This window comes from Gracilinanus agilis, chromosome 1 (assembly GCF_016433145.1).
Source record: "Gracilinanus agilis isolate LMUSP501 chromosome 1, AgileGrace, whole genome shotgun sequence".
Classification (NCBI taxonomy): domain Eukaryota; kingdom Metazoa; phylum Chordata; class Mammalia; order Didelphimorphia; family Didelphidae; genus Gracilinanus; species Gracilinanus agilis.
Window position 1 is genome coordinate 596239574 of NC_058130.1, and position 72089 is coordinate 596311662.

The 72089-nt window shown below is 37.4% G+C and overlaps 1 protein-coding gene across 1 annotated transcript; it reads right to left on the bottom strand.

Annotated features, from left to right (window-relative positions):
* Positions 1-9615: 9615 nt before the first annotated feature.
* Positions 9616-12747, bottom strand: ID4 (inhibitor of DNA binding 4, HLH protein). The gene is made up of 3 exons (XM_044658131.1): positions 11904-12747; positions 11058-11116; positions 9616-10463 (listed from the first exon to the last, which is right to left on the bottom strand). The coding sequence occupies exons 1-2, from the start codon at positions 12345-12347 to the stop codon at positions 11072-11074; spliced, it is 489 nt and encodes a 162-aa protein (XP_044514066.1). The 5' UTR covers positions 12348-12747; the 3' UTR covers positions 9616-10463; positions 11058-11071.
* Positions 12748-72089: the final 59342 nt, after the last annotated feature.

Sequence of the window (72089 nt, forward strand, 5' to 3'; positions counted from 1 at the left end):
TTCTGAAAAGCCTACTGAATTATCCAATCAGTTGCTATGCATAGCTGGTTTTTAGAGAAGCCATCCAGTGTGGCGGGGAGTATGTCAGAGTTGGAATCATCAAAAGACAGGGTTGAAATCTTCCCCTTCTCTGCTCCCCACATTTACTAGCTCTGGGATTCTGGGCAAGTGACTTTGGTCACTCTATCTGCTCAGCTACAGAATAAAATAGGGAAGTGGTAAGGATCCAATCAGATATTAGATGTAAGGAATTTTGTAAAGTCTTAAAAGACTATATAAATATGGGCCTTTAAAGTTGTAGTTTTTATTATTCTAGTTCTCTAAAATTCGGCAACTTGTGAAAAGTTTCAGGAAATCAGATTCATAAAGCAATAATGACAACACATTTCCCATCCATTAGGGACTAGTAAGTTACTTACATACGGCTTTTAAAAATGAATCCTAGACACACAAATACTATTGTTTATCACTTTAAATTTAAGTATGCCATCAGATTCTTCCAAAGAATGAGCCTAGAACTCCTGAATTTCAGAACAAGAACTTTCTTTTAGAGATCGCCTAGTCTAACTTCTTTACTTTGCACATAAGGAAACACAGAGCCTAAATACTTTCCCCCAAAGTAGGAAAGATAGAACTAGACTCCCAGATCTCTTGCCTTCCAAGCAAGTTCAAGTTCTACTTCTTCATGATAGACTTGAAAAATGTTGGTAGTGACTGTGTTGGATATGATGGAGAAATAAACTAATTGGTAATATACCACTGCTACTGTTTTACCATGGTCAGTCAGTATGGAAAGAGTTCTATAATAAGAAAGCAGAAGGGATATGACCAATTATCAGGTTAATTCTATAAGTGAAGATTACCAATATGGAGATAGACCATACAGATATTAGACCATATTAGACCCCATTAGGAAGATTTTTTCCCTCAGATTATTGGGGCGATGGTTTCAAATATCCATTCCATTTCGTCTGTGTAGACATAGGCAGTGAATTAGCATTTCCCTTTGCTCCTGAACCAATTTAGAGCGCAACTGGCAGGTTTTGATTAAGAATGTCGGCCTCCATCCCCAAGTGGTAATTTTCTTTGTAGTTGAGAGATTGTCCTTCATTCCGTGTGTAGGAAAGTCAGAGAAATCTCTGTGGTAATGTTTTTTTCCTGCTAGAACAATTGAAAATAAATTATATTTGATTTACCTTCTGACAGACATTATGGGATACCTGTGGTTTTGCAAGTAGATGCCTATAATTGCAGAAGTGGAAGTGACTTCTCATAGGCCTAGGGTCTCAAAGCTAGGAAGCTGTGAACATAGAAGAATAATACAATCTGTGAGTGGTGGATTTCTTCCTCTGATGGTCACTCTCCTCCTACTTATCTTCTTAATCGTATCAGTCAGCATAGAAAGAGGTGATGAGTTAGAGGTAAATATGTTAGCCTGAGAGTCATGAAAATGCTTGCTAACTATCTGACCTTGGGGAAGTCACCTATTCTCCTTGGACCTTAGTTTTCTCATTCACAAAAATAAGGGGTTCAATTGATCCAAATGTTTTAAAAGATCAAATGACCTAAATCCTTTCTATGTTGAAAATTTCATAATTGTCTATTTCAATCTGCTTTAAAAAAAAAAACTCTTACCTTCCATATTAGAATCAATACTAAGTTATTGGTTTCAAGGCAGAAGAACAGTAAGGGCTAGGCAGTTGGGGTTAAGTGACTTGCCCAGGGTAAAACAGCTAGGAAGTGTCTGAAGTCAACCAACCTGCTTTTTAAAAAGATACTTGCTGATAGACTACAGAAAAGAAGTATAGCTGAGAGACTTAGGAGATAAGATTCTTTCATTAGAGAGCATGTGTGATGTAGCAGAGTCAGAAATAATAATAATAATAATAACAATGACAATAATATATGTCCTCTCTATTTTGTAGGTTGGTTGGTTTAGTCATTTTGAGTTATAGGCTGAGTCACTGTGGGATAAGGAGGAGTGAGAGGTGGGGAGTGAAAGTAAGGTTGTATGTTAGTACATTAGAAGCACTTATTTTCTTTTTATTAACTTGAAAACATTTTAATATTTAGTTTTATTAATGTTATTTTTATCATCACAATCACTTTCTAATAGTCCCTTCTACCCCCTTCTAGTAGAGTACTTATTTGTAGCAAATAAATATTATTGTCGTTGTTGAGTTATTTCAGTCACGTCTAATTCGTCATGACCTCATTTGAAGTTTTCTTAGCAAAGACACGGGGGTGGTTTGCCATTTCCTTCTCCAGCTCCTTTGACAAATGAAGAAACTGAGGCAAATAGGGTTAAGTGGCTTGCCCAGGGTCACATAGCTAATAAGTGTCTGAAGTCCAAGGTGAACTCAGAAAGTCAAGTCTTCCTGACTTTCAGGCCCTGTGATCTATCCACTGCAGCACTTAGCTGCTCCAACAAATAAAGTCAGGCCAAACAAATCAATTCACTGGCTGTGTCTGCAAATGTATGCCTTGTTCTTATCTGTAGTTACTCTCTTTCTGCCAAGAGGTAAGACATAAATTTCCCTAATAGTTTTCTAAAGTCTCTAAAGTTACTTTCCATCTACTATGTACTTATCTTGTATGTTCAGGACCATATGTGCTCTCTCCCTCATTACAATGTAAACTCCCTGAGAGAAGATACTGTTTCTGCCTTTTCTTTGCATTCCTTGTGCTTCATATTCCACTCTGTCTGCCACTTGGTAAATACCTAATAAATGCTTATAAATTGACCAACTGACTTATTATTATTTCAAAGACTATATGATATAGATAAAGAGTCAGCAGACCTGCATTCAAGTCTTGACTCTGTGGCTTACTATGTTACTTTGTGGAAAAGGCACTTCGAATATACTAACAGTCTATTGGTAGAGTGATGATTTGGCCCAACAATTCAGGAAAATAATTTGGAATGCTTTTAGAAATGTCACTAAACTGAAAATACTCTTGGGTCTAATGATCCCACCACAAATGGGCATGTGTCCCTCAAGGAGTTCAAGGCATAGGACAAGGTCCTATATACAAATGCACATATAAATTATTTCAATAACAAAAACAAACAAAAAACCTGGAAATGAAAGGTCCTTACTCTTGAAGGAATGATTGAAAAATTTGTGATATATGGATATAATTGAATACTATTATACCATAAGACATGATGACAAAGAATTCAGAGAAACTTGGGAAAATTAGAGTGACCTCATATGTAATCAAGAGAATAATTTACACAAAGACCACAATACTAAGAAAAACAACAAAAATGCATCAGAACTGTGATCAGTCCAGTGACCAGTCTTGACTTCAGAGCCTAGTATTGAAATGTACTTTTCTCTTCCTATAGAGAGGTGGTAAACTATGGGTACAGAATGAGACATGAGTGATCATACACTTCCAATATTTTGTTTAACTATATTCCTTCATTACAAAGGTGTGGGGGTGGGAACTAGAAGTGAAGGAGTCGTCAGGAAATGACATCATCAATAAAACATTTCTTTATTTAAAAAATGTTACAGGGATTTAAAGAAAAATGAATACAAAATACTTTGTAACCATAAAGTGCTAAATAAATGTAAATAATTATTCTACAATGTATCCTGTCAGGTAAAAAATTATCCAGTCAGATAAGTATTACTTTGTCATTACAATTTGGACCCCACTCTTCCATTTCTGAAATATGGAAATAGACAAATTTAAAAAAAAAGGAAATTCCCTAGAGGAAGGAATATTGTGGCCTCAGGAAGATGTGGGTTCACATCCTGCCTCTGACACAGATTAGTTGTGTGACCCTGACCATGTTACTAAACCTTAATGTTCTAAACAAGTAAAAAGCGATAGAGTACGTTATGATCAATGACAGTAAAAGTTCTTTGATGAGAGTTCCAAGCACAGATATATAGGTAGAAAAAAATTTTTTTTGGTTTTTCAAAGAAAGTATCCCTAGAGGGAGAGAAAAAAAGGAATAATTTTAAAGGAATTTCACTCATTAGTAACTTTCTAACTTGTCACTTTCCAAATTATCAACTTTTATAACGAGGGGTGGTGCCTAGAGTATGTTATCACTGAAACAAACCCCTTGTTTGCTGCCAGACAATCACCAGAAATTATTCAGTGTCAGTCTGTAAACAGCATGTGAGGTTAGATGTAGAAAATGTCAGGAAACATTGATTTAGAACAGGAAAAGACCTAAAAAGTCATCTACCTCATCGTTTTATAAATGAGAACAGAGTGGGGTTTGGGATTACACAGAACAGAGTGATTTGCACAAAGGTCATCTACTTAGTAAGTGAAGGAGGTAGGATTTGATGCTGTGTCTTTTGTCTCCAAATTCAGCAATCTTTCCAGGTAACTCTGGAGGGAAGGCTAATCAAATGACTATATGTGAACTCATTGTTGGCACATGGACTTGGGAAAATGTAAATTCAGAGACTGCTCCTGCAATCTATCCTTAGCTATACCTCCTTTACATGAGCAAATCAGTAACCTCTCTCATATGAGAGAAAGGTCCTCTGAACCCTTAACTTTGGCAGGGGGAAAGAACCCGTTCCGTTATGTGACTATGAAACTTCCTGAAGCCACAGAAGTATAAACTTCTGAATTGTTAGCTTAAAACAATATAGCATCTTTATGGTTTGAATTATCTTCTTTAATTCTCATAGCAGTCTGGAATCTACTTTATGGATCAGAAAACCTGATGCTGAAACTAGGTTGGAATCTGAACTCAGTTCTTTTCTCCAAGTCATCAGTCAAAATGTATTTATTAAATACTCACCTCATTACATCACACCATTTTGAGTATTTTATTTATGTCTACATTTCCCCTGGAATATTCAAGAATCTACATAGGTACTCTAAATTTCTCCATTTAGTGTTCTAATGGATTGCAAAGTTACAGTAGCCTTTTGTTTTTGACGATCATCTCTCTCTGTTTGCCTGAATTCGACTACCAGGTTATAGGTTTAAAATGACATTTCTGGGGCCACCATGGGCAGAGGAATTAATTTATCATTCAATGGCCAACTTGCTCTCAGATAACTGTCACTGGGGGGGCATCAGGAACAGAATAATACAAGATTCAATGTCAGTCTAAAACAATATTATAAAGAACAATTTGTGTGATCCTGTAACACACAGACTTGCACGCGCACACACGCACGCGCACGCACACACACACACACACACACACACACACATTATTAAGAATGGTAAGGGAAGGAGGGAACTAGGTGGCTCAGTGGATTGAGAGCCAGGCCTAGAGACTGGAAGTCCTAAGTTCAAACCTGGCCTCAGATATTTCTTAGCTATATGATCCTGAGCAAGTCACTTAACTGCTATTGCCTAGCCCTTACCACTCTTCTGACTGCACAGTATTAATTCTAATTCAGGAAGGTAAGGATTTAAAAAAAAAAAAAAAGAATGGTGAGGGAAACTGGGAGAAAAAATGTGTTATGGGTAATTGGTTCAGTATTAAATTTCATTTACTGTCAAATTCTTTCTGAAGGAAGGTTGTTTTATTTTCCCAGACTGATGAGATTATCTTTTACAAAAAAAAAAATTCTAAAATTCATGCTTCGGTTACTATATTCGTTGAATTAACACTATAACTTATTAGGTAAATAACACATATTGAAGAAAAAATTCTAAATATGGTAATAAGCCTTAATAGCTTCCAAGGACCTATTGATGTATAGTTTTAATATATCTGTTTAAAATGGCTGAAATGTGATTTACATGGCATAAAGCTAAGGGAAGAGCTATTGCATCTTTGAGTAAATGGTGAGTACACAATACAACTTAGTTATCTTATTTCACCAGATTCAGCCCATCGAGGTTCACTCCCATGCAGATTCTTGGAAAGTTCTTTAGGGTACGGTATTTTAATATTAAAAACCATTCTGACACATGAAAATCAAGGTGGAAAATATGTCGAGGACATTTATATTTTAACTCCTAAGATTAAATTCAGAGGTTCTATGTTTACTTTCTAGCCAAGAAATGTAAAGTGTGAACAGAGTCTGTTGTTCTTGCCACTTGGAATGTTGGATTTACTCTTTTCATTGACTCAGAAGGGATTTTCACATTAACTTCAATTTGCACGGACCCTTCCACATGTTCCCCTGTGTGACCACACCATGGAGACCTTTGAACGCTATATAGCTACTTCATCAGCTTCCATTTTTGAATAGCTTAGCTTTAGTAAGTAGAGAAGAAAAAAAAGCAATAAGGTTCAGATCTGAAAGTTTGTTCAGTTAAGATTTTGCAAATAGGTGATGCTATTTAGGAGAAGGACAGACCAGAGGTTGTTGTAGGTGGCTGTGCATACTTAGTTTAGGAAGTATTTAAAATATATATATATTTAAACAATTCAATGAAAAATTTAGACCACTTTCAATTAGATATATGTGACTGATCTTTACTCCATTTCTTAATTAAGGAAACGCACTAGGTTCTCCTTTGCACAGCTTTCCATCAGCACCTTTTTAATATTGATCACTGTAAGAATGAGGTATAGCCATCATTCAAATTAACATCCAAATACTGCTTATGCCATGATTCTTTTTAAACAGCATTAAGATTTTCATAAAATACCTTAGGTTTTAATAGCTAGCTAGTGAGAGGAATAATTTTTGTATGCGTGGGTTGAAACTTAAACTGTTTGTAAATGAGGGAAGATTTATATTCAACATTTACACTCTTATTGAAAGAATTCATATCCCCCAGTGGAGGAGGACAAATGGGAGAGCTTTCTTCCAGAGGAGGGTAGATTGCTGGGTCCAGTAGAACCAAGAATGAAGAATTAAGACTAGTTAACAACTCCTATATAATGGAAGACTGCATGGTAAATTTATTTGTATCTATATGAAAAGAAAAAGGCCCTTTTCAGCATTCATTGCTGCTAAGCCTTAAACAGGTGTAGAAGTGATTGATTTTATTAGTTATTGTTATTTACTTGACTTTTTCTAGTCAAGTTTCCTAGTTATCACATTCCAGAACTTTCATTTGAGATACCACAACCTATCAAGCAGATGATGAGGGGAGAACATTTTCCCAGATACTCAACCAGAATTTTCTTTTGTTTTCAATTTCTTGAGATCAGGGACCATTCATTGATCATATCTGCATCAGTCACTCACAGTAACTAACATGGTGTCTTGCACATAGTAGGCACCCAGCAAAGTGCTGAATTAAAAATAGCTACATTTTCTTTTACACAATAGGAGACACTGTAATTAATTGAAATAATCAAATTAACTCTTTGAGAATGAAAAACCAAGTAACTCAGTAGAAGTCAAGTAAAAAAACCCCAAAAGTAATGTCTATTCAGTGACAATCTGATGTTTATAGAAGGCATCCAAACCTTGAGATTTTGAGGGACAAAATTATGAAAAAAGGATTTAGCAATGCAGCTAATGCTTGTCAGTTGAATCCAAACTTACAAAAGTCCTAAGTATTTGTGCTTTCTAAAATGAAAAAGCAGATTTTCACTTTTAAACATCAGAGATGTTTGAAATGTCAAGATTTTATAACAACCCTAGAAATAGCACCCACTGTGTGAGATACATTTTTCCCTTTTGATGTGATAAATGCCTCTTTCTTTTTTGTGTCTAATCTGTGCCAAGAATCCAAATTGAAATAGAAAAATTCCAGTCAAATATCCAGATCGTTTCTAGATATTAAGCCAATTACCTAATATTTATAAGTAGCTAGATAGCTGTTTTGAATTTTTCTTATTTCACCTAAAGATTTGGTATCAGGTATCTGCATCTAGTTTGCAGAATAAAATGACAGAATCCAAATATATTTTTTCTTTCTAAAATAGGGACTTGTCCAATTTGAAAAAGGAGGGCTATCCATCTCCTATTCCTTAGCAGAAAAAGGGTGGTATAAGTCAACTTTTGAAGGAAATAAAGACTATTGAACCATTCCTGTGTCCTTTAACCATTTTTTTTCCTTTTCAGGAAAATGATGTAAGTGAAATGTAGCACCAATAGACAAAATCAGAAAAGATTGCTTTAAAAAAAAATGAGGATTTATAATCTACCAGGAAAACTTGTGTGTGTCAATTGGCTTAGGTAAGTTTCAGCAGCCAGGCATGACAAATGTCCAACTAAAATAAAACACTGGCTGGGTATCAAATGTTTACTTCCTACTAAAACTAAATTGGAATAAAAAATGGGGAAATTCCCCCTTTCTTCTAAATAACAAAGAATATAGTCATCAGCATTCTTTAAGAATTTCAACAGTGGTTTAGTTATTATTCTCTTGATACATTATTTGGATGAATAGTATCAAAATCAAAATGAATTTCATTTCAACAAGCCCATGTTTGATTTGACTAGAATCAACATCAAATATATTAAATTCTATAAATATCAAACACCAGTAGAGCATCATTGAAGTAAGGGGGTGAACAGATGATGGAGGAGCTGTAAAGAGTTCAAATAGGATTCTGACTTGCTTGTGTCTAATGGACCTTACTATGTTTTGATTTGGAAAGTGTTCAGTTTTGTTTATTCGATGTATTGCCACTTCAACTCAAAACTGGTGACCATGATATTTCATTTTCTCACAAATATTTGGCTTCAATCTAATAAAAAAAATAGTTCCTTGGGCCTATAAGACTTTCTTTTATAATCTGAAACAAATCCTCTCATTTTTTTTTAATCAAACAAAACCATGTTACACAGAGTTGTCCAACTATTTACAAAGCATCCAATTAAATCCTACTTAATTCACTCCTACTCTGAAAATTCCATATAACTAGTGTGCAAGCTACTGATTACAGAAGATATCTAACATTCACATTGCCTTGATAATAATGTCTAGTCTGGAGAAATGTACTACCCCAAAGAAGAAAAAAAAGAGAGAAAGAAATGGAAAAAAAAAGACCCTTCAAATAAATGTGAAGGATTGAAGAAATAAGGCCAAAGAATCACAGTACGAGACAGGTAAATCTACTTTAATGTTCACATGTAAAAGTTACACATCACAAGAGACTTAACAGTTCCTTAACTGTAACTAACACAGTTGTAGTGAAAATCATTTTATATAAAAAATAATCTAGATGCGGCCATCAGATTTTTTTTTTTCTTTTTGGTCTACTTAAGTTAATGTTTGAAATTTGACTTACAACATATCCCTGCTTGAAGGATTTGCCATTATGCTGTTTTCCCCAGTCATCTATCATTATTCTTTGGAGAAAGGAAACAGTAACTGTTTATTAGTAGGAGTTTGTCCTTTGGTTGCAAGCAGAGAACATTTTTTTTGTTTGTTTCTATAATTTATTATTCTGTACAGACATGTAAGTTTGTGATTATTAAGCTTCAGTGTAAAATAAAATTTGGTGAGTAAATTTCTTTTCATTTTGATGCAACAACAGATTTCTTACACTCTAAAAGATCCAAGCATTTACCCACCCAATATGCAAAAAAGTATTTAGAATCCACTTTCTATATCTTTAAAAGAAAAACAAACAAAAGCCGGCATACTCCTTCTAAATGCTTTTCTTACATAATACACTAAAAAGCCCTATACCTCAACTGACAGCGTATTTTCAGAATGTATGGTACAAATACAAGGTTTTCCATCTATATTAAAGAAAACACATTTTGTATGGACTCAGAACAAGTTTATTTGTGATTAAACATCTCATGCAGTCATGCAGGACCACTAGCTATAACTGTAACTTCCGAGTCTAAGACATTGGGCAAAACAAAAACAAATTAAAAGCCAAACCAAACAAAAAAGACATTCCAGATATTTTCATATTGTCAGCTCTGTGACTGAGCTGAAAAATAATTTTCCAAAAGAAATATTCCCACAGATTAAGAAAACACACACTTATAATATTTACAAAAAATATTTAATTAAAAATATTTTATAATTACAGTAGTCTATTAAAGCATATACTTTTCTCACACTTATAGAACATCTCTATATATACACAGTATGAAATGTCACTCAGTTATCTATACAATATGTAACATTCTCACAGGGAGAAGAAAGTTCCCTGGCCCCAATATAATCATCTATTTTAAACAATAGATGTCAAAAATATCTACAATGCTCTGGTAGATTAGTAAAGCTTCAAAAAAAAATTTCAGCTCCTTGGTCACAAAGTATACTGCTAAAGTTTGATTTACTCTTCATCTTCTAGTCATCAGTCCAGTCACACTTTCTGCTTAAAAGTTTAACCCCACCTCCAAAAAACACAGAAATGTACAATTCACAGCTGCTATAAATGAAGAGACAAAACAGATATCATGTTTAAATGCTTATGAACGTGCAAAAAAGGGTGAGAGTTTTTGTTTTCTCTTGGAATGACAATGAAAAGGATTCTAGGGTTTGCTGATTTTCTTTTTCCTTTCCTCTGATGGCTGATTTTTTTTTTTCCTTTTTCCCCCCCTCTCAAATTTGTCTCTCTCTGTGCTCCTCTGGCTCTGCCTGCTGCACACCTGTGGAAGAGGAATGAATAGAGGGGGTGTGTGAACCATTCTGCTCCAGACTAACTGGCGCCACCAACAAAACACAAGACATGCTTGATCAACAACCCAAAACAAACCAGGTCAAACAACAACCACAGCTCCCAGGCTAGGCCAAACAGAGGAATACACAGCTGCAAGCCCCTGCTAGAAGTATTGGAGAGGGGGAAATCCTCCCTAGAGCCCCTTTCCCAATAACCCATTTCCTTCTTCTACTATCCAAGTATTTGGTAAAGGAAACCGGAACAGTACCTCTCTTTAAAAAAAAAAAAAAAAAACAAGGAGAAACCTGCCTGACAGACAGGCAGTGAGACACTCCAGAAAGATGAAGAGCTGCAGATCTCGCCTCCATTTAAAGTGAGCCCTAAGTTACTAAAGGAGGACAAGAACTGACTTAACTTGTTAACTGGGTTGGAGGGAGGGGTGCAGGGGAATTGAGTCACAGAGAGTTTGCACAGCTCTGGTGAAATGCTTCGTGAACTCGAGGGGATGAGAGCGGTGGGAGAGGAGATGCTGGATAAAGAAGGTTTATTGGGCACCTGAAGAGAAAGGCAAATGACCACTCACCTTAAGAGTGCAGTTCAGCGGCACAAAATACTGTCCCCTTGTTTGTTAACAGCACCAGCCTGAAATAGTAACAAAAATGTAAAGGAAAGGGGGCGAAAAGTTATGAGTGAATAATGACTAGGTTTTGTTCTGTGGCTATATAGCATTCGCGCAGACACACACACACACACACACACACACACACACACACACACACACACACACACAGGGACAGCACTATTCTCTGACAAGCAAGACCAGGAGAGGCTGAACAAGACCCATCAGACAGATAGGTTGGACTGGACAGCAGATTGCGTGGCCGGGCCGCCTCTCTATGTTCAAGGTACACACCACAGCAGGCGATTGCCAATGAAGAATGAATGGGTGGGTAAGATCGGGGGAACCGAGCTCCCCGATTACAAGAGAGGGATGAAGAAGCTGTCATTCTTTCCTGGACACAGTCCAGCAACCCACCGCACTACAACCCTGATTGCAAGTGAGGGAAGGAAAAGCCCCTTCTAGTCCCTGCTTCTACTCTCTGGATTCGCTGGCCGGTCCTGATCTTCCTTAAGAGCAGTCTCCCTCTTCCTTCCCTCGGAGGACTGCCCTGGGTGGATCTCCAAGGAGACTCGTACTAGCCAGCTAGCCATACGCCCCCAGCTTGGCAGAGCTCAACAAGCCCTGGAGAGCTCGCTATACCCTTGTTTCCTGGAACCCGAGTCTACTCCACCTTAGCACAGGTCCCTCTTAGGCTCCCTAGCACTGTGTGCCCTGTTCTGTCTGTCTGCCCGTTTGCTCCTGTGCACATTCCATTCCCCCCTCACCCTCCGTCTTTACCCATCCTTGGCTCTAGCGGCGCCCTCTTACCGGGTCGGTGTTGAGGGCTGTGAGCGGGGTTCGGGGAGGTCCGGCGGGACAGCTCCCGGAGGAGGGGTGATGCAGCGGCGGCGGTGGCGGCGGCTGCTGCCTCAGCAGAGCCGGGTGCGTCTCCAGCGCCAGCTGCAGGTCCAGGATGTAGTCGATAACGTGCTGCAGGATCTCCACTTTGCTGACTTTCTTGTTGGGCGGGATGGTGGGCACCAGTTTCTTGAGGCGGCTGTAACAGTCATTCATATCGCACTGCAGGCACAGGGACGGCTCCTCCGCCGCTGCCTCTGCCGCTTTGCAGCGCGCTGCAGCCGCCGCGGCCACGGCCGCCGCCGAGCCGCCCAGGCTGTGGCTGTGCTCCGCCAGGCAGCGCAGCGCCAGCTCCCCGCCGCAGCCCGACGGTGCCTTCCGGCCCGAGGGGCGGACCGGACTCACTGCTTTCATGGTGCGCGCCCTTCTGCGAGCAGATCCCGGCCTCGGCCACGAAGAGGAGACCCGGGAGGGCAAAGGAGAGGGCAAAAAGAACACCCCCCGCCTGACCGCCGCCACCCCCAGCCTGCGCTCGCTTTCTGTCCCTGTTCCTGTCCTGTCCCTCCCCTCAGCTTCCCTCAATCCAGGCTTAAGACACACGGGAGGATAGCTTCTAGTCGTATGGCAACACAATTGACAGCGAGAGACGCCAGTCCCTAGAAGAGAGCTCCGGGTTTGGCAAAGGAATTTCTGTTCAGCGGAGTACCACTGGACCGTGCGAATAAAAATAAATTTTAAAAAAAGAAGAAAAGAAAAGAAGCTAACATATGCATGAAAAAGAAACCAACCCACCCCCGTTCCTTATTCCCTCCCTTCTGAGCTCTGAATAAAAGCCCCCGCTGCTGCTGCTGCTGCTGCTGCTGCTGCTGTTGCTGCTGCTGCTGCAGCTGTCTCCTCTCCGCCTTCTCGCAGCTCTCCCTCGCTCGCGCTCTTGCTCCCTCTCCCTGAAACACTCTTTACTCCCTCTCTCCTGAACACTGTCTCGCCTCCACTATGCTCTCGCCCCAGCCTCCAGCGTAGCTTTATTTATAGAGAATAAGGGCCAGGGGGCGGGGCCCACGCGCCGGCCCAGGGAGAGGAGCGCAAGCCAAAGAAGGGGGCGCTAGGGGCGGGAGGGAGTGGAAAGGGTTGGTGGGGTTTAGGGTGGCGTTGGTGGGAAGGAGGGGGGAAAGGGAATGAAGGGGATGGGCGGGAGGTCCACGGCTACCAACCAATCAGGCGGACGGTGGCTCCTCAGGGAATGACGATAGGGCCAATGGGAAGGATGCTCCATTCCGTCAACGCTGTGGGTCTGGGCTCAAAGAACGAGAGAAGGTGGGCAAGGCTGGTGCGTGCCCAAGGGAGGAGGAGGAGAAAGAGAGAGAGAGACAGAGAAAGAGAGAGACAGACACACACACACACACACAGAGACAGAGACACTGAAAGCGAGAGCGAGAGCGAGAGCAAGCGAGAGAAAAGAAGTTCTTACGAAGAACTGCGGGAATGTGTGGCTAGAATACACTCTGTGCCTGTGGACTGTACCAGAGGAGCTCTGTGTTCTCGTATTCAGCCATCCCCATCACTAGCCTCGCATTAGCTTAATATAATTAAAAGGGGGGGGGGGGGGACGCGCTGAGAGACCCTCCACCGCTGATCCATTCAGTCTCTGCCTCGGTGGCTAGAGCACCTTAAAGACAGATCGCGTTTTCTTTCGTGCATGCACATTTATGTATTGTACTCTTTCATTCTTTCATTATCAGGAGCAAAGCCTTTTTCACAAGTCCAGAAATATAATCTGAGTGAAGAACCTTTACATTAAAAAAAGAAAAATTTTAAATGAATGCTGGATACAAGTCCCAGGAAAGGAGACTTAAATAACAAAAATCTTGTTGTGGGTTTTCATGGAATTTTTTTTCTGCTCCAGACCAAAATGAACGCAAAAGTAGGCTCAAGAAAAACAATTGCTTTGAGCATTAAATTAGAGCACGTAACTATTAAAAATTCATGGAGATGGAGTATTTAAAATTCCACCATGACATATAATATTAATCCATTTTATGTAAAATTCATATCTGTAAGTTAATTTAGCCCATTAACGCACCACTTCACGTATTAGTCAATGTACCATGTTTTAAATATGACGCTGAAAATGTCCAATTCCTGTTCTTTGCAACAGCACATTAAAATTAACACTTACAGTCCCCTGAGTCTTGCTTGCGTCCCTATTCTGGCAAAACCAGAATTGCAGCCTGTTAATTCACGGAGTTTTTGTGTTACATTTCTAAAGACCAGTCTTTCTGCAAGGGTTGGAAGCATCAGGGGTTTGCTGAACTTTAGGGGCAGCTCCCCCCACCTTTTTTTTAACGTTACAAGCCCTCCCCAAACAAAATAAAACAACACCGGGAAAAGGAATGAAGAGTCAAAATTCAACAGGGAAATGAATCAAAGGATCACAGAATTAGTCAGAGGAGATCTTAGAGGTCAAACACCTTGACCCTGCTGAGCCTCCTTCCTCACTCTCCTAGCTAAATGAAACCCTATAGGGCACCACATTAATTTGCTAAAGAATTAAAATTATGTGGGTCGATTCTTCCTTTTACATAGATGAGAGAGAAACACAGATGGTACCTTTTCACTTACCACCTCTTTTTGCCCACTAACTAGGGTGAAAGTCTTCCAAGGCAGATAGTATATCTGTGCCCACTTGTGGATATTATGACTAGTTAATAGATATTTCCCTAGCATACACTCCTTACTCCTGATGAAATGAATATCTGTACAAGGACTGTGATTCCTCCATTCCCCTCAAGTGTAAAGATAAAGATTTATAATTCTTATCCAATATAGAATATACGAATAAAAAAAGACTGACTTTTACATATATACATATACACTTCTAGACTGAGGCGAGAGTTACTATGCAGCTGCAAACTTATTAATTAGAAAATAGATACAAAATTACTTTATGGGTGATGCTTCATATATGTGTAAACATATATTTGTGTGTATCTGTGTGTCCATGTGTATATATGGGAACTTATGTTCTCTATATTTCTCTACACAATAGATAACCACAATCACAGAAATTATCCTAATTTTAGTTAGAAATTTTCAGGGAAAAAATAAGTGTAGGGGATTATCTTGTAGCTAATCACTGGAATACAAATATCATTGCTCCTAGTTTTGCCTTTATTTACACTTTGTTTTGTGTTTATAGTTATTTTTATCTGATAAAACTTAAAATTATTTTATGAAGTTTCATAGAAATTAATGACCTAATTTGAGAAATCTGTTATGTTAATTTCCACACAAATATTCTTTTTTAAATGGGTTATAATAAATGCAGAAGTTCTTAGAAGTCAACATCTTCAAAATTTTCCTCAACCTTACTGAATAAACAAATGAAAAAAAAATTCTTTAAGGGCTTTAAATGTCTGCAGTGCAATGCTAATAAAAAAGTAGGGGTGGTTCCTTTTTTTAAAAATAGAAATTCAAACTTTAAATCTGTGTCAAAAATAAATAAATAAATACATGTATTAAACTTTGTTAAATTCTAGAAATCCACAGAAAGAGTTTGACAAGTACGGACTTGACATTTATTAAACACCTACTGTATTCCAGGCATATTGTGTTTTACAACTATTATTTCATTTGAACACCAAAACAATCCTTAGAGGGCAGAACCATCATAACTCCTTTTTACAAACAAGAAAACTAAAGGAGGAAGAGGTTAAGTGACTTGCTCAGGGTCACTCTGCTAGAAAGTGAGACTGGATTTGAATTCATCTTTCTCAACTCCAGGCCCAGTACTCTATCCACTGTGCATTTAGCTGCCTCTTTGACAGTGGTTATGTGGGAGTTAATTACAAGCTCAAGAATACCAAGGCACCATTCTTGTGGCCCTCCGCCTTGTACTTGTGAGGTAAGTAGAAGTAGATACTATGGTCCTGGTTTTTAGGGCATAAGGAAAGAAAGAAAAATAAATTATGATTATTCTTTAAGAGTCTCCAATTCATTCCATATAAGGGCTCCCAGTTAACTTCAATAGACACCCAAGCTGTAACATTTGTTGAAGAATTGCTTGGTTGAAGGTACTTAGAGTTAGAGGGTCATTCAAATATAGAGAGGTCAATCTGCTTTGTTATAGTTTTATATGACAGAAAACCACTAAGGACTATATTGGCAGTGATGGCTAGAAATCTGGAATGTCTGCAGTGTTCTCTTTTTTATTTCATATGCAATAGATGATATGTATGAATGGATAGGTATGATAGATTCCTAAAAATGACCTGGATAGAAATCCAGGATGAAATTATTTTTAGGAGAATTACTTGGCTGCCCTACTAACTGAAGTAATGTTTCCATATCTCCTCCAGACAAAGATGTCTGTGGAGACTCTCTCTGGATGCATTCTAGATGCTAATCAGACCATTGCAGAATTGAAACACCCAGTCTATTAAGATTCACAATTACCCTGTGTTTACATGAAGCAAGCGTATCCAAGCATATTGTTGTTCAGCCCAATTCTTCTTCTTTCTTTCTTTCTTTTTTTTTTTTTTTTTTGGCCTCCATATCACTAGTCTACATGGACTGCTATGAAACAGAGGGTGGGTTCAGAGTCAGAGGGAATAGTACACTCAGTGTCCAAGTCTATCTTCCTATTAAGTAAATGTGTTATTTAAGGGGGCACATTCATTTCCAGGCTACCAGGTAACCATTCTGAATAATGCAGCAGTGATGGATGTAATGGTCCCCTTGCTTCAAAGGAGTAAACTAGATTCTAGGGAGTTTCAGGCTCAGAGTAGCTTCTTGGATACAGAACTTGTTACTAGCATTTGTCCTATGCTCTGTTTGGTATTCAAAGCTCCTTAAACCTAACCTTTTCTTACTTTCCAGTCTTTTTATACCTTACTCTCTACCATGTAATCTTTGATGCAATGACACTGTCCTTTGGCTGCCCTTTGTCCTAGCTGTCCTTTGAACCAGACATTTCATCTTTCAGTTGAGGCATTCTCTTCAGCTTCTCCCCATGCCTTGAAAGCACTCCCTCCTCTGCTCCAATTAATGACCTCCTTGGATTCCTTTAAATCCTAACTAAAATCCATCCCACCTTCCCTAACCTCTCTTAATTTCAGTGCCTTCCCTCTGCTAATTATTTCCTATTTATCTTGTATATAGTTTCCTTTCTATAGATTTGTTTGCATGTTGTCTGCCAAGTTCCTTCAGTACAGGGACTATCATTTAAAATAAAAAAAAAATTTTTTGGTATCCTCAGTACTTAGCTTATCACAGTGCCTGGTACATAGTAAGCAATCAATAAATGTTGCATGTTGGGAAAAAGCTCCATGAAGTTGTGGGCTTCAAAAACTCATGATCAGAAGTGTTTTACAAGTTCTTCCCTTTGAATGGGAAATCAACAAACCTCTCAGTTTGAGAGAGTTCTAAAAACTGAGAAATGGGAAGCCAGAAATGAAGCAAGTAGATGTATCTCCCTTTAACCTCCTGGGAGTCTGAAATTGTTCCTCAGAGGCAACGTGTCGTAAAGAAAGAACTCTTGACATGGAGTTATCAGAGATCTAAATAGCCTTTTTGGTGGAGGCAAGCCATTTACTCTCTTAGCAAAGGACCAGTTATTTAATCTCTCTGAGCCTCAGTTCCCTTATCTGTAAAATGTAGCTGAGTGAAGTTAGCCACACAGAGATGTTGTGAGAATTGAGATATTATATGTAAGTAGTTTGGGAAACATCAAAGCCTTATTTAAAAAAAACATATGATTATATCAATAGATGTAGAAAAAGCCTTTGACAAAATATAGCTCTCCTTCCTATTAAAAGTCCTGGAAAGCATAGGCAAAAAGGGATATTTTCTTAAAATGATATGAAATATCTACCTAAAACCAGTAACAAGTATTATTTGTAATAGGAATAAGGTAGAAACTTCACCAGGAGTGAAACAAAGATGCACATTATCACCAATATTATTTAACAAAGTATTAGAAATGCTAGCAATAGCAATGAGAAGAAAAAGAAAAAGCAGAATCAGAATGGGCAAAGAGGCAATAAAATGATCTCTGTTTACAGATGACATGATCTCATATATGGAAAATCCTAGAGATTCAGCTAAAAAGTTAGTTGAAACTATTCATTTTAACAAAATAGCAGGATATAAAACAAACCCACATAAATTGTCAGTATTTTTATGTATTATTAAGAAAGGTTTTCAAAAAGAGATAGAAAAGATACTGCATTGAAATAACAACAGATAGAATAAAATACCTGGGAGCATACCTAACAAAAAAAACCCTAGGAACTACACATACATGATTATAAAACATTTTAACACAAATAAAGGCAGATCTAAATAACTGGAGAAATATTCCTTGTTCATAGAGGAACATAGCCAATATAATTAAAATGACAATCCTACCTGAACTAATCTTCTTCAATGCTCTCCTAATCAAATTACCAAAAATTATTTTCAGTTAGAAAAAATAATAACAAAATTTATTTGGAAGAATGAAAGATCAAGAACCTCAAAAGAATTAATGAATAAAATGTAAAGGAAGTAGGTCTAGCAGTACCAAATTTTAAATTATATTATAAAGCAGTATTTAACAAAATTATCTACTACTGGCTAAAAAATAGAATGGTAAATCAGTGAAACAGGACATACAACAGGAGTAAAACAGTACGGTAACCTTGTATTTGACAAAAGTATAGAAGCAGATTTTGGGGAAAGGAAAATACTATTTGGCAAAAATTGCTAGGACAATTGGAAAGTAGTTTGGCAGAAACTAGGTATAGACCAGTATCTTATACCATGCACTAAGATAAGATCAAAATAGAAACATGATCCAGACATAAAGAGATATCACAAGTTAATTAGAGTAGGGAATATATTACCCATCAGATATATGAATAAGAGAGAAATTTATGAACAAACAAGAGATGGAGAGTACGATGAGGTATAAAATAGATAATTTTGAGCACATTAAATTAAAAAGGTTTTGTATAATCAAAAAAAATTGTTGCCAAGATTAGAAGGAAAACAGAAAATCGGCAAAAAGTTTATAGACAGCTTCTTGAACTAAGGTCTCATATCTAAAACACATAGAGAATTCTGTCAAATCTATAAGAATAAGAGTCATCCCCAAATTGATAAATGGTCAAAATATACGAACTGACAATTTTCAAATGAAGAAATCAAAGCCACATATAGATATATGAAAAAATGCTCCAAATCACTACTGACTGGAGAAAAGCAAACCAAAACAATTGAGATATCATCTTTCACCTATCAGATTGGCTAAAAGGACAAAAGAACAAAATGAGAATGTTTAGCCACTCTTTTATTTGGTAAGTCTTCAAATATGTGAATATAATATTCATATTTCAGACTTCGGCTCCCCTGTCAAGTCTTTTACAGCCTCCCTATCACTAATTTTTTATGTCTGGGATATGAAGACTAATAGGGTGAGATGGAGTACAAAAGAAGACATTGACCTGAACAACAATATGACAAAGGCCAAGTCCCAAGCAATTTTAAGGATTTCTTAATCAGAATTTTTTATTACTAGATTTTATTTATAAGGACCTCAGCTCCTTGTTCTGATTGGCTTCAGAAAGCAGAAATGGGATCAGTGGATAGATATTACTCAACATAAGGAAAATAAAAACAACCAACTTTCTAAAAATTAGAGGTATCCAAAAGTGAAATGGGAAGTATTGGAAGTTAATGAATCTCCCATTATTAGAAGCAGTAGCCTTCAAGTAAAAATTGGGTAAGCACATTTTTGACAGTAAAATAGGACTCAAAGAGGATGTGAATTTTAAGATCCTGTGGTTCTGATGGCATTTTTAGGGTTTTATAAATGCTTGCCAACAGACTTCATTTTATATGACTCTTTAAAGTTGAATCATTTGTTGGTCAGGCATCAGAGTCCTAATTGGACAGTGGGAAATCACCCACAAATCTAGAGGTGAAAGCCCTATTAAATATTTATGTTTGTCTTGATTTTCACTAGTGAACCATATCATAAGGAAAAGTCCCCCTTAAAAAATCCTGCTGTTGTGCCTCATTATTGCACAAAAGTGATCCTGGGTTTCTGAAGACTATGCCAGAAAAATCAAAAGTTCTGGTAGATTTGACTGTGCTAGAAAGTCTTCAGACATGAAACCAATGACACATTAACTTATATGCCTAAAGGACAATCTAGCCTAGCATGGAAAAGCTCATTGCCAATAGGTTAGCCATTTGTTGATAAATTCTTTAATATGACAACTCATTGAACAAAGGAAAAAAAATAGTACTTCTGGAGCTACTCCCTTATCCTTCTTTTGTGATAATGGAAAAGTGATAAAAAAAAAAAGTGGTCCAAAGTACATAGAATTTCTTATTATTTTAACCAAATGTGTTTTAAATTTGAGATATTTAACCAAGTAAATTACTACAAAATCCAAGTGACATAAAGGAAAGACTCCAACATGTAGACAATCTGTAAGACTGATGATAAAACATAAAAATCACACCAGATTTGAGAGCACAGATAGGTTAAAAGCTATACTAATGGAAGGAATACTCACACTGATGAGATTACAGATCCACTGAACTACTGAACTATTGTAAAGAAGCTGCTTCTTGCTCTAGACAAATTGTCATCGACATGCTTTGCACAAACATCTGGTTGGGACAGTCCATTTCTACTATTAAGAAATGCAATCTGAAGGGCTATGAATCAATTGGGGAATGGTTGAACAAATTTTGATTGATAGTGATGGAATACTATTGTGCTGTAAGAAATGTTGAACAGGATGATTTCAGAAAGAGTTGGAAAGACCCGCGTGAACTGATGCAGAATGAAATAAGCAGAAGCAGGAGAACATTATATCTAGTAATAGCAATATTGTAGAAATGATCAGCTATGATAGACTTAGCTATTTTCAGCAATATAATGATCCAGGACAATTCAGAGGGACAAAGAATGCTATTCATCTCCAGAGAAAAGAACTACTGGAGTTGGAATGCAGATGAAAGCATACACTTTTTCACTTGTTTATTTGAGTTTTGGTCTTGTATGATTACTCACTTATAAAAAAGAATATAAAAATATGTTTTGCATGGTAATACATGTATGACCCAGATCAAATTGCTTTCTAGCTTCAGGAGTGGGGAGGGAAGGGAGAAATGAAGACAATTTGGATCATAAAACTTCAGAAAACCTTTGTAGAAATTTGCTATTACATGTAATTGGTAAAAATAAATAAATTGCTTAAAAAAGCACAATCAACCTGCAATCTACCATTCTATTCCTACCTGACACAGAAAGTTGTCTTTGTGTGAATTGGTTGGAAAGAGAACATATTAGGGAAGAACCATGAGGGGAAAACACAAAGTGATAATTTTGTGGATGAATAATGTTATGCCAGAGTTTGCAAAGCTTTGGAAATCTGCAGGTCCTGCTCCAGTACCATTACCCAATCATGATGCAGTGAGAAGAAGACAGCTACCTTGGAAAGATCACCAAGTTTCAAATAAGGACACCTGAGTCAAAATCCTACTTTGTAAATTGACTAGCTATGTGAAATGGGCAAGAGGCTTAGCTCATTTGAACCTAAATTTTCCTCATCTCTGAAGTGGGGTCGATAATAATATTTGTATGGCTTGCTTGTGAGGGTTACTATAAAGAAAAGTGCTTTGTATGCTTTAACATATTGAAAAATAGTGATTCATTACCCATATTACCTCCTTTTACTGTGCTTTGCTTTATTAGACTTCACAGATATTGCATTTTTTACAAGTTATAGATTTGGGGCAACTGCATAAAGCAAGTGTTTCTGCTCCATTTTTCTAACAGCATGTGCTCATATTGTGTCTGTGTTACATTTTAGTAGTTCTTGCAATATTTCAAACTTTTTCATTATTACTATATTTATTATGGTCACCTATGATCAATAATCTTTGATGTTACTATTTTAACTATTTGAAGGTTCCATGAACCTTGCCCATATAAGATGGGGAACTTAGTTGATAAATGTATGTTTTCTGACTGTTCCACTGATGGCCATTCCCTGGCTCCTCAGGTCTCCCTAATCCCTGAGATATAGCAATATTGAAATTAGGCCAATTAATAACTCTACAGTGGACTCTAAGCATTCAAGAAAAGGAAGGATCCATTGATGTTTTCCTTGTTGTCTGATTTTAAGAAATTGCCACAACCATTCTAACCTTCAGCAGCCACTAGCCTAATCAGTGAGCAGTCATCAATAGAGTGACAAGAGCTTCCACCAGCAAAAAGATTATGACTTGCAGAAGGCTCCGATGATGATGGTAAGCATTTTAAAGCAACAAGGTGTTTTAAAATTAAGATATCTACTTTTCAAAGACATAATACTATTGCATACCTAATAGACTATATAGTAGGGTGTAAATATAATTTTATTTGCACTGGGAGACCAAAAACTTCATGTGGATTTTATTGTGCTGTATTATCACTTTATTGTGCTATTCACTTTATTGTGGTGGTCTGGAACTGAACCTGCCATATCTGAGATATTCCTGCATTATCTTGAAACCTCAGAAGAACACTGGAGCAGCTATCATGGTGAGTTCATCAGCATGCCCCTGTACCATGATCTCTATTAGGAGATGTACTTTCCTTGTTCTAGGAGTTACTGCTGGACTTCGCACTCCTTAGATACAAATTAATTTGAAAAGACTCTTGACATTATGTATCTAGGCTTATGTAGGGAGAAATTTTTACAAAAATGGGGTCAAGGCAGCAATGTAATCTATGCATTTTCCTACTTCTTGAAGAGTTTTTACTAATAATAACCTACAACTATATACTACCTCCTAATACCTACAGATTTTTAATGCATATTGAGTACATGGTCATTACCCCAAAGTTCATTTCATACCTGTTTAAAAGGAGCAGGAAAATAAAGGAAGTCAATAGAAATGATTTTTCTTTTCCTTCTTCCTTACCTATAAAATGAAGGATAAAAGTGAACACTATAGCCTCCCTATTCTCTTTCCATCTTGTTTTTGATTACTATATGATTATAAATGGTCCTAGGAATTCCATATTCCCTGAAAAAAAGGGATAATCTGTGCTCCCTAGTTTATAGTATACCTCCCCTCTAAAGCTACTTTTGATGTATTCTGTATCTTATATGTACTTATCATGCTCACATCGTCTCTCCCATTAGAACACAAACTCCTTGAAATCAGAGACTGTTTTTGATTTTTCTGTGTATCCTCAATGCCTGGCAGATAGTAAACATTTGACAAATATTTGCGGCTATATTGCTTGAGGATAGCAAGAGATGGGTGCAATGGTAATGAAAAGTGGAATCGTGATGTCTCATTCATTTGAAAATTTTAATATTTCATTAGAAACAGCATCAAACGTCAATGCAAATAATAAAACATGCTTACTAATTATTTACACATATTTAAATTAGTTAACTTTATTGTATAAAATAACACTTTTTTCAGCCCTTCCTTCTAGTCTTAAAAAAAAAAAAAGATTCCTTTGGTCTATTCATTCCTGTTCACTTTCCTTCCTGGTTATGCTTCATTAAATTCTGAGCTCCTTCAGAGCAGAAACTATCTTTTACTTCTTTGTGTCTCTAGTGCTTAGCACAATGTCTGGCATATACTAGTTGCTTAATAAAGGTTCATCAATTAATTATAACTAGCATGTAGTCCTTTCTTTTAGTTCTGCTTTTTCGCTTTGTATTATTTCATAAAGATCTTCTGCTATTAATATTACTAAATCATTATTAATATATTATTTCCACACCAAATTAAAGTTATCAGTATGGCATCAAAGTACTTACTACCAATGTACATCTGGGGTGAGAATGTCAAGAGAGGTCCAGGTGTAAAGGTGCATTCCCATTGAACATCCTTTGTTTCTAGTCTTGGTTTCACCATTGATGCAACCTGCCCAGATTGCAGCATATAAGGTCTAAATGTTGGGTCCCTTTGGCAGAAGGAATTACTCTTTTTGATGTGGACATTACAATGGGACATTGGTGGCATCCCCAGTCATTCTATATCCGGAAAAAAAATCCAATGAGGTGAGCTTCTTGGGAGGATCAGAAGCCTGTCCATGTCTAGCACGTTGACACTAGCCCTTCTCAGGGTGATAGAGTCCCACATTTGACTTTATAAGTGTAGCACTGTAGGTCACAGTGCCTCACCAAGTACTCAAAGAATGTTTCCTTTTCCCAGGTTCGATGTTCTTGATTTTGGACTAAGTTTCTCTGAAGTTTCTTCCAGATCTGGAACTCTATGTTTCTGTGACAAAATAATTCTCTGCCTACAATTCTCTTTATTTCCAACTGGTTTTCTAGAGATATGTTATTTCCTTACTTTTATGATAATAACAGGAACCTCAGAGTGGGAAAAAAGGCATCCCAAGCCACTAGATAGAGCATCTGGTATACCAATGACCAGAGTTGACCATATGGGGAAGGTGCCTAAAATTGAACCTAGGGAATATAATAACTTCCAGTGGCATAATTGTCCTGCCATTTTCCTCAATATTATCTTCTTTGCTATTTTTTATTTTTTATATGCAGGACATTGTTGCTTTAGTTCTAAATAGATATAAGGATTAAAACTTCCTGCATGCTCACATAACATCCAATTTTCAGGTGTAAGTTTTGTCCTGAATATTTGTTTTTTACTAGGAAAAATAACTTAATTTTTCTTTCTTTTTAGTCTTTCCTTGTTCCTCAAAATGCTGTGTTAGTGAGATTAGATCTGCAAAGGCTCTGTTAGTAGAGCTTAAATTTAAGCAAATCTTACTATGTTAGAAGGATTATGAGTATGAGCCAAAGAACAATTTGCATGTCTGTCATTAAAGTTTGGAGAGACTAATTACCAGATTGTCTATAGGATAATTAATTTTTTTGTCATAATAGAAGGGTAGGTTCTGTGTTGTTAGGTGGAATATCCATACTGATGGCATCACATGTACTTGAAATGTTGAAGTAGATTGAATGTTAATATTTCTGTGAAAGGTACCAGCATCTTTCTAGTTACCTAAGCTGGCAATATTGGTCGTCCTTTACTCTTTCTCCTCTCTCTTTCATCCCTAATATCAAACTATCTTCCAAGTCTTATTGATTCTACCTCCATCATATGTCTTGCATACAATATATAGTGACATCATTTTGGTCCTCTTTGAGTACGAAGGACAGTAACTGACTGAATACGATCCTTTTTCTTCACTCACAGGGATGCTCTTTGTTCAGAGAGCCTTGGTCTCTCCCTGCTTCTAGCCTCTCCCTTCTCTAAACCATTCTCTACACAACTGGTAAATAATGTTCAGATAGAGATCTAATTATGTTACTCTCTTGTTTAAATGCAAACTCTTCACACTGGTTTGCAAAGTTCTCCACACCCAGGCCCCAACCTACTTTCTCAAACTTATTTCATACAGTTCCCTTTCACACACCCATAAGTTCCAATCAAACTGGACTCTTACTGTCTCAAACTTTGCATTCCATCCTTCAACTCAGTGCCTTTGATAACCATGCAGCCCTTGTCTATAATGTACTTATTATTTAATTTCACTCCTTAAAATCATTTACTGTCTCTAAGAATCAGCTCTAATATCAGACCCTGTGTGAAGTCTTTTCTGATCAGTTCCTAGTGTTATCTCCCTTCTCAAATGATTGTGTTTTACGGTGTATGTTGTATCTGGTAGTATGATCTGAGCTTCTTCAGTCAGGAACTTAAAAAGTAATTGCCTTTTGATTTAGAGTCGCTACCACATGCCTTGCATATAGTACAAACACGAAGTGTTTCCTAACTCGTTGTTAAATAATACTATTTGATAACTTGTTTATGTTACTTTAGATGATATACCTATAAGATTCAAAAATAGAGCAAATATTATTTTCCTATTTTATAGATGATGAAGCTGAAATTCAGAGAGGCTAAATAACTTTTTCTGGTCACAGGAAGGAAGTGGTGGAAGTGGGATTTGAACCAAGATCTCTTGTGAATATGAATCAAGCATACTTTTTTACATATAGTGCACCTAGAAAGGCATTGTTATCCAATAATAAAATAATTGTTGGAATGCTTTGTAACAATGGGAGGAATCATAAGAGATTATGAAAAGGTCAAGTTTTAATCTTATCCTGTTATAAGCCCACATTTGGAAAATCCAAAGTAATTACAATTTTACCTTTAATTAATTGTTGAAATAAGTCTCCAGTTTTCACTAGTCCATAATATTATTTTGGTGGCTCTTTCTTCCCCTCAGCACTTCAGAAGTAGTAAAATGAATAAAACATCCCTCAGTTCTACCGAATAGCTAAAACTATTATTCCTTTTGTGTGGGTGGGTGAGAGGCTAGTTATGAGACTGTTTTAATTACATCTTCATTTCTTTTTAATGTGAATACCAAGCCATTGTAAAATAAAGAAAATCATAATTAAACATATTCTACACTCCTTGGAGGAAAGATGCTATGTAAGCACTAAATAGTTTTATAACTTGAAACTAAATACCACATCTGAGTTCATCACAACCAATGATGAGCCTTTTACGTAGAGAAAAAAACTTGCCTGTTATGTCTCTATGTAGGTCATGGCTTCTAAGAAGTGAAACAATGTCCAAGAACAGTTGTGGCTTTTCCAAGAGTAATCTCAGTGATATTTCCATGGACTCTACACTAGACTCACTGGTGCTTGGAACATGTACCGTATCAGGGAACCAATGGCAGAACTGCATTTTAGAATTCCCAGATTAAAAACAAGAAAGAAAAGAAAAAGACCCTATGAGAAATAATTAAATATTTTCAACTGACAAAGAATTTTTAAAATAAAATTATTGTAAAAGAAAAAAAGAATGAAAATATTAGCAACTTCTGTGATTTTTTAATATATGTGTCGTAGGGCGAATTATTAGTCAGTGGACGTGAACACAATCAATATTAGGGAACCAAAGACATTGTTATTTGGGCAGCAGAAGCTAAAATTTAAATAGCACTATTAGATTATAAGTGTTATAAGTAAAATATATTTGATACTATTAATACTGATAATAACCATGACATATAACATTTTAAATTATGCACAGTGCTTCATATACATAACATCATTTGAACTGAACAATTCTGAGAGGTAGGTTGCGTGGACAGAATCATACCTTTTTTACAGATAAGAAAATTACAATTCAAAAAAGGTTCAGAGTCATAGATCTAGAGCTGCAAGGAACGTTAATGATCATCTATCCCAGTCTCCTCATTTTACAAGTAAAGTTAACAACTTGACCAAGGTCACACAGCTAGCGAATTTCAGACATGGAACTTGGACATAGGTCATCCTGACTCTTCGGGAAGTGAGGTGGAGCAGTGGATAGAGTACTAGGTTTGAAATCAGGAAGACTCCTCTTCATCAGTTCAAATCTGGTTTCAGATACATATTAACTATGTGGTGCTCACTTCGGCAACACATATACATATTAACTATGTGACCCTGGACAAGTCACTTAACCCTTAGTTTTCTTATCTGTAAAATGAGCTACAGAAGGAACTACTCCAGTATCTCTGTTGAGAAAACCCCAAAATGGGGTCTGGAGGAGTCAAGCACAACTGAATCAACAGCAGCAACAATGACAACAACCTCCTGACTCTATCTTCAGCACTCCATTCTTCTTATTCATTAAATTAATGAGTTCTCCATTCTCTTTGTTGATTCTGTTCTAAAACAGGTAAAACAATCAAGGATAATTTAATAATAAAGAGAGCCAGTCAAATCCAATCCTGAGGGTTTCCTGAGAATCTTTCTTTGGACAGTGAAACCCTGATTCCCTGGTCAAAGATTCCATCCTTATAATAACCATAGTCATTTACTGTGATGTCACTAAAACAATATCACCATATATTGTTTTTTATTATTTATTTATTTTTATTTTTTTAAACCCTTAACTTCTGAGTATTGGCTCCAAGGCAGAAGAGTGGTAAGGACTAGGCAATGGGGGTCAAGTGACTTGCCCAGGGTCACACAGCTGGGAAGTGTCTGAGCCCAGATTTGAACCTAGGATCTCCCATCTCTAAGCCTAACTCTCAATCCACTGACTACCCAGATGCCCCACCATATATTGTTTCTATGACTTGTGGATACATGGCAGGTTGTATTTCAAAATTATTGGTTGTAAAAATTGAACATTGGCCAACTCTAGAGTTGTTTTGTCCAAAACGGGATTTGGCCCTCTGAGGCAGCTAAAAAGCTTTAAGGATCATGGTCCTGTATGGCATGGGGGAAAATTAAAGTTAGAAGACTGGTATTCAAGCCACATAAATATCATTTATTAGCTATGTAACACTGGGCAAATGAATTCTCTCTGAACTCGCGCATTTTACGGTGTGGGTGTAAAGAAGGTATGTTGTAAGCCTTAAAGTGCTATAGAAATTCAAGTTATCCTGCTATCCAGGCATTTGCAGTCATAACTATACTCCTGAAAAAAAAAAACACCTTCATATACTGCTCCTGCTATCAGCAATGCAAGAACCCAAGACAACTCCAAGGAACTCATGATGAAAAAGGCTCTCCACCATCCAAGAAGGAACTAATGAAGTCTGAATGCAGATTCATTAATTTTTTTCCTAGTAGATTATATGTGTCTTCTTTCACAACATGATGAGCATGGAAGTACATATTGCATGATAGTATGTACATAATCTATATCATATTACCTGCAGTCTTAGGGAGGGGTAGGAAGGAGGCAAAGAGCATGGATTGCAAAATGTTAGAAAACAATTACTAAAAATTGTACCTACAGGTAATCTAGAAAAATATAATAAAAAATACTGCCCCTCCCTCTGCAAATGAAATCTGGCTTCCTGGCCAGACTCTCTCAAATATCATTTTGAAATTATATTCCTTTCCTCCCTTACTAGAATATCAATGGCAGCTCCATATATATATATATATATATATATATGTATGTATGTATGTATGTATGTATGTATATGTGTGTGTGTATAATAAAATCCCAAGCTGCTCAAGCAAGTTTTCAAGGTTCTTCATTAATGAACATATCCAGAATCCTACGCTTTTTTTCAGACTATATTTATTTATGCTCTTTCTGCTTGGGTCTTTTGCTGGAAGTAAGACAGAATCACAGAACTGCCATTACTTACTTACTTCTCTTCCGACATTTACTAGATGATCTCTCAAATACCATAGGATGATATAACTAGAAATGCAAAGGACCTTACAAGTCATTTAGGTCAAGGTTTTAATTTTATATATGAGGACATCAAAGCTCAGAGAAGTTAGGCATCTTGGCCAAAAGTCACATAACAAGCAAGTGGCAGAGCTAGTATTTGATCTTAGGTCCTGCTATGCCAATAGTCGTTCAGTTGTTTTAGTCATGTCTACCTCACAGGTGACTCAATTTGACATTTTCTTGGCAAAAATACTGTAGTGATTTGTTATTTCCTTCTCTAACTCATTTTACAGGTGAAGAAACTGAGGAAAAACAGAGTTAAGTGACTTGCCCAAGGCCACAAAGCTAGTAAGTATCTGAAGCCAGATTTAAGGTGATGAAGATGAATCTTCTTGATTCCAAGCCCAATGCTCTATCTACTGGGTCACCTCACTGCCCATTTATCTAATCCCTATTTAACCCTAATAAAGGTTCTGGTGGTTGTTGAAAGAGTTGAGTTCCTGGTTAATGATCTATTTTTTCTCCCTAACTCCCTCAGATTAGGGGAACCTTAATAGGCATATGGATATTCCCTCAAATACTCTCATCTCCCAGTTCATCAATTTGCTGATTTCCCATAAACTACTCTTCTACCACACCACCGTTACTCACAGAGATAGTAATACCCTTGGTCTTGCATCACCCACAAATGTTCCATTTTCATGTTCATGAATTCTGAAATTCCTTTATCTGATATATTATTGGCATTCCACTTCTTCCACATTGCAACTCCAAATCATATTCTTCTTCTTCTCTACCACCCCCAATCCCTCCCCACCTCACAGTTCCCAGGTCATTACCCCTATGTAAGCTACATTTTTTTTTCTTTTTTCTATCTTGACTGTTGGTGAACTAGTTCAACTCTACTGTCCTCTTCTCTCAAATCCCTTTCTCTTTTCTCTTGTGAAAGATCTTGTTTTGTGAAACTTCATCCTTGGGTCATTCCTACCATCTGCTACCTTTGCCCCTACTCGTATTCTACTTAAAAAGTGAAGAAAATTACAAAAGTGTGTTTACTGGATCCAATACAAATTAATATTATATAATCTCAATTGGTGTAACAAAATCTGGCCTTTACTGTGGACAGGCAATATAGACAATTCTCCCAAATCAATTCATTCTCTCACTCAACACATCTGCTTCTTAAAACTTTTTTATTTCTCTTAAAATGTCCCAAAGCTCTCTCTCTCACACACACACACACACACACACACTTTCAGGTGAGAACCTTGCCTCATACCTTCAATGAAAAAGTTGGTCAATCTCTGACAGCTCTCTTTTCTCTGTATCTCATGTCACTCAGATGCTTTCCCTCACAATCTCGTTAACTCTTCTCTCACACATCAAGATGGGACCTTTCTCCTTACTGTGGCAAAAGTTTCTCCATGCATCAATGACCTTATACTTTTTGTCTTCTATAGTAGGTTCCCCCCCATCAGTCTCTCACTAATCTTCAATCCATCCTTATCTACTGGTTGCTTCTCTGATATCTACAATACTCACCCACCCACCCCATGTCTCTCCAATCTCACAAAACTCCTACTCATTTGCTTGCATCCATCCACCTACACTATAATTCTTCTCTATTTAGGAACTAAACTCCTCAAGAATGCAGTCTACAATTGGTGCCTCCAGCTCCTCGCCTCAAACTCTTCTCTTTAGTTATGCTTTTGACCTCATCATCCAACCCAAACTCTTAACATTACAAGACATCCCTTAATTGTCAAATCTAATGGCTTTCATCTTTCTTGACCTCTCTGCAATCTTTGATGCTGATGATTACCCTTGTCTTCTTGATATTTTCTTCTTTCTAGGTTTTATGATACTTCTTTGTTCTGGTTTTCCTCTCATCTGATCACCCCTTTTCTGTTTCCTTTGCTAGATTTTTATCCAGGTCTTAACCATCAACCTTGATTGTCCCTCAAGTCTATCTCTTAGACTTTCTTTTCTTTCTTTTATTTTGTCTGGTGATCTAATCAGCTCCCATGGATTTAATTACATCTCTACATAGATAAATATGGGATTTATTTGTCTAGACCTAAATGTCACCTGTCCCTCATTCTTTTAACTCTACCTCTAGGATGTTTTGAACTGGATATCTTATAGATACCTTAAATATTCCAAATTGGCCTCATTATCTCCTGCTTCCTCCACCACCTTCAAAATAAAAGACAAAATTTTCACCTCTTCCTAACTTCCCTGTTACTGTTAAGGAACTGACATCCTCCCAGTCATCCAGGATTGCAACCTTTGTGTCATCCCCAACTTCTCACTCTCTCTCATCCTTCACCACCTATTGATTACTAGATTTACCATTGTAACATCTATAGTTTATTGTTGCTAGCTTATTATCTGTCAATTATAATCTCTGCTTTATTATCTCATTATTCTCTTCTCCCCTTTGACCCTGCGACCACCTTGGTACACGCCCTCATAACCTCACACCTATACTATTGTAATGTCTTTCTGGTTAGCCTCCCTCAAATATCTCTCCATTCCAGTCTATCTTCCACTCAAATTAATCTTCCTAAAGTTATGTCCAACAACATCACTTCTTATGGAGCACACCAGTGGCTCCCTATTGCCTTCATTATCAAATATAAACTCTTTTTCTTGTCTTTTCAAGTCCTTTATAACCAGGTATCTGTCTACTTCTCCAATATGTTTTTATCTCCATAAATTATGTGCCATAGTGTATCATCTCTGTGTATATTGTTCTGGTTCTACTCCTTTCGCTCTGCATCAATTCCTGGAGGTCATTCCTGTTCACATGGAATTCCTCCAGTTCATTATTCCTTTGAGCACAATAATATTCCATCACCAGCAGATACCACAATTTGTTCAGCCATTCCCCAATTGAAGGGCATACCCTTGTTTTCCAGTTGTACAAGGTTCTTTCTGTAGAATTTCCCTTAAGAAAAAAAAAAAAGATTCTACTATTACCCATTTTGATTAGGCCCATGTTTTTCTATTGGTCATCAATGTCTTCAATTTTATAACTTTTAAATTGAAGGCAATTAAATCCCTAGAGAAGGAAATTTTCTATTTATATTGTAAATGTGGTTGGAATAGGTAATAGCAATGCAAACTTTCCATATCCGGCCATGTAAATATTTGCTGGGGTTTCTGTCATCTAAGCAGCTATGTTTGATTCCCTTGTTCAGATGAAGAAGAACACGTACCATGTTATGCAAATGAAAATTACAGGGCCTTCTTGTTAAGTGTGGATAATGTAGAAATCTAATTTTCTGTTCAGGTCCTAGAGTACTGGTGCAGTAGAACGGGTACTCTCTTTGTAGTCAGAGGAACTGGTTCCAAAGCTTGGCTCTCTATGATCTAGGCAAAAATATTTACCTTCTCTGGGGCTCTGTTTTCTCAACTGTTATCTAGGGGAGGAGAGAATATTGAATTAAATGACACTTAAGTTTCCTTTGGCCTCCAAATTTATAATATTATTTCTTAAGAATGTCTCAGAAATACAGGAGAAGAGCTCTACTAGACAATTCAAAGATATCTAGATGAATGGAAAAGATCAGGAGTAAAGAGAGTTCTTCCAGCTCTAAGATCTATCCCTACCTCAAACCAGGTATCTATTCAAGATTCTGCATGCCAGAGATGGTCAAGACCTAGAGCTCGCCCATGCCTTTGCGTGCTTTTGCAAGCTCTGTGTTCCTGTATCTCCATCATCTCAGTGTTGCAGGAAGAAGTTGAGACCAACCATATTTGATAAACCAAAGTGGGAAACTGATCTAAAATTCAAATTTTATTCTATATTCATTACTTATTGTTGGTAGAAGTTAATCACCAGAGGGGTGGCCTTCAGGTGATCATTTTTTGGCTATAGCAATTCACAAAAACCTGCAAATGCAGAGTAATAAGCATCTGAATTGATGAAAGAAATTCCCATACCAATGAACTAATGGTTTTCATAAAACAGTCATTGTTGTGGAAGCCTTGACATCCCACAGTAAGATCTGGATCAGTCAGGTGTCTGGTCATCTTCATGTGGTACAAATATTTACTCTTTCCATAGAACAAAAGCAAAAACAAAAGGAATCCAAGTCTGCTAATAAAAATAAATTTGATGAGGAAAAAATAAAACAGAATTGGAATTTTGTGCCAATAAGCTATTTTATTGATCATTGCTAGAAAAAAGAGGTATTTTATTAGATAATTGGGTCATCATAATACTGTAACTGACATTTATTTAATGCTTTAAATTTTACAAAACACTTTACATTCATTATCTCATTTGATACTCAAAATAACCACATGAAGAGGTGTTTTTATGCCCTCTTTACAGTTGGGAAAACTGAGACTCAAAGAAGTTAAATGTTTTACCAAAATTACTCAGCTAGCAACTGTCAGATATAAGATTTGAAACCAGGTCTTCTTGATTTCAAGTCCAGCTTTAGGTGATACAGTGGGTAAGAGCAATGGACTTAAGAGTCAGGAAGATCTGAGTTCAAACCCTGCCTCAGACACTCAATAGGATTCTTCCCAAGGTACAACCTCTCTCTGCCTCAGTTTTGTCATCTGGAAAATGGAATTAATAAGAGCACGTATCTCCTAAGGTTGATTTGAGGATCAAATAAGAAAAGAGTTGTATAATATTTCAGAAACCTAAAGTGTTATGTGAATGCTAGCTACTATTATTATAATATCAGCTACTGTGCCATACTACTAGTAGTCCCTAAGGTAGTAGGAATTTTCATATTTGCTGCAGAAATGCATAACTGAAAAAGAGATGAGCTGTCCTTATGGTAAGAGAAAGACACAACAGAAGGACAAGGTAAATGTCAATACTAATGAAGTTAAAAAAAGAAAAATCTCCAATATAAAAGGTGGATCCTCCATGAAGAATTTCTAGAAAGATATAGAGTTTGGCATGGGAAGTCATGGAAGGGTTAGGATTTGTCTGGTGGAAGAAGCTCTCTACAGCATAGAAATCCCAGGTTTACCAAAGTGCTAAATAGTAAACTGAGAGAGTATCCAGGCTAGGTCACTTCTAAGGTCAATTTTAATTTAAAGATGTTGCTTTCCCAAATCACAACGCAGTCTACTTAAACCACTTCTAATAAGCTTTGAAATTATTGAGATCCTAAAATGCCTTTCTGCTCGCCACTTCTGAAAGATAGCATTGACCTTGGTGATAAGAGTACTTGATGAATGGAATCATTTGGAGCACTTGGTCTTTCAGTGGGTTCAGTGTCCCTCTTAACTGTATAACTGGTGATGTGTCTCTTCTTATCTATTGGTAGACTAAATATAAGGGGTGTGTATGTATGTTTGGAAAAAAGAGATCACAAATGCCATATTACCTTCATGACAACATCTTCCACAATTCTATATGAGAATTCAGTAGGTAGTGATTTCACCTGGAAAGTCATATGTAAAAGGAGCCAAGGCGGAATGTTTAGGCCTAGCAGCACTAGAAGCAGGAATTCCTGAAAGAAGGAAAAAAAGTTCAAGTGGAGCCTGAAGGAAAGGATGCAGGAGAGAGGGGGAAAACAGACACAGATTCAGTAACTTTTCCATCAGTTTGTTCTAACTCTTGCTTCTATTAACTGGATGTTCCATCTCTTTCATGGTAGTGTCATCCATAAGAACACTTATACTCATAAGAGCAAGACTAAGCTTAATTGTCTATTGCCTGCCTGACTGCTATATCAGGCTGATAGGCCAACAGAAAGGATAGAAACAAGAGGCTTGGACCTTCCCGGAACTGGAAGTATAGAGCAATTTTGGTTTGGGAAGGAGTGAAGATTTTTGTTGGCCAAAATACAGCACCAAAGTTGGAGATCTTCCTTTATCACACAGATTTGTATAATAAGGTCAGGAATGTGGTCTAGTTAGGAAACAATGACCATACCTTCTGGGTTTACCTTTCTTAATGGATTAAATTTATTCATATACTAAGCCAGAGACTTCTTGTTAATATCTAACCCTAAATTAGATAGCTTATCTTGATCTCCATTGAATCATGGGTAGAGTTTTAACCTATCCCCTACAGATTCTACCTGGCTTTCATTAACTGGGTGTGTTGACTATGTTGTTATTTGTCCTTCCTTTTCAAAGAGGACCAAGGGCATCATTGCCTGATACCTGGACTTGTGCATGAATTGGATTTATGGAAGGCAGAGTTTCACAGACATCAGCTTCACTCTTTCCTCCAGTCATTGAAGTCCAAGGGCAAGACAAAAGTCAGAATGACTGGCAATAGCCTCAGTCTGCAGTTGATGGGAACATTTTGTTCCAAAGGTCACAAAGACAGCTGAAGCAGGAGGTATGGAGTGCTTAGAGTTTGGTCAGACATTAAAGATACTGGATATAAATGAGGCACAGTTGCAAATCACGTTTACGAGTTTAACCTCAGTTTCCTCAAATGTAAAATGGGGACTGTAATATCTTATGAAAATCAAATGAGATATCTGTGAGCCACTTAGTAGAGTGTTTGGAATAGAGCAGACACTTAATAAATGTTTTGTTTTGGTTTTCTTTTCCATTTTTTCCTCTCAGGTCAGAAAAATTTCCACAAATTAATTAATTTCTATGAATTAACTACTAGACTATATGAAGTACATTGGGTGTTGCCTAATAACATGGACGACTCTGAGTTCCTAACCATGCAGAGAGGGGTAGCTTCCTCTGATTGCTCGTCTGTGTCTTTGAAATTGGGGAAACTGAGAAGGTTGTTCTTTTCCACCTTACTCTTCTGGACTCCCTTATCTGCTTTTCAGAGGATAAAGATCACAGTTCGGCCAGAGGGCCAGAGCGAAAGGACTATTTTGCTCTTGCTCCCTCCTTTTTATCTCTAGCTCCCTAGGGTACTAAGATTTTAAAACATGGTGACTTTGGAGCCAGGATTGCAGGTGGAGTGGTACAGCCAGCCAGTGCAGCACAGAAACACTGAGAAATCCAGGTGCCTGGGACTTGGGTTTGAGGGATTTTTGAAGTTGGCACTCGATCTGTGCTCTATGGGAACTGAGCTAAACTGTAAATTTAATCCCCTTCTACTCCTGAGAGAATGAGGTAGTACAAGGTAAAAGGAGGAAGTTATTCCTCCCACATGTTGGGGAAGTAAGGTGTATTTTGTGATTACACCTTTGGAAATAAATATTTGTGTATGAGCTAATCTGTCAGTGGCTAATTGGAACTGCAGACCCCTCCATGCTTGAGGAATATCACTGGTGGGGACTGGAGACAATAGCAAAGAGCCTAGATGCCCTTCATTCCTTTTCATTGTATTGGAGAATTCTGAGGGTGTGTGTGTGTGTGTGTGTGTGTGTGTGTGTGTGTGTGTGTGTGTGTTTGTGTGTGTGTGACCAGTCATGACCTAATAAACAACTATTAATGTGATACAGTTTGGAGAAGAATTAGTAAGTCTCCTAATGATAGAGAAGACTGGGGATTATTGAGACAGTTCAAGAGCTGCCTGCCTTCTACCAGTAAGTAAGGAACACCCACAGCAACTTGTGTACCCCATTCATCAGATCCTGGAGCTTCAACCTCAGCAATCCTGGAGGCAGCAACAAAGGGATGGAAAGTAGGCTATCAACCTATGAACCTGAATATAAGGGACTCAAATTGGAAAACTATGACATTCAGGAAACAAATGAAATACCCTTTGAATCTTAGTTGAAGTTTGCCATCAATGTGAATAAGACAGAAAGGCAGGAGGCAGATGGGTGGGTCAGTGGATTGAAAGCCAGGCCTGGAGTTGGAAGGTCTTGGCTTCATATCTGCCCTCAGACACTTCCCAGCTGTGTGACCTTGGGCAAGTCACTTAACCCCCATTGCCTAGCCCTTATCACTCTTCTGCCTTGGAACCGATATTCAGTATTGATTCTAGGACAGAAAGTGAGGTTTTAAAAACAAAACAAAGCAAAAAAAGAGGGTGATTGAGACATAAAAAGTCAAGCAATTTTTGAAGAGCTCCAAAGGACCTACTTACGATATATATATATATATATATATNTATTGAACATACTGTGCACCGGGGCTATAGCATGCGAATATCTACAAATTCTGGTTATCCAATTTGGTGATACAGAGAGTGTTTATTATAACAGCTTTGTGGGAGAAGAAGTTTCTGACTTTTTGTTAAAGTTGGAGAAGTTGCTATAGTGGGTTGTGATTAAGGGCTCAGTGCCTGTGGAACACTGACCATGGATGGATGGTTCGAGGCCTCAGGAAAGCTGCATGATGTCATTCTATTAATTCATCCATGACTATGTGAGTGAAAGAATCATCCTCCTAGATATTTAGAAATAACGCAATCCATCTGGCATATAGGGGAAGAGTCTATGAGTGAGGAAAGCATATCCACACATATATGCACAAATATATATATTTTATATATATATATATATATATAAAGATATCTATATCTAGCTATTAGTCTTTCCATAAATATACACATAACAGAAAACATTTTCACATGTTCTAAGATATATGGGCCACTACATTCACAAGAGAAGGTACCCTGCGTTACCCAAACTCCATGAGGGGACCCTAAAGTGGGTTTGTTGGGAAGTGGCTATTAGGAAGATCTATCTCCTGAAAGGGAAAGGAGTCTTAGGATCAGAGACCAAAGCAATATTAAAAAAGAAAAGCATTCAAAGGGAGCAATCAAAGAGGTCAAGGTATTTTTTTTCTTATAAATTTGAACTGGATGGATATGTAGGTACTAAGTATATGAAAGTATATTTCTAGCAGGGGGAGACATCAATGGGGCTGGGGAAAGGAACAGTCTGAGACCTTGAAAAGGAGCTAAACTGTGCCTCACCCACTGGTTCCTGGATCCTTTCCAATAAAACTTGCAGGACTTGACACAGCAGGAACTTTGAAAATTGAAGATACAGATTGTCCTGTTGAAGACATTATCTCAAATGAGATAATATTTGTAAAAGGAAGAGAGAAAACATTTCTGGAGCTCTGACTCCTCCATTTTAATGGTAAATCCAAAAAAATAAAGTGAAATTAGAATGATTCTCTAGTACCTAAGGAGTAGAAGGGTCATTTGAGGAAAAAACACAATACAAGGACTAATAGTTTCCTATAGGCCCCCACCCCAACCCACCCCCGTCACTGGGGCCATCCTATTCAATCAGGAGAACGTGGTGTATATTTGTAGAGAAAGAATTCAGCTCAATGATGACACTTCTTTTTTTTGAGAACAATCTCAGAAGAGAGACAACCTGGAGATAAGAAACAGAACCCATCCAAAAGAATTGGTAGTAATGTCAGCATCACAGGTTCTATTAGTCCAGAATACCTTGAACATGGGTCAGTTATTCTGGGAACTTAAGGGTGAGAAGTGAATATGCACAGGTGTTAAATTAGAAAATGTATGTTGAGGTTGTTTGCAATTTAATGTTCTGCCATTTATCCTGCATTTCTATTTTAGGTGAATTGTCCTTTTTTAAACTACCACAATTTGTGTTATGTAATTCTGGTCAGCTGATCTGAGGGGATTCAGAGAAGGAAATGGAGCTATTATATCAGTAGATATGAATCCAAAATAGAGATAAACACCAAGAGATATTATAGAAGGGTATTTGATACACAAAAATGAAGATAAAATATTTTCGTTTTCTTCATTACACTCAACAAAAACATAACGATCATTGCTAAAATGTGTGTTATGACCGTAAAGTAATGAAACTGATTTCTATAAACCACAGAAGCAATTGTTTTTCCCAAAGATAGGCAGACTGGCTGCATATTTTTCTCATTTGAACGGAAGATTGAGTTTGAAAGTCACTGTGATCACACTGTGGTATAGGGTATTAGCAAGTGCCTTGTCCTGAAAGCCTGGGAACATGCAATGCAGCCATTTGACATTTACTAGCTACGTGACTCTTGCAAAGTCAGAGATGCTCAGCCACACTTCTGAGGCCTTCTAGCTCAACCCACGTTTGAACAAGAACTCTTTCTACAATTTTGCTGACAAACAGCCTCTTCTTTAAAACCTCCAGTAAGAGAGGAATTGAGAAATAACTAATATGGAGCCATTAGGGTTTATGCCCAAGGGAAGGAAATTTAGAATATGGTGCAGAAGCTTGCCAAAGGGCAGAGTAAAAGAGGTTCTGAATCTAGGATGCTGTGTGAAAAGCAGTAGAGATTGTTCATTCTCCCTCTCCTATTCTCTTCAATCAAAAGGTCAATCCACATTTTTTGGTCCCCTTACCAGCTATTAACCTTCATTTTGTCCTTTCCAGGTAGACCAGTCTCTCTCCCACTCTCCCTCTTCAAGTTATGATGCCTTCTCCCAGCAAGAGCCAAAATTACCTTCTTTATTGTGAGTCAATTAGTTGGTGAGTATTTATTAAATGCCTACTATGTGCCAGTCACTTTGCTAAGTACTGGGAATACAAAGGCAGGGGAAAAATCATACTATATGTTCTCAAGAAGCTTATAGTTTAATGACAGAGACAACATACAAACAAAACAAGCTATATAGAGGTTCAGTTGGAGATAATCTCACTTAGAGAAGGCACTATGATTAAGGAGGACTGGGAAAGATATCTCATAGATGCTATAAGTTTTCAGCTAAAATTAGAAAGAAGTGAGGGAAATTAGGAGGCAGAGATGAAGAGGGAGAGAGTTCCAGTCATGGAAGACAACCAGAGAAAACTCTCAAGGTTGGGAGAGGGAGTGTCATGTGTGAGAAAAATCAGAGAGGCCAGTGTCACTGGATCCATCATAGGGTATGTGGAGGGAAATTAGGTATAAGTAGAAAGGAAATGTAGGAAGTCAAAGAGAGAATTTTATACTTGATCCTGGAGGTAAAAGGAAGCCATCAGATTTGATTGAATAGGGCAGGGATGATGTGGTCAGATCTTTTGGAAGATCAACTTGGCAACTGAGTGGACAATGGATTGGAGTGGGGAGAGACTTAAGGTAGGGAGACCAACCAACAGGTTTTGTAATATGCCAGTCTTGAGTTGATGATAGCCTTCACCAGGATGATAGTATTGTCAGAGGAGTGAAGGGGACATATAAGAAAGATTTTACAAATGAAGAAATGACAGGATTTCACAGTTGATTACATAGGGAGTGAAGAGCAACAGGGTGAAAGGCAGTGAAATGGAGGTGCTGAATACTCTGGTAGAGTAAAAAGGGTAGGAGACCCCACGTCTTTGAGTTAGATCAGGTAACCTCTGAAGTCCTGTTCAAGCCTAAGATTTGAACCCCTAAAGCATTTTACTAAAAGAGGATGCCCCTTGAGATTTTTCTCAAAAGAATCTGTGTCATCATTGAGCTGAATTCTTTCTTTTCTACAAATACACACTACATTCTCCTGAAATAGGAACCTATCAATCCTTGTATTGAATTTCTTCCTCAAATGATCTTTTTATTCCCAAAGTACTAGAGAATCACTCCAATTTCATTTTTTTGGATTCACCATTAAGTTGGAAGGAATTTGTCTTAAACAAATGCATTCTTTTTACTTCACAAATTATATAGTTAATTTTAAGGTGTTTTTAAATGTAATTTGTCTAACTTGATGAAGGTTGCCCATAGTCATAGTTGTCTAAGACTCAATCGTTCAAGATGTCAAATGGTGAGTGGGTTCTGAGACCACTCACATCTCCTTAAGCAGCAGATTCCACTTTTGGATGGCTCTAATTTTTGGAAAGTTTTTCCTTACATGGAGTCCAAATCTGCCTCTTTGAAACCTCTTCATTCTTCTCTCTGGAGTCAAGTAGAGCATGTCTAGCCCCTCTTTCATATGACAGATCTTTAAATACTTGAAGACAGCTATCATGTCCCATTAAGTTTTCCCTGCTCTGGGCTAAACATCACCATTTTCTTCTATTAATCCTCATATTGTACAGTGTACAGACCCTTCACCATCCTGGTCAGTTTCCTATGGACACCATCCACTTTGTCAAAGTCCTTCCTAAAATGTGGTGCTTCATTATTTAAAAAACAGAGAAAAACGCAAAAGAACAAAACTAGAAATAATAAGACATGTAACAAAAAATACAGAAGCAGTTTTCAAATCATCTGGGAATATTCATGGAGCTACATGGTAGTAAATTAAATTGTGAACTCTTAATTATCTTTGTATCTCACCCAGAGATTTGCATGATGTTCTGAATATAGTTTGTGATTAATAAATAGCTGGTGAATAAATGAAAAAATAAAATGTGTTGCCCAGAACACAAGACACATTGTTGTTATATGATTAGGACAGAGCATAGGGGAGCTGTCATTCTTTTATTCTGGACCTTGTCTTTCTTAATGTAGCCTACAATTATTCTAGTTTTTTTTTTAATTTAACATGTCACAGTAGTGACTTTTGGGGTTTGTGGGCCCAAACTCAACTAAAACTAAAAACACCAGCTCTTTTTCACATAGATTGTCTAATAATGTCCCTTCTCTTAATAAAACTTGGGCTTATTTTGATTTTGTGAAAGCAAATGAAGAATTTCTTTTTTATTTTTTTTAATTTCATTTAATCTCTCTTTGTTTTTTTTGCAACTTTAAAATTGGTATTATAAAAATAATTCCATTTCCTCATAATTAAATGATTCATAATCCATAATATGTTTATAAAAGTTAGTTAGAGTTTAGTGTCATTACAGAAGCTAGAAGGTAGCTGGTAAAAAAAAGGAAGAAAGAATTAAATAACTTAATGAGAACCTTTTAACATTTAGGGGGAAGATATGGGGAAGTGGATCATGGGAGGGAATAGAAAGAAGAAAGAAGAAAATAGAAAGTGATATGGGTCAGCAGATGGCAAACCATGGGCTCAAGAGAACATGTGGTCTAACACTTTAAGATCACAGGAGGGGCCAATCACAGGCATGCAAATAAGGAAGAGATTTGATTCCCACTTTATCTATTCATGCATATATATATGTAAACATATATTTGAGTCCTCATCATTGAAAGGCTATTATTTATGTGTTTACAATATGCTCAAACTTGGAATAAATAAAGCCAGATTAAGTTAGAAAGGAAAATTGTTTAAACAAACATTAGGAAAATCAAGTTAAGCTGGGCAAGCAGGCTCTCCAAATTCAGACACTAACAGAGAAAGGAGGAATCCTTAACTAGTTAAGCTTTATTTTGAATGAGAAATAAAGCCACATAATATATAACATCAGAGCGGCACTGCCTTCACTAATTGTTCCCATTTATAAAAGGTCTGGGTAGAATTTTTGCCTCCCACTAGAAATACTGCTGCCATGCCCTAGGAAGACCTTTACATTCAACTGCAAACTGTACGCCAAGCCAAAGATTTGGAGTAATTAAGACCTGGGTTAAAATCCAGTCTCAACCACTTACGTTGGACTTCTCCAGATCTGAGTTTATTAACCTATAAAACAAGGATGGGGAGTGGAAAAGTAGCGATGGAACGAGGTTATGAAGGGCTTAAAGACTGAGAATTGGCACTGCAAATGCTTTCTTGGTGTGTGTTTAGCTGAATTGGGGCAGAGTTTGGGAATGTTAAATCCAGAACAAAAGAGAAGTAACTACATGTTCTGGCTTATTCATTCACCCTTTAAGGAAAGAACTCCTGCTCTTCGGTCCTTTCTTTATTGACTTCTTGGGAGCAAATTGAACATCAGGTTGAAAGAAGTTGCTGAGAATCCCAGGTTCATAGTCTGACGCTGCAAGCACAAGAACTGGTCTGAGTGAGTCAGTGCTTGCTGGGATGATCTCTATCCAGCTCAGGGAAATTGTTGCATGCAACTGCTGAAAGAAACATTAGTATTTACTCGTCTATGTCAAAACCTTGAATTTTATACAGTAATATTAATTTTGACCTCTATTCTGAGTTGATTTCTTAACAAGTAGCATATTGCAGAGAAACCTTATTTGGCAGAGAGTAAGGCTTATCCGAAATGGATACAGAGTGAGGAAGCATCTTTTAACAGATGTCCTTAGAACAGAGATAAAACTGTGTTGTTGTGAGCCATGTTATCAACACCTGCTTCAAAGTTTAGGCTGTAGGGACACCATTTAGTAAGTTCCCACTTCAGCGTAACCATACACTTTGGCCTCCTGGGAGAATTCATACAGCTTCCCAAGGTACCCAATTTAAAAGAAGGGGTTAGCTTGGGAACTGGAAGAATGCACACAGAATGGTCCCTTTTTTTTTTTTTTAAAGGTCTCTGAATGTGAGAAAGGTTTTTCAATTAACATTTGAATAAGCCTTCTTGGATTTCTTTGCAACTAAGATACACACAAAAATGAATGAATGGGTTTCAACTGAATATCTATAGATGGGGGAGCAGATTCTAACCCCAGCTTCCTCCTTCACTCTGGTATATACCCACAGCTGTTCAGAGCACCCTTTTTCAGTCAACACAGAGTTCGCACTTTGATCTGTAACTTGGTACTTCTCTTATCGCCCCTCTGCTCAATATCTGACTACCCCAGGGGGCAATCAGACATTTGCCTAGAAGCTTGTGAGGTAATACACAGTTTTTCATTTGGGGCCAGGGAACAGCTGTGGCCTGTCACCCTGGAAACTGCCTATTGGCCTGGCATCATGGAAATATGCCCAGCTTGTGTGGTGGGGGTCATCTGACCTTGCCCCCACTTAGTTTGGCACCTTGTGTGGCCAGCCTTTTCATCCTTCCTCTCCTTCAGCCCTAGCCCCCGGGACATGAGAATTTCTATGGGCCTTTCTGAGACACAGAGCTTAAATTGGACAGATTCTCAGATAGAATGCCTTTTTTTGGTGGCCCGATAGAGAAGAGGTTGATAAATATACCCTTAGCTGGCATAGGGAGTTAGAAAAAAGATGGATCTCTTTCTTTTTTACTTTTAAAACCAGTTATATAGGCATATTATTATGCAAAGAGGCTTAATTATTTGATATTTCAGAAAGTGGAAGTATTTTAATTTGGCCTTCATATCCAGATTATTTGTGTAGATTCAACCTTAAAACCTAATGGCAACAAGGTAAAACATTTTCCCGGATCTGTGGAGCTGTATACTGTACACCTGAGATTTAAGTGTTTATATAGATGCACATGAAAAACATCTGTTTATCAAAATAAAAATTAACATTTTATTTAGTATACTTCCCCATTCAAGTTCTCAAATATCATCTGATCCTATTCAGTTACACATTTCCCTTTCTTTTTTTCTTATTTATTTTAATTAAATTTTAACAAAAAAATTAAAACAAAGCAATATTCCCCCAAAGGGCTGTTGCTGCAAATTCTTCTTCACCAGTCCCTCCCTGCTCAGGGTTGTGATTCAAGAAGTAATGCTTTTCACTCAGTGAATTTTTTCGCCTGGCCTAATGAGGGATCTTGGGAATATCAGTCTTGGGCGTGATGGAGAATACATGATAAGAAAAAATACTACATATGTGAACTTTTACTGGTATTCAGAAAAGAATATAGAACTCGGGCAAATATTTAGATATACGTATAGATATTACATGTAATTATATGCACACATATCTCACAATCACTTCTTTTTCCTTGGAGATGTAGGGGGTCTATGGGTTCAGGATGTTGCATTTTCTGCCAGATGTGTTCACAGTGTTGATTGTTTTTTGTTTGTCTTTTTTTTTTTTTTAAACATGGAAATACTGCGTACATGTGAAGGTTGTTGTGGTTGTGTTCAGTTGTTTTTCAGATTTGTTTGAATGACTCTTGGTGACCCCATTTGAGGTTTTCTTGGCAAAGATACTGGTGTGATTTGCCATTTCCTTCTCTAGCTCTTTTTATAGATGAGAAAACCAAAGTGAACAGGGTTAAGTGACTTAAGTGAACAGGGGTAAGGTCTGATTTGAATTCAGAAAGATGAAGTCTTCCTGTCTTCAGGCCAGATCCACTATGCACTATACCACTTTGCTGCCTGAAGGATGGTGGGGTATCTCTAGAAATGCCTGATATGAATACAAAGACAACAATAAAGCAAATATTATTTATATGCAAATATACTATTACATATTGGATAGAGGGATGGATAACAAACAAAAAAGAAAATGCTTATATCAGGAGACAACATCACCACATTATAGGATACCTGAAGTATACTCAATTGTACTTGTATATCATGGCTCACTCTTTTGAGGAGTTGGGGATTCCTATAGGAAAAGTGAATGTACATATCATGCAGATTCAATGACAACCCTTCAATGAAGTCAGCACTGCAGCCAGAGTTATCAAATGCCTGCTAAGGTTTTGGGGAGGGGAAAAAATAGAGACAGATATCCTTCAGCTGTATGGTTAATATCATTAAATTTCAAAGGTGCCTCCATCATTACATCCTTTGGCAAGCGACAACCTTGGTGCTACTAAGAAAAAACCATTATGGCATCTTGCAATTTTCTATGACCCTTAAATCTAAGTGGGATTCTTCTGGGCCAAATGATATAGTAGAACACAACATGGTAGAGAATTAGGCATCAAGACAGGACAATTCTTTTGCCTATGAACTTCATCTGCATCATCTTTTCATCAGAGGGAATATATGTATATACATATTATATATATGTTTGTATGCAGAGATCTTCAATGAATATTTTCATACCTGAATGGTGTCACTGCCTGTATTTATCATTTAATGTGTATCTCTTTTATCTGACAAAAATATTATATCATTTCTATATATACCTGCAAGGTACTTCATGGGAGGGAAGTTTTTTAAGAAGTATTTTGCTCTATTGAATAAAATGCTTTTTGAAAAAATTCTAATTGAATCTTGTATTTTTTTATCCTTCAGTCAATTTTGTAATGATAAAAATGTGGTCCGTTATAGAATATCTTCCCCAAATCTGCCTTTTGAGTTACTTAAAAAGCAACAACAATGAGCACAAAAACCTTTACCTTCTGTCTTAAGATAGATCAGTGATTCCCAAGGTGGGTGCTACTGCCCCCTGGTGGGTGCTGCAGTGATCCAGGAAAGTGGTGATGGCCATAGGTGCATTTATCTTTCCTATTAATTGCTATTAAAATTTTTTAAAATTAATTTCCAGGGGGCTAAGTAATATTTTTTCTGGAAAGAGGGCGGTAGGCCAAAAAAGTCTGGGAGCCACTGTCATAGATACTCAGTATTGATTCCAAGGCAGAAGAGCAGTAAGGGCTAGAGAATTGGGGTTAAATGACTTGCCCAGGATCACAGAACTAAAAAGTGTCTGAGGCCAGATTTACAATCCAGGACCCCCCTCCCCACCTCCACCCCACCTCCAGGCCTGGCTCTATCTAATAATCCCCCATTCAATTCTAACATACTCAGCAAGCTTTTGATATGTATGTATAAATGATTCTCATAAAAACTGCAGATAAGTGGGGAAATAGGTATATGAGTAGGTAGGTACTGATGTTCTCTGTGTAGCTTTCATTTGGTAGTAATAAGATCTGAGATTTTCCTCCACATCTTTCTATCTTCTTCAGACTTGAGAACTGATCCCTTAGTGCCTTCAAAATTGGGCTGTCTCTAGCACTGAGTTCCCCCTATAGTCTAGCTTTTGTTCTCTTCTATGTGATTTCTACCTTCTCTGTAAATGCCTTTGGGGCTGTGATGTTAGAATACAAATGTGACAATTCTATTATGATGAGTTTTTTAAATAAAAACTTTTTTATTTTTAAGTAAAAATTTTATTTTTAAAATTTTCATCTGCTATTCCTTTGGTTTCACACTTAAATATTTGTGGTATCTAGGCATGAGACTTCTGTGTAGTCTACAGTTGCTTTTTGTCCTTGGGAATGGAACTAACTAATTTGTAGTACATCAAAGTAATGGAATATTCCTAGGCTGTAAGAAATGTTGTATGTGATGAATGTAGGGAAACATGCAAAGAGTTACACGAATAGATCCACACTAAAGTCAAGAAAACAATATACACAATGATTATAACAATGGAAATGGAAATGGAAAGCTACACACAAAAAGTCAAAAATCAATGTAATAAAACTATAAAGGTCAAGCAGAACTTGATTGAAGAAATATGAGAACATGCTCCCTCCCTATACCTTCAGGGATATTGGAGGTCCAAGGGTGTCACAAATTGCACATGGTTTGGGACTTTTAAAATGTATTAATTAATTATGCTGATTTTTTCCGATCTAGAAATTACTACTTTTTGTACAGGTTAGCTTTCTGGAAAGGGGCAAGTTGGAGGATAACTGGGATAAACATAATGATATAAGAAATAAGATATCAATAAAACTTATTTTTTAAAAAAAGTCTTAATTCCTTACCACAAAGACATATTTTCCAGGATATTTTTCACCATCTTCACCTATACTAACCTTTAACTATAGTCATCAAGTATCAAAGTACATGTTAATTTAATTTTAAAGGTCTAATCAGATGTCATAGAATTTCTCTACATAGATGTCCTCTGCCACAGATTCCAGTGCATAACATAATTATTTTCATAGTAGTCTTTTTGCAAATAACTATTATGAGTACTTCAACCCAAGATTATTAAATTTTCAGCAAAAAGATGTTTGCTCTTGCCTTTGGGTACATAATAAAATCATTTCCACCAACTCCAAGGAAAACCCGAATTATCCTTCTAGTTAGCTGCAATTTCCTTTTGTCTTCTAGTTTCATTTGTAGCAAGAATGTCAAGTTGGATATAATCCATTTCCTTCAGTAGCATGCCTATTCATTTTTTTTTTAGAGAGCAGTGTCACATATAGTAGTACACCAATAGCTAAATTAAGGTATACAGGAAATCTATAGACAGTTGAACAATTGTATGACTCTTAGTACCTTATAATTCCTCTACCATCATTACCACACAAGAGAATGCCACAAAACAAGGGTCTATTTTATATTTTGATTGGTTGGTATTACGAATTTTTCATGCTCTAACTACCAGTAAAGAGTTTTTCCATGTGTTAGAAAGTAGTCACAGTTTGGGGCCTTTCCAATAGAGCAGGGGTTAGCAACGTATGGCTCTCAAGCCATATCTGGCTCTTGGCTCTTTCTGCAGGAGCCATAAAGATAATTTTTTTTTTCAGGCGCTGTTACAGGAGCGCGCACTGTGAGCACTGCACGACTCTCATGAAATTACATTTAAAAAATGTGGCATTTATGGATCTCACGGCCAAAAAGGTTGCCGACCCCTGCAATAGAGTATAGAACCTATTTGAGCATATGTTCTTTTAGCCTAGCATTGTATAACCAGGAATGATCTTTCCACCATGATGAACCATTGAAGCAAGGCTTTATTGAGAAGAGAGGCATAATTTTATCAAAAAATAAATTTCGTACATATTCCTAAAACGTAAAGAGAAACTCAATGTACAAAATAGTTCAGCATTTAACTGACAAAAGTGAATAATTAAAATACCCAATATCAAATTATTTGAATATCAAAAAGATTCAAAATCCACTTTTCCTCTTAATGGCTGATATTCCCAAATAAAACAATAAAGTATCGATATAATTGTCAGATCATGTTTAAACCCATCAGTCCTGCATTTCCATGCTAAGATCTGGATGCTTGGGTTCTATATTTAGAGTTGGCCATTGGCTTACTATCACAAAAATAGGATAGAGAACTTAGTACCATATAGCAGATAGGGCAGTAGACTCAGTGCATTAGCCTTAGGGCATTAGGAATTCCTGTCTTTAAACCTTGTCTTTAATATTTACTAGCTGTGTGACCTTAAGGAAGTCCCTTAATCTCTCTGTGCTTCAGTGTCCTTATCTTTAAAATGAGGTGGTTGGATTCACTGGCCTCTATGACTCCTTGCATCTTATAAAACTACTAACCTGATTTGATAAATGATTAGCAAAGCTACTGGTTGCATAGGAAATGTAAACAAGTTGGTCAAATCAAATCTTTTCAAGCTTTAAATCCAAGATCCTGTAACTAATCCATTGTTTGCAAACTCCACTTTCTAGCCAAAATCTTTTTCCTAATCTACCCCTTCCTTAAACACAAACACACAGTTCTCCCTTTTAATTGAAAGTTCTATTGTATTTTATTTTTTATTCTTAAAATGCCTTCTGTCTAATGTGAAACTTTAAAATAACTCACAAATAGGAAACATAAGTAATACGAATGATCTTGAAACACCAAGGCAAAAAAAAAAAGTCCACTTAAAGCATCTCTTTTGCAGTGACCCTGACCACATAAATAGCATGGTGTTTCAAACATTTTTACTCCAAAAAACTCTTATTTGAACATTTTAAATCATCAGTCTGAGCACTTTGAAAATTAGCACTCTTAAGAGCACTTGAATGCCATACCTCATTTGCTTTAATATTAAACGAGCAATTGAAGTTTTATTTCTTATTTAAGAGCATATGGTATTTAGATACTTCCCCCCAGCCCTGAATTTATTTTTATGTTTGCTATTTCATGAAATATTATTATTTTGTTGGTCAGAGTCTACGGTGCCAGTCTAACATCCCCTGGAATGATATGAACAAGCTTTCTTGATTCTGAAGGGACAGAGCCTCCTATTATCTGTTATTGACTTATTGTTGTGAATGTCAGTTTTTGCACTGATATAAAAATATGTCCTTTAAACTCTTCCTATCCAGTCTTACTGGATATCATTATTGTTATGTTATCCATCAACAGAAAGTGGAAGAAAATGAGTGAGGGTCAGGTTTAGGCAAGAGAGGGTCCGTCTGTACCACAGAAGAATAAGCAAAGATTGTAAACCACCTCCACATGCCCAACTACACTTGGGCATCTCTTGGGTGGTTTTGTTTCTCATTGGATCAAAACAGCTATTCTAAAGTGTTAGAGAAAGAAAGAACCTTATGCCCCAAACTAACCCAATTCCTTTTTTTCTTTCAGATAAGCAAGGGAACTGAAGTTCAGAGACATTGTGGCTTGCCCAAGAGAGTTATTTAGTAGCAGAGAAGGGATTCCAATCCTAGGTCTTCTGACTTCAGAAGTCTTTGAGGGGCAGCTGGGTAGCTCAGTAGATTGAGAGTCAGGCCTAGAGATGGGAGATCCTAGGTTCAAATCCAGCCTCAGACACTTCCCAGCTGTGTGACCCTGGGCAAGTCACTTGACCCCCATTGCCCACCCTTACCACTCTTTCACCTAGGAGCCAATACACAGAAGTTAAGGGTTTAAACATGTTTTTTAAAAAAAAAGGAATAAGAAGTCTTTGAATTCCAAAGCCAGGTTTGTTCTCCTATGTCATAGCTGCCAATGAGTTTTAGTCCCAATAGCTAAATTACTTTATAATGTTTTCCAGGTGACTTTTTAGTTTTATATGTGAGAAAATGTCATAAGAAGGTAGCCCCGTAAGCTTAATGCAATCCCTGGCAATAGTTTTAAAAGACAGATGCTATGGCTTTGTATGTAGGAAGAAATTCAGTGGAGGTGGAGGAATGTTATAAAAACATAGCTGGCTTCATTTCTAATCATCTATTCTGAACTTTTTAGCTTACTCACTTGACCTAACTCTTTAACTTGAGCAGCAGGTGTCCATCAAGAACTCTGGCCAACAAATGTGTTGCAAGATCTCAAAATGTATGCCCGATATTTGCAGCACATAGAAGCTTTTGGCACTATTATTTTCATTTTTAACTTTGAAGAGGTAAGACCTGCTCCTCCCCCCCAATCTCCTTCACAGAGATATTTTCCTAATTTATTTATAAGGATAAGTCTCAAGAATCAGGTAACCTTACCTCTGGCCTGTTAGTGCCTCTATACACTCAAACACATTTATAATTGATGGAATGGTCTAGAGTTTTGCTGCAAGAATCAACTTAAGGTCATATCCCTGAGACATCAAATAATGCCACTATGCTGGATGAGAAATAAATATGTACAGGAACTAAGAAGTACTTTGTTGAAAGAACAGGCTAGTGGTGGAGGAAATCAATCCAGAAGGAGGACACTTTGAACAACTCATTCCTAAATGGAAGTGCTTTTTCTTGTGTGTCTTTCCCCCTGAGTTGGCTTGATACGCCTAAAGCTGTTGTGGAGGCACGTTAATGATTGACCTTTGAGGGAACCACATGCCACATGCCTAGCCCGGAGGGTCTCAAAGAAACTCCAAACCTCTGAGAAAGAAGAGGATTAAATGATGGAAGGAAGTAAAACCCAGGGAAGGTGATGACTAAGAATGGCTGGGAACTGTATTTTCCCTGAAAAGTTTTTGTCACTTTTACCTGAGAAGTGAAATTTATCTCACTGGTTATCTAGGCTAACTTGGTAGGAGAATTGTTAAGAAGCATGCAGTGGGGGGCAGCTGGGTAGCTCAGTGGATTGAGAGCCAGGCCTAGAGATGGGAGGTCCTAGGTTCAAATCTGACCTCAGACACTTCCCAGCTGTGTGACCCTGGGCAAGTCACTTGACTCCCATTGCCTTTAAAAAAAAAAAAAAAGAAGAAGCATGCAGTGATAAATGTCAGTTAAACAAAATCATCAGAACCAGAAACATATAACAGCAAAGTTCAGGATTCAGTCTTGAGAAAGCTCTTCTGTTGATGCTTTAACTAATAGAAATAAAAAGATAAGGATGAAACCTCAGATTTCATTCACATGCAGAAATCTTGGGTGAGGAAATTCTCTTCACTACTGCAGGTTACCACTTTTTCTGCAACTTGGTCTTAGGGAATTGCTTAAAGCACTAGGAAGCTAAATGACTTAATCTGGGGCCTCATAGCCATTGTATCAAAAATAGGACTCAAATTTAGATCTTTCATTCTACCACTTCTCGGGCAGCTAGGTGTTACCCTGGAAAGGGCACCAAGGCTGGAGTCAAGAAGACTCATCTTCCTGAGTTCAAATTTGGCCTCAGCCATTTGGTAGTTATGTGAACCTAAGTAAGTCACTTAACCCTATTCACCTCAGTTACCTTATCAATAAAATGAGCTGGAGAAAGAAATGGCAATCCACTCCAGTTTCTTTGTCAAGAAAACCCAGATGGGGTCACCAAGAGTGACTAAAACAAGTGAACAACAACACTCATCACTCCACATTGTCTCTTAATACAAATAAAAAAGGAGTTAATTTCATTAAGCGCCATAACCCTCAAAATGCTGCTGAAAAGACAAACTTTTAAAAGTTCCAAATGAAAAAGTTCTTTTGCTAAATATTCAAATCCATAAAAATTGTTCCCATTAAAGAAAAAATTTAGAAACAAAATATGCTGCAACCAAAAGTCTTCCAGCAGTCAGTGACTTTTCAAGGCACAGTTTAAGAATCCTGCCCTCCGGGGAGTTTTTCAAAATTAATCCTACATTTGCTTTGATCACATTTTTACTTTAAGTTCCTTGGGCATGGTGATATGAATAACTTAATCAGTCATCAGATTTTTTTCTTTCCAATTATCTCATATTTGTATTCTATCTTCCCAATTAGATTACAACCTTGTGGGAAGGATTCCCTTTTACTTTTCTCCTCTTTCCATAGCTCCTAGCCTAATTTTAACAGATAAGTAATATTCAGTAAATGTTAATGGAGTGAATGAAATTCCATGGGTTAAATTATCAAATGATAATTCCTAGATCTAAAGATCAAACTCTAACATCTCTCCTGAACTCCAGTCTGATATCATCAGCTGCTTCTTGGACATCTCCAACTGGATGCCTTGGAGACATTTCAATCTCAACGTGTCTAAAACAGAACTCATCTTTCCCCCCAAACTTTCCCATTTTCAGAACTTGGGACCTTCTTCATTTTCTGGAGGGAATCAGCATCCTTCCAAGTCAGTCAGGCTCCAAACCTTGGTATTATTCTTGACTTCTCTTAGTTCTTTATTCCATACCGACAATATATTGCTAAATTTTGTGGTTTCTATTTTCATAATATCTCTGAGTTCAAATCTGACCTCAGATATTTACTAACATTGTGACCCTGGGTCTCAGTTTCCTTATATGTAAAATGACCTGAAGAAGGAATTGACAAACCATTCCAGTATCTTTGCCAAGAAATCCTCAAATGAGGTCACAAAGAGTCTGAAACTACTGAAAAATGTCTGAGCCACAGTACTTTAATACTACAATAGAACAATCAAAGTTGGGATGCTATATTTCTATTTTAATGCCCAAATCTTTGGGGTCAAGAGAAATTAAATGGCTTCTTAATCTCAAGTGACAAATGACATTAGCTAGAGATAGTCCTCCTTGCTTTCTAACCTATTGTCCTTGCAATCTGGCTAGGAGTAATTGTCTCTTCAACATATTTTCAACATTTCGGATTATCATGACATCTCACCTGCCCACATTTAACAACCTAGAGGGAAAAACAAAGGACTTCAAGCAGACAAAATATACATTACAAAATCCTTTCACTAAAGATCAAGAACTATATTTGTAGGAAATTCTCCCAAACTCCCAGAAAGAGCCCAGTTCCTTTAATTTTGCATGCAATTCTAGACAATAATAGAAAAAAAAGATAGTAACAGAAATATACAGTAACTCATAAAAGAAAATAACTGATTAAAGGTAGAAATATAATGCATGACTTCAATTATAGATATATTATCAATGAGGAGAGAATAAGTAATAAACAAAGTGAATCTTGAGAACTTAATGTAAAAAGACAATATAATATTCTAGGTATCACAAACATGTGGAATGTCAGAACTGGAAAATGACAATAGAAGGGCATACTTTGCTAAGAAGAAAAATTAAGATAGAAAAAGTGGCAGAGGAATAGAACAAGATGATACAACTTAATAAAAATCTACTAATGGGGGGACAGTATGATATACTATTTGGATGAAGAGTCAAAGGAAAAAAGCAAATTGTGAGATTATTCTGACCATTTAGTCAGATGGAGGAAAGAAGTGATGAATTACTTACAAAAATCACTAAAGTGGCCCTAAGGAAGTGTGTATTTGTGATGATCAGCTCAAAATATTAGTATCTATTTGGGCTTACTCTGTGCTAAAGAGTTCTGAGCTCCCTAGGGTCCAGTATTAGAGTACTATACTACTGGGGGTTCTATTAGGGGACTAGAGAATCTGACAAAATCTTGACTTGCCCATTCATGCTCCTTTCAACATCATAAATCCTAGCCAATATATTCCTTCTTATCCTGTGCAAGTTTCACCTATTCTCCCCTGCAAATCTTCCAAAGGGAATGGGGGCACCACAAGTGCTGTGCCTTTCCTTTATCTCTTGACATTTTCTCCGTATCATGTTAGTATGCAGGATGTCCATCTGTCATCCCTCTTTTTTTGCTACACAACCAGCCCACCTCCTTTTCCTGTCATACATCTCTCTGTTGTTTTTCTGCTGCTTTTAGCATATAACTCATGATTAGTAATATTCTGCAGCTTATTTACACCCACCATGCACCTTTCCATTGTGTTTAATTGCCCCCCCCCAATTTTAACTCCTTAGAGACTGTTGTATTCTATGATTCATTGTCATATAACATCACCTTGAAAACAGTGATGCTTAAAATGTTATTTTTCTTCAGAGAAAAGCTGGAGTCTTTGAAACTTATGATCACTTTCCCTAAAGCATTTATCCTGCTCTCATCTTCCATCAGTCAGTTAACCAGCATTTATTAAATATCTACTCTGGGCACTAAGTTAGGCACTGGGTATTAAAAAAAAAATTTAAAAAGGCAAAAACCAGTTCTTGATCTCAAGAGACTCATAGCCTAATGGGGCTTTCTCTTCAGTTATGAATAGAATGACAACTCATCTTTATTATCTGTCCATGGTACATGTATTGATGGATCAGGACTATAAGAGATCCATTTGATTATATATCATAAACCTGAAAAACAGATAATCTTCATCTGTTTGGTTTTTCCTGCATGAAAAGTTAGGTGACTGTGCTGGAGCCAGCTCCAACTAGCTCTGGAGAACTGTTAAATTTTCCATATGGACATTTATACCTTGGAAATCAACAACTTATAAATCAGGTTTTGATTTATTGTTTTTTTGATTTGTAGACAAGGAAGCATGAAGATTAAGCTTAAAATTGTATCCAGAATATTTATTTTTTTCTTCTGGAGAACCAGTTGTTAACTATCTACCAGCACACTCCTGGATGAATAGATACCTTTTTAGTGATTGTAGACAATTTCAATGAAAAGGTTCTACAAATAAGAAAGTAATAATGATGACTATGAAGTCTAGTATTCGGTTTTTTAAAAAAAATCAATCATATAAGTCCAGGATGGGAGAGTGAGGTTGGTATAATTTTTTTAAATCTAAGGAGTTTTGTAAGGTCAATATCAATATGGTCAAAATCATGACTGAGGGCTATATTATTGGCGCTTTGCCTGCAGGTACTAAATTTAGAAGGCACTAACTGGATCTAGCACATAGTTTAGCTCCTAAGATGTATTTTCTCTTGTTCTTAAAATCATTTAGTTGTTTTACAGATGAGTAAACTGAGGCTCAGAGAAGTTAAAAAAGATTTTCCAGTGATAGCATAGCTTATTAGTAGCAGAGCTGAGATTAGAAATAGTTCTCTTAATTGCCAGTGCTCTTATCTCCTCTTCTAAGTCAAAAATCAGGCAGAACTGCTCAGAATTTTCTCAAGTCCCCTGATCAGACCTGGAAACCCAATGCACTTGGCTGGCTTGGAAAAGAGACTGCTAATTGGATAGCCTTAAAAGTTGAGCAGAAAAATGCCAAAGTGGTCTGCAACGAATGTATAAGAGAGAAGTGGTTACCTTGAAAAGGATTGTGATGATACATTAAAACCTCCTGCTTTGGAGAAAGGTTGATCACATCCATTGGTTTTGGGAATTATAGCTCCACACACCCCCACCCCACTTCATTCTTAGGCCTTTCCAGAGGGTGACCCATGGCAACCCCCCCCCTCATTTATTCCTTGCAAATTAAGGGGTGGCCATGGGGGAGTTAAGTGAAGTTGACTGCGCTATTCACTTCCCAAAGGAATTTTTGAGCAGTCTAGAAAGGATTTTTCAGCTTTAGGTAGCTGTGTGTCAGGACGCACGCTTCAGTTGCCCATTCTGCTCCTCCCGGACAAACCCGCACCCTGAAGTCTTGACGTCCTTGCAGACACACCAGCTGGCCCCAAATCTTGTTCATGAGTCAACGTTTTAAAAGCCTGTTTGAATGCAAGGTGGTATTTTTTTAAGTGGTACAGTAATAAGAAATCATCATCAGCTAAATGACCCCACACAGGCTTGTGGACCACCCTGATCTGTATAAGCTTGCAGTTATTTTAGCCCGGGACCAAGTACCACTGATGTAAGCTTTGGCTTAGCGAGAAAAAGCGCCAAGGCTAAGGTCATTCTTGAAACTCCAGGGGGAGTGCGCTTTTCTCGCTCCGCGGGATGTGCAAGAGAAGGAGGAGAAGGAGGAGGAGGAGGAGGAGGAGGAAAAGGAGGAGAAAGGGATTGCACTTTGGCAAACCTCCTCGTCTCCTCTCTGCTTCCTCCTCCTCCTCCTTCTTCTCCTCCTTCTCCCGCCTTCTCTCCCAGCCAGCTCAGTCTGTAGCACATTCCTTCACCCTCACTCCCTTTTTCCCTTCTCTCTCTGCCTTCCTACTCCCCCCACCCCCCAGCTGATTCATTGGCTCCGCAGCCCAGACTGGCTGGCGCCGGCCGCATGACGTCACCCATTCACTCAGGCCCCCCCCCTTCCAGCTGGCGCCTGTGGGGCGGTCGCCCCAGCAACGCCGACGCCAATCCGCACAATGACTTCCAGCTGTAGAAGCCGAGCCAGCATTCCCGCTCGCACTCAGCTCGCGATCAAATTCTTCTTTCTTTCCCCCCTCTTTTCCCTGGGGCTCCCACGGGTTCTTCCTACCGGGAAGCGCGCTTGCACTTGCATTCTGGGGCTCACGCTCTAGTACTCGGGACCTCCCGGGGCGTCCTGCTCGCGGGGTTGCTTGTTTCCTCTCCTCCCCAGGGTTCCTGTTTCTCTCCATAGCATCCCACCCAGTGATGTAGCCAAGGCGAGGGGGATTGGTCTCGCTCATCCCTTTCTGCTTTAACACCTGCAAAGTCCTAACTTGTTCCAAAAAGCAGGAGCAAGGGAAAAGAGAATCTCATCGTGGCAATAATCATGGTCGTAAAGATAAACTTCAGTTTTCTTAGAGAAGGTTGAAGTTGATGTTAATCCCTCCTGCTGATGCAAAATAATAATTTTCATTTAAAACTTAACATGATCCCCTACAGCTTGAAGATTCTTGTTCGGGGCACGTTTTAATCTGATAGCCAAATGATGTGGTAAGAACTTTGAAGCACCTTTTCAAACTGAATACTGTTTCCAGCAGAGCCAGATTGATTAAAACCAAATAAGACAAATCAGAGAAGTTGCACTGAAGTAAATTAGCATGAGAGTGTGTGGGGTCGGATAGGGAGAGGGAGAGATAAAGATGACTAGTGGTCTTGGAACCTGGCAAGGGGTAAAGCCTCAAGACACATGCCCTCAGATAGGAAAAAGGAGACACTGTTGCTTTGACCACACAGTTGGGTGGGAGGTAATGAATAGTATGTTCTGCTCACTTTCTTGCCAGCACTCTTACTTGGAAACAGCTGCAATGTTGGAAGTCCACAGCTGAGAACTAAGAAAAATCTACCCTTAGAGAGAATAAATCTGCATTGTTGATCTTGCTCATATAGCTAATCAATGAGCAAAGATGATGTAAAATCCCCTCCAAGATATTACATAAACACCTCCTGTAAAAACAAACTTTTGGCCCCTTAGCTACTTTCCTTGACTTCTCTGACAAAATCTTGGACTTCAGAAAGTGCATTTATTCTGCTTATATCATCATTTATCTAGTTGTATGCTATGCCCCATTGTTTCCACTAGATCGTAAAGAGGTAGAGGACAGGAAAGCTCTCATTCACCTGTGTATCTATAAGGGACATCATCAGTCTCTAGATAATAGGAGTTCAATAAGTGTTGTCATTGATGGTAACCATTATAAGAAATAATTAATAATCAGATAGGACAATTTCTCACTGCTTGTTGATTCATACTGATTACTTTCCTTGAATCCTACCTCCTCAATTCATTTTTAAAAACAGTTAGAATAATTAGTTTATCCAAAACAGTCTAGAATCCAGTGATATGATCATTACTAAAATTAATCAAAATCTTGGATCTCAGGATTCAAGAAAGAAATGGTTGATTTCCATATGCTTCCAAAAAGTGAAGGTTTGGTATTAGTCATCACATTGTTGGTTTTTTTTTTATACTGAACTCATTTTGTTATTCATCAAAAATAAGACTCAGTAAAACATTAATTTTCTAAAATTGCTGCACATTTAAATGTGATTGTAATTACTCCTTTGTGTTTTTAATTTATAACATTGATAACCAAATGCTGTAAATTTGAAAGAACCAGTCTATCAGAGCTGGCATCTGTATAAAATCGCCTATAACATAATGGATGGCTGATTATCCTTTCCACATTATTTGGATTCACTTAAATACCAGGTTTCAACATTTTTAAAAATTGCTAAAATTGTATTTCTGTGGCTGATGTTGCCATTTTCTTCTTGTTACTTCTTAAAATATTCAGCAGTTTTTCAATTTACCTGAAATCTTTGCAAACAAAATATTGACTAGATTTTGAAAGGATTGTGATATTTAGCCACAGAATTCTAAGAAATCTGGAATACTCTAGATCTAGGGTCTTGAATAATCAATGCTTATTTTAATTATGTGGTTTTCTACCCATTTTGAAATATAAATTAGTTCTCTCTCTTTCTTCTCCCTCAAGACTGTAATTTCTTAGGAGGCATATATTATGTCTCCCCAATTCTTTGTTGTCTTCCCTATATCACCTAGTAGTTTTCATTCTAAGTATGAACAAACTATGGTTCATTCTTGTAGTAACACTTTAGGGCTCACGATGAATTGTAGCTGTATCCCTGTCCACTTATTAATTGTATTGAGAAGTCAGGTAAGCATTCTTGGGCCTCAGTTTCCTCATCTGTACAATGAAGAAGCTGAACTAGATGATAGAGGTTGATTGCAAGCTCCAACATTCCATGCTTCTAAGACTATTCTGGCCAACTGGAAGGTATTGAATATTTCTTTCTTTGTTTTTCTCTTCAAGCCTCTAAGAGTCCTTTCTTCTACATTCTTACTTACCACTGATATTCTTATACTACATACTATCACATCCAAGCTAAACTAGATGATCTTTGATGGAATGTTGGGTTTTTATGTGTCCTCAGACTCTTAATAGCTGACTCTAGGCAAATCACTTAACCCTGTTTGCCTGAGTTTCCTCATCTGTAAAATGAGCTAGAGAAGGAAATGGCAAACCACTTCTATATCTTTGCCAAGAAAATCACAAATGGGGTTACAAAAGGCCATCACTAAAATGATTGAACAATAAGAAATGGTTTTATTGTAATATTTTTCCCTTCCCACTTGCTTTGAGGAACAAATAAGATAATACATTAGATGAAAACTCCCTTGACTTTCCTTCTCTTCCTTAGGCTATCTATTCTCTCATTCTTCTTTGTACTACCAGAGATATTCCTCTGCCTCCTATAAGACAGTCCAACATAGAATCCCATTCCTTCTTTCACAATGAAGGAATATCATCCTTACTTCTAACTTAGTTAAGGGCTTGACTCTTCAAACTTTCCCATCCTCATGATGGAGATATCTTCACCCCTTGGACCTTCTCCTCAGATTGGTAAATTCCTCTATGAAACAATCCATTTGAGGGAATTCTCACGTCAGCCGTGCTCACTTCTAACCTAGCTCAATACTCCAGACTTTTTCACCTCTCCTCATGTGGATACTTCTCCCCATATTTCTCCCCATTGTCTTTTAATCTCCCTTTCATGTGCTATCTTCCCCATTAGAATGTAAAGTCCTTGAAGGCAAGGATTGACTTTCTGTATGTAGCTATATTTTTAGCATAGTACAAGGTACTGACAAATAGTAAGTGCTTAATAAAAATTTAATTACCTTTACTTATCTAATGAGAGATATTGGTATTTCAAATCATCACCACTTTCTTTTTCATTTTTCAGTAATTTCATTAACATCTGACTCTGTGCCTGCATTTAGGGATTTTTTGGCGAAGATGCTGGAATAATTTGCCGTTTCCTTCTCTAGCTTATTTTATAAATGAGAAAACTGAGGCAAACAGGGTTAAAATGATTTTCCCAGGTTCACGCAGCTAGTAAGAGTCTGAGGCTGGATTTGAACTCAGAAAGATGAATCTTTTCTCATTCCAAGCCCAGTGCTCCATCTGCTGTGCTACCTAGCTGCTTCTCATTTCTTTCAGATAATACACGCTTTTTGCTGCCTCCATTTGTTCTTTTCAACACACTGAAAACAGCCTTATACTTCGATAATTCCTTGGATTACTGATCTTAGTGGCATTTTAAGATTCTAAGAGATGAAAGTCTTGAAGGACCATATTCAAGCTATGCAGAATAGTCTGTGCAACACAGTATAAAAGTAGAAGATGGAATCATGAATTCAGAGAACTGAAAGTAGAGTAGTTTTTCTAGAATCTAGAATGTGAGAAAAAAAAAGAATGCCAAATCAGTTTGGGAGAGTAACTGGAGCCTTAATACCATGAAAGCCAGGGTGACAAGCTATAATTTATTTTGATGATTCTTGAGCACAGGAGTGACATGAGCAGAGTTGTATTTTGGAGAAATTATTTTGGCAGATCTGTTTAGGTTAGATTGGAGAAAGGAGAGACTGGAAAAGGTTGTTGAAATAATGCAGACCAGAGGTGATATGGGTAATAAACTTGTGAGGTAAATAAACAGAAATCTTAGAAGAAAAGTGAACAAGACAATTAAAAAAAAGAATTATGATTCTGAACTAAAACTTTTTGTTATAAAAAAAAGAGGAAAGAGAGAGGAAGAAGGAGGAGAAAAAAGGAGAAGGAAAGAAGAAGAAAGAGAGAATTGTATATAAAACCTCCAAATCTTCTTAGCCACATCTTGTTTTTGCTTGTTTGTTTTGCAGCACATTAGTACCAAAAGCTGTCCTGCTTGTCTGTTTTCCTCTAAACCTCCTTCTGTTGTTTTCTGTGAATTTTTAGGAAATGCTTTACTGGAGTTCTTTCTTTCCTTCATTTTTTAAACTGATTATCACTATCCCTCCCAATATTCCAATGTTCTCCCTTTCCTCTCCCCTAAAACCCCTTCCTTTTAAAAAGTTAGGATTGTCACACAAAATAGTTACATACTGGCAATGAGAAAACTGACAAGATTTAACGACTAATTGAATATGGGAGAGGAGGGAAGAGTCAGGGCTAACTTCGTGGTTAAGAATATGGAAGTAATAGTATAATACTATATAGAAGTAATGAAGTGTGGAAGAGAAACAAGGTGAAGTAGCTCAGTTAATGGGTTCTATTTTGGACATCTTAAGTTTGAAATACATATAGAATATTCAGGAAGGCATGCTGAATAAGCAGTTGGAAATTTAGGGCTATGACTTAAGAAGAAAATTGGGGATGAATATATTTATTTTGAAGATATCTGCGAAGAAGTGATGAGCTTTTGATAGATGGTCAGGATACCAAGAGAGGGTATAGACAGAACAAAAGAAGAGGAAGACAAAGCATACTCATGGTGGGAGGGCGGGAGGTGGATCATGATACAGCAAAGCAAACTAAGAAGTAGTGGTCAAATGTGTAGGAGGAGAAGCAAGAGAGAAGAGAGTCATGGAAGTTGAAGGAGAAGCGAAGAATCATGAAACTTCAGAGGTCATCAATTCATATCTTAATAAGAGTCTTCTCTAATCCATCCCTGAAGGTCTACGATGAAGCCCACTACCTCCCAAGATAGCCACATCCACTTTAGGATAACCCTAGTTTTAGGCACCAAAGTGGATAGAGCACCAGGCCTGGAGTCAGGAAGATTCCCTTTCTCATGAATTCAAATCTGGTCTTGTATGCTTAACTAGCTGTGTGAATGTAGGCAAGTCACTTAACACTATTTGACTCAATTTCTTCATTTGTAAAATTAATCAGAGAAGGAAATGACAAATCACTCCAGTATCTTTGCCAAGAAAACCCTAAATGGGGTCAGGAAGAGTTCAACATGACTGAACAATGAGTTTTAAAAGGAAGTTTATCTGGGAAATTTATGCTGATGGAAAGCTTTAATAATACTTAATAACATTGACTAGAACTGTGGGGATTGGCTACCAGATGATGGGTACATATTAAAGGGAGTCAATCTGTAGTCCATCAACTTAAAAAATATTTTTTGATTCTTGCATTCCAACATAATTAGTTTACTTTGTAACCTTATGTATTGCATTTTATGCATCTAAATTCATTATTCTGAGAAGGGATATGTAGGTTTCACAAGCCTGCCAAAAGGGTACCTAACCCAAAAAAGCTTAAGAATAACGCTAGACTTGCAAAAATTAATCTTTCAAGGAGAACGATTGGAAATGCTAAGGGATTTTTCACTTACAGCTGGTCGATTTAGGGTGCTCTGCTTTGCCTTATGCAATCCCAGCCTGCTGTATGTACCTTGTCCTTGACTCTGAGACTTCCCATTGGGAACTGTATTCCTCAGATCCAGCCTACAAATCACATATCCCTTTCTTTCCTTCATTAGACCATATCCAGCCTGCTAGTGACCTCCTCAATCCTAAATCATCCTGGCATGCCCTGTCTCAGCCTCGGTCCAGGTCTTGGGCTTCTGGCTTTGTTCTCTGGCTAGATGTACCTAGAATTGCCCACTTTTGCCTCCTTTCCAGTGGGGGCTGTATCTTTTCTTGCTCCTACACGGAATTGAAGTGGGCTTCCTGAGCCTCACTTGTGCCACAAGGTTGGAAATTGAGGGAGGGCTCTGGGCAGCCCAAACGCTATCCTCCTTCAATGGACTTCTCTCTGATTACTGTTAATCTATTCCTACATCATCATACTCCCAGGGATTCTGAACTCCTGTGTTGGCCTAGTAGAAACCCCATACAATCCCTCTACAGTCTGCTCCCATACAATCCCTCTACAGTCTGCTCCCATACTCTTATCCCAATCAATTGGCGTCTTCCAACATCCCACTCTAGGTTTAGCTACCCTTTCTACTGTGATCTCTGGAATGCTGACACCATCATTAAAAAAATTGACCTTATCTTAAGCCTTTTCCTTTCTTGATCCTACCATCTTCTGGCACTTGTGTAAATGGAATTAGCTCATCCTCATTCATTGTTAGACTCTAGCCATCAGAAATAATATCACCCTACCCAACTTAGTGGGGAGGGGAGATTAGTTACCCACACGTGACAATAAGTAACAAATCAAGAACAAGGGACTGCCCTTTGGGCAGTCCAAAACAGTGTTGAGGCTGCCATTTGTCCACTTGAAATTGAAGGTGGATGCAGGAAGTGACAAAAGCTACTATCTTTTTAAATATGATGGTAACTTCCTGTGGAAGTAGTTGGTGCTTTGAACTTGGTGTTAAAGGATCTCCACTGAGACCTCAGGCAGCTTCCCTCTGAATTGTCACGTGGGTAAGTTAGGCTGACTTCCTTTCTCCTCCCTTGGTGTTTCTGGAGTTCTATACCCTCAAGGAGGCCTCTCTTGCCTCTCTAATTGTAAAGGCCTTGTGGCTAATAGCCTTGTTTAATTAACCTCTGTGCTCCTCTAAATTCTCATCCCGTCCGGACCAGAGTCTCTCTCTCTCTCTCTATTTCCCTACCTTCAACCTTCCTAATTGTAAATTGTAAATAAACCCTTAAAAGCCATCATAGACTTGGGTCTATTTTAAATTTGGAATCGATCTAATCAGATTCCTGGCGACCATACCTTAAATATTGAGTTTCCCCTCTTACACACTCAGATCTTATACTGAGACATGTCCTTCCAGACAAAGAAGCTTGGCTGGTCAGCTTTTCTAATGCTTTTTCAATATTATCCCAGTTCTTCCTATTCAGTGGTTGTGGTGAAGAACTTTGATTACTCCTTAGTCTCCATCATTACTTCCAGACTCTCCTTCTACCATCAGCACTCAATAGCCTCTCCTCCTTTGAGGTTCATTCAATCCACATTTATCATCCCATCACAATTCTGGCTGGCAGTCATTATCCACTGACTCCCTGGACATTCTTCTTTTCTCAATGAGTTCAATTCCTGGCTTACAGCTTTCTCTTCTCTTCAATCCCTGCCCTCATACTAGATGACTTCAATGTATATGTTGATACTCCATGAAATTCCCTAACTTCCCCATTTATTGCTTTACTTGCTTCCTCTGACCTATTCCTCCACCACACCTCGGATAAACACAGAGATGGGCTGGAACTGTTTTTTTTTTTTTTTTCCTAAACCCTTATCTTCCATCTTGGACTCAATACTGTGTATTGGTTCCAAGGCAGAAGAGTGGTAAGGGCTAGGCTATGAGGGTTAAGTGACTTGCCCAGGGTCACACAGCTAAGAAGTATCTGAGGCCAAATTTGAACCCAGGGCCTGACTCTCAATCCACTGAGCTACCCAGCTGCCCCCTTTGTTTTTCTTTTTATCTCTAGCACTTAGCATAGTACCTGGCACTTATTAAATGCTTAATTCTTGTTGACTTCACTTGACAATCTATGGTACCAGTTGAACTAGGGAGAATATGAATGTTTTCATACTATCTGATTCTTAATGGACCATTGCCAATATTTTTTCAAGGAACTTGACCAATGTTCCACTTAGGGTTTGCATCAGTCCTTAGATCTTCCTTGCCTTTTTAGATTACCTATATGCTTTTCTACCCTCATATATCACTTGCCCTCAAGTTCATCCCTTCTAGATGTTGAAAAGTGGGTTCATAGTGATACAAAGTAGAGAACACATCAAGCATTGATTTCACAATTTATATAGACATCTACTGCTACTCTGAGCCAGTGAATACATTTTTACCAAATAATTTCCTGACCACATTGCCTAAATCATTTATGCACAGGGACAGGGTAAAGCATGAACAGAAACCTTCCTGATAGCCACCATCAATCACTCCATATCTCTGCCTCTGCCAAAGAAATCTGTATACTATGCATACCCTTTGGAAATTCTTCTAGGTCTCAGGCACTAAGTAGCCCTCAAGCTTTCAGAGGAATATAGTTTATAGGGGAAAGCAAACAAGTTTCCAGCCACAAGTCTAAGGCTTAATTTCAATTTTAAAAATTGATTCACTGGCATATATAGAATAATGACCTCAAAGCCAGTAGATCATGGCCTACAAAAGTTATGTAAAGTAGCACAGACAACAGACCAAGGGCCCTAAGAGTCTCTAGGCAAATGAGACTAGCAAAAATGGAAATGCATTTCCCAGCTCTCTGGCAGCATACTTCATTAGAGTATTGATGCTTACCCACATCAGATGCATAAATCATTATGACATTGTTTAGTGAGATAAAGATTCAGAATGCATTTTCCCCTGTTCTATGCCAAAGTCCTCAAAAAACAACAAACAAGTTTTGACACCCTCTTCTTTGTTTCTATAGAATTTTCTTCTCTTTTTTTTTAATAGCTAAAGAACAGTTCTCCCTTTTCTGTTGTATGAAGTGATTTTGAATGAGTTTAACTTGTTTAAAACCTGATTGCACAGTAAAACCCCAGAGTCTGGATCCTTCTCTGTATCCATTGAACAGGTATGTATGTCACAGTAAATTTCTTCCACCTGTCCCTATTACTTTAGTTCATTTCTATCCTGGGGCCAGGGATCTATATGGATATTATCAGTGTAATGATGAAGAGCTATCAGATAGGAACTGAAGGGAGACTGTTGATTTCACCTTAAAGTGGCTGCCCAAAGCTAATAATATTAGCGGTTTTTTAAAAATTGTCTTTGTTTTTTGACACTTGCTAACCTTAAATAGAGTTGTACAAATACTCTAGAAATTAAAGCCTAGGTAACAGTAATTCTAGCATGCCAATCATTTAATTAAAAAACAACAACAATGAACATGGTAAGGAGATTCATAGACTCTAGAGCTGAGAAGTTTCTAGAAATCATCTAATCCAGCCCTGCACTATGCAGATGAGGAAGCTAAGTAATAATACGAGGATAAAATTGCTTGCCTGATGCCTCACTAGTTGTTGTTTTTCAGCCCATTCCGTTAGGTCTGACTCTTCCTGACCCCATTTGGAGTTTTCTAGGTAAAGATACTGGAATCGTTTGCCATTTCCTTCTCCAACTGATTTTGCAAATGAGGAAACTGAGGCAAACAGGATTAAGTGATTTGCCCAGGGTCATAGAGCTAATAAGTGTCTGAGGTCAAATTTGAACTCAGATCTTCCTGGTCTCCAGACAGGGCATTTTATCCACTGTGTCACCTAGCTGCCTATAGATGCTTAAAAGTCAGCATTTGAACCTAGATCTTCTGACAGTTTTCCACTATATAAGGTATCCTGTGATTATATAGATACCTTATTATTATACATATGCAGATAAAATTCTTATCTTATCCTTCCTTCACCTTTCATCCCCCAGTTCCGAATGCCCCTGCCACACCAAGTGATATTTAGCCATTTGTGACCAGCACTAACTAAGTGGTCAGAAGGAGAATCAAAGCCATTATACTTGGACTCTGTAGTACCTTAGCCAATAACCATTAATAAAAAGAAAGCAAGAACTATCAAATCATTGGAAACAAAGCCAATCATTACTTTTTAAAAGCTACCTGCTTTCAATTAAGCAGGAAATTATCTAAGAGGCCACTTAATTTGCTCTGGTCTGCAGTCCCACAACTGTTGTATGCTGAGTGGAGCATGAAATTAAATATGTAACAACTATCCTAATGGCAGTGCTCAGAAATGCCCGTATTTTAGAATCTTAGGTGTTCTGTGTGGTCCCTCAAAAATAACAAAAGCACAAAAACAAATGAATGTAGTTACACTGAATCTGAAATTAAAAGGGCATATTTTGTTGACATCATCTAAAATTGCTCTACTTTAACAGGCATGACTGTATATTTTCCTTTCTTTTCATTAATTTTTTCCTGTACTAATAATGAGTATACATCTTTGGAATGATCTTATACACATATACAAACCCACAAAAATGCATTTTTTCCTCAGTGGAAATTTTCATAGTTTTCTTGGGAACAAAATTCTTTGTACATTTATGGAAGAAAATGTAAAATGGAGATGTCATAATGAATTTTCTCTGTTTAGTAAAGAAGCCCTAATGTGAATCCCTTGTTCATTGCATTCATCTTTGTTTAAAGCTAAGAATGGAGTTGTTTTCAGTGTAATAACTGTTAACACAGACAAATAAGGGCACTAATTTCAACAGGAGACCAAAAAGCCTTACTAAGATGCTATGCTCAGCCAGTTCATCTTCTTGTACTTAAAAAATACTGTAAATATTAGATGGGGCTCACAGCCTTCTTTATTTACATAAAGCACTTTTTATAACTTTGAAGCGAATTTAGTACTAGATGAACCTTTTCAAATTTACATTACAAGTAAACATTTCCATAGTCTATTCTGTATCAATATAGTTAAAAGTCTCCTTGGTATTGTGGTTACAGTATTAAAAACCTATCCTTTTGTTGTTATTGTTTTTGACTCGGTGAGGCGTCTTGCCAGTTTTGCCACTAAATTATGGCAAAAACAAATACTCAAAGAATTTGATTAGATTTCTTCCATTTCCCCATGTGTAAGGCCAGATTAATTTGCACTGAACCTGCTAGAAGAGTTCTACATACGACATTAATATTCATATTTTATGAGCTAAAAATGTGTAGGTTTTATAATTGAGTTTATCTACACCTGATTTAAAGAAACTCTTTTCCAGGTATATAAGGATATCCATTACAATTATTCTCCAAAGAAATGAGAAAATATCGAATAAACTATTTTCCCTTCTGTTTGCAGTCTTTAAGTTTGTTTATTTTTTTTTTTGCTAAAGATCATATCATTACATAAATATTACTTAAAATCAGAAATTTAGAACTGGAATAATCTCAATCTTACCTCCCTTATTTTGCAGAAGAGGATGCTGAGATTCAGTGAATTTGCATTTTCCTAGAGTCATACAGGGAGTAAAGGAAAAACAAAGATTCTAACCCAGGTCTTCTGACCCTAGTTACTCATTGCACTATAGCATGCAATTTCAATTAATTAAAATAATTAGGGGAACATACCCTTTTCTTTCTTTCATTAAATAATTACATGTTAGAGCTGGAAGTATGGCTCACTGCTAATGTAGCTACTGAGGACATCTGACAGATATTTGAATGAATCTGGGATTTTGTTGTATAGTTTGATCATTCCACTAATGTAGATTGCAATCCCTCTATGTGTGCATGTACACGTTTCCAAAACTTCTCTCCTCTTTCTCCTTCTCCTCCTCTTCCTCCTTCCCCAATCTACCCTCTTATTGATCTATCTAGCCCAGTGATGGGCAAACTGTGGCCACCGGGGGCCAGATGTGACCCCCTGAAATGTTCTATCGGCCTGAGACATTATTCCTAATCTGACAAATACAATAAGTAGGATACAATACAATGAAACTTCAAAAGAGTTGCCTTAGAAACAGACTGACAGATGAGCATTTCCTTTCCTTTGGCCCCCTATCAAAAAAGTTTGCCCATCACTCATCTAGCCATGTTAATAAACTAATTCAATGGGCTGATCATCTACTTGGATGTTGTAACTTGTCCAATATGTATTTTTCTCCACTTTATTTTCCCAGTCTGGATGCTCAGGCCAAATAAGCTTTAGAATGAACATGGACCTCAATGAGAGGACCCTGCAGTGTTTTAGGGTATGTGTCACAATTGGCACACTAACATCTATGAACAGGAATTTCCAGAGTTACCTCACCATTGACAGGGAATCATGCGTCTACTTGGACATTGCATAAGACATCCTGGGTGACCCTGCTAAAACACCTCAGTAAGTCTGTGTCTCCTTTTCTCATTCACTTGGTGTTGATGTGTAGAGGAATGATAAACAAAAAAGTTATTTCTGTGGTTTCATCTGTCATGGAATCTTGTAGGCATTTAACACATATAAAAAGCCCCTTGAGAGGTTGAGGAGAACCCATAAAGCTACATTTTGTTCTCCTGAGTTAAGTGCATTTTTATTAGCAAATCCTCAAAAAATTGCAATTTAAAAGCTGTTATTTGCTATTGTGACTCATAGATCCTAATAAATTACCCACCTTTGTCATAAAATGTTCTGCAATTGGTGATTAGAGAGCACAGAACTATTCTATTTTCAGACACATTAGTATGGAGCTAGACCTTTAGCAGCCCAGGTGATAAACAAGTGGGTATTCAGTGTCTAACTTAAGAAAACAATGACATTAATCATGTTATTTTTGTCATAAAGCCCTACAGAGAAAAATGATATAAGCCTATATTATTAGAATCTGTTAGATGAGAAGGTGTGTTGCCATTCTTAGCCTTCCTTTTCTTTGATCTTATACCTACATCTTTGTAAAAAAAATTAATTCTTGAAAACTTATTAGCACTTAAGTATATGAGACTGATAGTAGCTATCTTAAAATTTCTAGCATTAGTAAGACAGTAGGGATAACAATTTTCATTCCAGGTTTTTTCAGCTCTAGGAAAATCCATTCCTGGATCTCCTCCTTTGCGTAAAGACTATACACTTAGAAATAAATCATCGTCCAACAAGTTTACCAGTTCTTCTTACATTAACCTGTGCATCAACTGGAAGTGGGTTACTTATTGAAAAAACAGAGAGCCACACTGAACATAAATTAATTTTATTTGTTCCCTATTTATGTTCTGAGAATAGGGCATAGTTTCTTGAGAGTTTGCCAATATGTCTTGAGGCAAAAAGAAATATAAGCAAAGTAATGAGCATCTTGTGGAAGCCTTGAAAGATGGCACACTTCTTTGTAAAGGTCTAAGGCCACTGAGTGAGTGGTTTTAAAAGCTTAGTATCCTCACTGTCTTTTCTGACTACTACGTCTTTGCAAAACAGCAGAAATATCTTAAACGTTGAAATTCGACCTAGGAATTTAATACTTGAAAATTATATTAGGAGTTATTTTATTCTATGGTATATGCTTAGATGTAACAGTCATCTGATTTGTAGTCTAATGATATCCTTTTATTTTTTTAATTTTTATTTTGAATACTTTCCCCTAGTTACATGTTTCATGTTCTTTCCCTCTCCCCCAAGCCCCTCTAATCCTCCTTAGCCACCGCACAATTCCACTGGGTTTTACATGTATAATGATATCCTTTTAGATTTTTTCCTTTTCTAGCAATGCTGCATCACCAAAAATCCTTCAAGGGTCTGTGATATCAAAAGTAAGAGTCCTTCTATAGCTAACAGAGATTGGCACTTCTTTCCTTCTAGAATACCACGTGCCATGAACAAAAAAAAAATGACATGAATCACTTGGTGTCAAAATTCTGGTAACAAGTCTCTGCTTTTGGGTACACCGATCCTTGCACTAGAGACAATCTGTAGCTAAGGCTCTATTTGAGGTGGTTGGTGAAAATTGCATGAAATTATACTCCCCTGTCATAGCTTTCAGGAGCTCAAAAAAAGGTTTCCCCCATGTCATGGTGAAGCATCATGGAGGACTTATTGGCGAAGTTATACTTTACAGGATATAAACTATATATGCCAGCCTACCCAATAATGACCTTTGTCAGAATGAGGTCCTAGTTTATATTGAACATATTACCAAGACATACAAATTCAAAGACACAGAAATAAATACATTTAGTAGAGTTGGGAGCATGATTTATTTATGCACAAGGGAGTTTAATTTTCCTATTAATGAGCAGGGGATTTATGCACATGATGTCCATTAGTGTTAATGAATAATGTGTGTATGGTGTAATAGATTGCTGCGTTAAACACATGGAGCTCCATGCCAGGAAGCATATCTGTATATTGCAATTTGTAGGTGTGATATCACACTTAGGAAACCAAGAGAATGAATTAATTACATTCACAAATGTGGGGTGCAGCAGTGGATTTTAAGATTCAGCCAATTCAGAAAAGAATTGCTTATGGGAGCATGTTTCTCTAGGAAGAATTTGGGTAATGATTTTGAAGAGTTCACCTTTGAGAAAAAGAAATTGAAATGAGAGGAGGGAATTTGGGGGCAGGACTTTGTTTTATTTGTGTCAGCTCCGTGTAATCCACAATATTAAAATAACAACAACGACAACAACTCCACCTGTCATATTGCGATTACAGTAGAGGTTTTCAATAAACCTGCTCAGGGTTGTGGTGACTAACCTACCCCATCCAAATCTTTACTCAAGAGGGCACGACATAACCCCAGGATTCATAGACTCTGCTTATTTTCTCCTTGTAAAGATGCATGTGAATTGACTGGAGAATAGAATTAGAAAATGAAAATAAATTGGCTTTCAGGGGAGAGGTAACTAACTCTCAAGCTGGTATAATGTATCAGGTTTTCAAAATAAATTGCCTGTTTCTTAAGGTTCACCATATTCACATAGCAGGCCTGCTGACTGGAAGCACCTGCTCATCTCTCCTGAATGTGACTGGGGACCTGAGGCTGGCCGCCAGTCATACTGTCCTGGGACTGTTCTATAGCAGAAAACCAGAGTCACTGGTATCCATCCCTGCATGACGCCTATATATTTGTCCTTTCCCCCCACCAGCCTTATTTCCAAATTAGGAAAGATCTGGAGGGAAAGCAGCAAGAGTGGCAGGTGTATATGTATATATTTTTCTTTAATATTTACATGCCTGCCTAACACATCCCAAGAAACAAAAAACTGGAAGGCAAAAAGAGACATGAAGCAGATGATTCTCTGTGTGTGTGTTCACATGTTTTCCCTTTGTTTATTGCAGGTGAATAAAATGCTGGTGCTATTGCCTAGTTTTGATTTAGTTTTACCACACATCCATTTAGAGAAGAGACATTTGGTAATCAATGGAGTTCAAATACTATTGTTCTAAATGTCTTTGAGAATGAAACAGTATACCTGAAGGCTAAAATAACTCATATTGATAAAATACTTTAGACTGACAAAGTTCTTTCCTCACAAGTGATAATTACATCCATTTTACAGATGAGACAATAGAGGCACAAAGAAGTTAAATGGTCATTTAATTGACAGTGTATGAAGTGAGAACTGAGGTATCTTAATTCTTTTTTCACTTGAAAATTTTAATTTAA

Bases quoted from the DNA above. Each gene is read 5' to 3' on its own strand.
- ID4 (XM_044658131.1), bottom strand. From the start codon at position 12,347: ATGAAAGCAGTGAGTCCGGTCCGCCCCTCGGGCCGGAAGGCACCGTCG. The intron at 11,117-11,903 runs GTAAGAGGGCGC...TTACTATTTCAG, and splicing joins CAGCCCTCAACACCGACCCG to GCTGGTGCTGTTAACAAACA.